Genomic DNA, 72,089 nt, shown 5'->3' on the forward strand with positions numbered 1-72,089 from the left:
CACCGTTTTCATATGCGGGCGCTACTCGCGTATGCGTTCGCTTCTGTGCGCGAGCTCGTCGGGACGGGGCGCTTTAAAAAAATTTTTGGGGGTTTTCGTATTTATTTTTAGTTATTTTACAATTTTTAACACTGAAATAAAAAATAAATAAAAAATTATGACTTTTATTCCTATTACAAGGAATGTAAACATCCCTTGTAATAGGAAAAAAGCATGACAGGTCCTCTTAAATATAAGATCTGGGGTCAAAAAGACCTCACATCTCATATTTAGGCTTAAATGCAAAAAAAGAAAAAAAAATGTAAACTGTCATTTTTTCAAATGACAAAAAAAAAATGTTTCTTTAAGACGCTAGGCGGGACTGACGTTTTGACGTCACTTCCGCCCAGCAGAGCTATGGGGACGGGTGAAGGACATTTTTCCCTCACTCGCACGCCCAGTCAGCAGCCGAGCGCACCCGATCGCCTCCGCCGCTACCGACGGCTACGGTAAGCGGCGGAGGGCGCGGGAGCCCCTCTCCCGCCACCGATAACGGCGATCGATGTGAATCCGCCGCGGAGACCGCCGTTATCGTTGACAGGACCGCCCACTGAAGAGATGAATATCTCGGTTGTGGCAGCAGCTGCTGCCGTTACCGGGATATCCATCTTTAAAGTGCAGACGTATAACGACGGTGGGCGGTCGGTAACTAGTTAAATGATGGTTTCATTTATTACAGTTTTTCTCTATTGGTTTGGCTCATTTCTTGAAACAGAAATGACATTCTCAAAACTCTAAGATCATTTGGCAAAACAGTCTTACAGTTCAGCACAACACTATAACTCACGTGCAAAAGCTCATATCTCTCCCAAAACTGTTCACTCATGCTTCAGAACCGTATTCATTTCCCATAAAAAAGCGTCAGTGCCCTCAAAATGGCAAATATTTTTCTCAATTGCTTTGGCTCATTTCTTGATACAGACCGGACGTTCTCAGCTCTCTTGGTACTTTTTCCAAAATAACCCGGATGGTTCGGCACAACACCATGGTTCACCTTCAAAAGTTTATATCTTTCCCAAAACAGGTCACTCATGTGTCAAAACTAAATTTCTTTCTCATTCAAATAGTCAGTGCCCCCAAAATGCTTCATCCCTTTGGCATTGTGTAAGCACTGCAAGTCAAAATGTTTAGATGTTTTGTCTCTATGGCAGAGGACCATTGAAATATCTAACTGAATACAATTGTGTATAAAACTGAAAAAAAAAAAAAAAATTGGGGGAAGGGTCGCCTCCAAGGTTTGACATCACACATTGCACTCATACTGCCAAGGAAAAATTACTTTACAGTATTGTAACCATTATCATTCACACACAAAGTACCGTATTTATCGGCGTATACCGCGCACTATTTTGCCCTAAAAATCAGGGCAAAATCGTGGGTGCGCGGTATACGCCGATACCCGCTTTCCCGCCACGAGTTTGAATACTGCGCCGGCATATACCGAGCGCAGTACACTCGTGTATCTTTGGGCAGTCTCGGCGCCTCTCGCGCTGACGTTCTGAGTGTACAGGACGTCAGCGCGAGAGTTGCCGAGCCTGCCCGACGATACACGAGTGTACTGCGCTCGGTATATGTCGGCGCAGTATTCAAACTCGGCACGGGAAACGAGCGGGGAGGACGCGAGGACGCCGCAGAAGGACGCCGGACCCGACGAAGAGGACACCCGAAGCCGCAGAAGGACACCGGACCTGACGAAGAGGACACCCGAAGCCGCAGACGAACGCCGGACCCGACGAGGCCGCCGATGGACGCCGCGCAAGACACCAAAACTGTAAGTAAAAAAAAGGATTTGGGGCAACTTTAGGGGTGCGCGGTATACGCGGGAGCGCGTTATACCGCGATAAATACGGTAACTTCCATACTTCAGAGTAAAAAGAAAATGTATACAGCAAAATATATACGGAAATATAAATGCACAAACATGAAACAAGGAAAATTAATGTAGCCTACAATGCTGTAAATAAAGCTGGAGTTTTACAACTACTGTAACATCTCTTCACTGGTCGCTGTCCTCACCCTCCCTCTCCTGTCCACCGTCCTCACCCTCCCTCTCCTGGGCACTGTCCTCACCCTCCTTCTCCTGTCCACCGTCCTCACCCTCCTGCCCATCCACACGCTACTGTCTGTCTGGCCACAGATTTTCGTCAACATCACAGCGTATATTCTCCCTTGCGATGCAACGAGGGAAGAAACGGCGTGCATGTTGCAACCATCCCCTACACTGATCTCCTGTAATATCCTCACAGGCAGCGTCCATTGTATGGATCAGGGACCTCTGATCTTGAGCCCGATGCTCATACACTCTCCACCTCCAAGCGGAGAAAAACTCCTCAATAGTATTGAGGAAAGGAGAGTAAGGTGGTAGGAACACCATATCCATCCTTGGATGAGCAGTGAACCAGGCCCTGATAAGCGGGCCATGGTGAAAATTCACATTGCCCCATACAATTATATTTTGTGGTAGGTGAGGCCCTATGAGACCTCTCTCATTTTCAGGGATCAAATCCAAATGAAGGTGGTCCAAGAAGATGAGGAGCTTTTGTGTATTGTATGGGCCAAGACTGGGGATGTGAGTGGCCACACCATTCTCAGAAATGGCAGCACACATAGTTATATTGCCCCCTCGCTGTCCTGGGACATCCACCGTGGCCCGGTGGCCAATAAAACTACGGCCACGTCTTTGGCCCTTGGCCAGGTTGAAGCCAGCCTCATCCACATACACGGGTATGTGAGAGGTCTCGTTTCCTTCCAGTGCCATTATTCTCTACAATAGAGTAAAAAAAGAAAACATCAAATCAGTCATACAGAAGAGTCATACACTATAGACAGCTACATAGGAATGTTCTATGTTCCACAAGTTCAATATACTAATGGCCAGTATTCCAGTGGTTCCAAACCTGGGGTACATGTACTTCTAAGAATCTGATTATCCATTAACTTTTTCAGTAATAGCACCGGTACTTGGAAGTACACAGGCGCTACATCTACAATATTTTTCTTGTCATTGTTAGTATCATACGTAACATCCCACTGAGGTAAGATACTGTAATACTGAAGGCCTATCACACACACACACTAAATGAATATGTAAATGAATAAACATATTTGTTGCTCTATGCACAGTGTCCTGTCCTATACATTATATAATTCCATCATTGATTGTGAGGCCATGGTTGATGACATGGTCTATAATTGTGGCCCGAATTTCATCAGGGACAGCATGGTGTCTTCGTGTTCCTCGGCCTCTTCCCCCTATTCCACCACCACACACCCTTACTCCTCCTCCTCTTCCTCGAGCAGACAGTTGCCATTGTTCATTTACTTGGCCAGGTGACTCCATGTTCAGAAATTGTACTGGTCCTGCATGGTCAAGCTCTATATATACATGTTTGGCAGCATTCACAATCATGGACAGCACCTGTCAGGTACAGTAACTAAACATACTGTTTGATTGGTCATCTGAGGCCAACTCCAACTCCTTCTTCGTTAGTCAAGTTCTAGTTGCACCTGACTGTCAATTGCTGTAATCATTTTATCAAATGTTCCAAGAGATTCATATATGGTATTCATGGTATTATGTTCCTGAATAATTTTGACAATTGAACAGACTATTGTGCATGTGATGACTTAAACAATGAAATGACTCTGACACGTTTTGGAGAGAACGACCATTTGACTGAAGAAATGACAATCAGTTTAGCTCAACAAGATTTATTCAATTGGAAATTGTGCTAAATGTAGGCTACTTGTACTAAATCATTTGAAAAATGTACTGAGACAGTGAGACATGTACTGAGACATTTGCAATTTGATGAAATGAATGAGAAATGCCATTCAGTTGTGAACAATTGCGAAGTGGTTTGGAGATTTGTCCATGTTGTTTTGAGAATGTAATTTCTGTTTCAAGAAATGAGCCAAAACAATGGAGAAAAACTGTAAGGCAAAAAACCTGCCTGGCTTTGTGTGAAAAAGTAATTGCCCCCTAAACCTAATAACTGGTTGTGCCACCCTTGGCGGCAACAACTGCAATCAAGCGTTTGCGATAACTGGCAATGAGTCTTTCATATTGTGGTGGAGCAATTTTGGCTCCACTCTTCTTTGCAGAATTGTTTTAATTCAGCCACATTGGAGGGTTTTCCAGGATGAACGGCCTGTGTAAGGTCAGGATACAGCATCTCAATTGGATTTACAGCTGTGCTCAAAAGTTTACATACCCTGGCAGAATTTATGATTTCTAGGCCATTTTTCAGAGACTATGAATGATAACACAAAAACGTTTCTTTCACTCGTGGTTAGTGTTTGGCTGAAGACACTTATCAATCAACTGTGTTTACTCTTTTTAAATCATAATGACAACAGAAACCACCCAAATGACCCTGATCAAAAGTTTACATACCCTGGTGATTTTGGCCTGATAACATGCACACAAGTTGACACAAAGGGGTTTGAATGGCTATTAAAGGTAACCCTCCTCACCTGTGATCTGTTTGCTTGTAATTAGTGTGTTTGTATAAAAGGTCAATGAGTTTCTGGACTCCTGACAGACCCTTGCATCTTTCATCCAGTGCTGCACTGATGTTTCTGGATTCTGAGTCATGGTGGAAAGCAAAAGAATTTTCAAAGGATCTGCGGGAAAAGGTAGTTGAACTGTAGTTGAACTGTATAAAACAGAAAACATATCCAAGGAATTGAGAATGCCAATCAGCAGTGTTCAAACTGTAATCAAGAAGTGCTAAATGAGGGGTTCTGTTGAAACCAAACCACGGTCAGGTAGACCAACTAAAATTTCAGCCACAACTGCCAGGAAAATTGTTTGGGATGCAAAGAAAAACCCACAAATAACTTCAGGTGAAATACAGGACTCTCTGAAAACATGTGGTGTGGCTGTTTCAAGATGCACAATAAGGAGGCACTTGAAGAAAAATGGGCTGCATCGTCAAGTCACCAGAAGAAAATCATTACTACACAAATGACACAAAGTATCCCACTTACAATACGCCAAAGTATCCCAAAGCCTTATGCTGCGTACACACGATCATTTTTCGGGTTGTAAAAAACAACCTTTTTCAGGCTCTAGAAAAAACAACGTTTTTTTCAACTTCATCATTAAAACGGTCTTGCCTACACACGATCGTTAAAAAAAAATGCTCTAGCAAAGCGCTGTGACGTACAACACGTACGACGGCACTCTAAAGGGAAAGTTCCATGCGGATGGCGCCACCCTTTGGGCTGCTTTAGCTGATTTTGTGTTAGTAAAAGACGATTCGCGCCTTTCTGTCTGTTACAGCGTGATGAATGTGCTTACTCCCTTACGAGCGGTAGTTTTACCAGAAGGAGCGCTCCCGTCTCATAACTTACTTCTGAGCATGCACAGGTTTTTCACGTCGTTAAAGCCCACACACGACCATTTTTTACAACCCGAAAAACGACATAGTTTAAAACGTCGTGAAAAAATACAGCATGTTCGAATTTTTTTTTTGCCTGTTTTTCAGAACCCGAAAAATGCTCTGAAGCCCACACACGATCATTTTAAATGACATTTTGAAAAAACGCCGTTTTTTACAACCCGAAAAATGATCGTGTATATGCGGCATTAGAAATGGCTTTGAAACCCTTCCTAGACCGATACATGTACATTAATTTGTTTCTAATCTGTTCTTGAATTTTTTTAGATTGTGTGGCTTATTGTGATCTGTTAGTGCGCTTCACTTTGTCAGACAGCTTCTATTTATGTGATTTCTTGATTCAACAGGTCTGGCAGTAATCAAGCCTGGATGTGGCAAGTGAAATTTAACTCAGCTTTCCAAAAAATTGTGGTTAATCACAGTTCATTCATGATTCAGCATGGGAGGGGGCAACTACTTTTTCACATAGGGCCAGGCATGTTTGAACAGCTTTTTTCCCGTAATAAATAAAATAATAATTAATGAAGATTGAAATTGTGCACCGCAGAGAGACTGGTCCTGCAGCCTCCTGGGATGTGTGATGTGTCCCAGGGGGCTGTGGGCTGGTAGTGGGTCTGAAGGAGCTACATCACCTTCACCTAGGCAAGGATTTCAGAAGTGGGAGCAGGTACCAATAAAAACAGGGATAAGCGCTTGTTTTACTGTGCAGCAGTCCCTGCTGCCCCCCTGAAGGGCTATCTGCGATGGATTGCTTTTCACAGGACATTTGACAGGCAGTGAGGAGACAATAGAGTTGATTTACTAAAACCAGAGAGTGCAAAATCTGATACGCCGCTGCATAGAAACCAACCAATCAGCTTCCAGGTTTTATTGTCAAAGTTGAATTGAACAAGCTGAAGTTAGAAGCTGATTGGCTACTATGCACAGCTGCACAAGATTTTGCACTCTCCAATTTTAGTAAATCAACCCCAATGTGTTGCTTCCTCATTGCATTTCTTAAAAACTAAAAAGGGCTTCAGGGTGGTTTCTGTGCCCACCAAATGCGTTGCCACTTGTACTATCTGCTGGGTACTGCTTAGGCACAATAAACATTTCTATCCCCCCCCCCCCCCCCTCAAAAATTACAAATCTGCATTGTGTGAGTTCAGATTCACTTCAAGTTCACCCAACCTGTTCTAAGCCTTGCTCACTGTAGTGCTATAGCACCATCTAGTGTTGTTTTTGAGATATTACAAAACGTCACCAAAAATGACTAAACCTCTCAGTATAAGGGCGGCGATGATATACAAAGTGCAGGGCTTCAAAGCAACCAATCGACTTTCAGTGTTTAGGTGTCATATCTTTAAATATAATTGCTAATTGATGGCTATGAGTTACTGCAATTTAATGTGTGACTGAGAAATCTTATCTTTACCAACTAATGATCCCTGTACAGAGCCTGGCAAGTGGACAGGTGCTGATTTGCAGTAAGCCATGCTAGGCACATATCTATAGACATCAGAACTGCAGAGGTACCAAGAGGTTAAAGAAGAAATAAAAGTTTTGGATAGAGCGAAGAGGAATTGGAACACCTGTCAAGATTTTATTGCTGCCTGAGACCTTTTTAGGGTAATTCTCTCTCTATTTGTCATACTGTGATCATCAAAAGTGAAAATAAATCCCAAAATTGGGGTTATACCCAGAACAGTAAAAGAGAAGAAATCTTCCAATGGGGACCCTGGTTCTGATGAATAAGAGATGTCCCCATTGGAAGATTTTCCTTCTATTCCTGCTCCAGTGACAACCCTAACTTTGGGATTTTCTTTCACTCCCGGTGATAATGGTAAACGGGACAAATAGAGAGTGTGAATTACCCTGACGAGACACAGACAGCAATAAAAACCTGGCAGGTGTCTCTCGCCTCTATCCAAAACAAGAAAAAAGTTTTGTCTTTGAGGTCCATACAGTGGACTTGGTGTTGAGTTATTCACTTTACGGTCAACACAGAGGACACTGGGGCACTCTTTACGTCTAGAGGAAAAGAGATTTCATCTCCAAATACGGAAAGGTTTTTTCACAGTAAGAGCTGTGAAAATGTGGAACAGACTCCCTCCAGAGGTGGTTCTGGCCAGCTCAGTAGATTGCTTTAAGAAAGGCCTGGATACTTTCCTAAATGTACATAAAATAACTGAGTATTACGATTTGTAGGTAAAGTTGATCCAATGTAATAAGAACCTCTCCACTGAGTAGCTACGTAAGAGAGCACTTCTCCACTGACCAGCAATGTAAGGGGACCCATCTGCACTGATCACTAATGTAAAGAAGAACTTCTCCACTGACCAGCAATGTAAGCGGGACACTACAATTGCCACTGTGTTTTTATTTTTGGCCATTACTATACATTTAATTGACTGATTAGTGAACACGATTCTTCCACACAAAGCAGAGCAGGTTTGGTTGTCAAATATCTACATTACATTCTTTATTTTTTATTTTATATTGTCATCTAGGACCGACAATGCAGTGCAGACATTAATTTTCAGGTTTTCTATGAGACCTAAAAATTATTTCAAAGGTTCCTCCTTGCTGAATCAACAAAAAAAAATTGGGAAAGAGTCATGCCATGTCATGTTTGTTTAATAGTGTGTAATATAATGAAAATGTTCTTGTGGTTTTTATGAAGCAATGAGCATTTTCCCTTTCCCTGAACAGGTTGCAGTGTTACTACCTTGTGAAATAATTGTCCGCATTTTCATCACGACAACAGGCATGTGGAAAGTGTTGATGAGTAAGATCTAGAATGTAATGACCCAAATTTACCCACAAACTTCCCTCTAGATCAAATGCTGTGGGGGGGGGGGGGGGGGGGTTCCATGATTAGGGGAGTCTGTGAAATACCAATACGTTTATGTTGATTAAAATTGTTGTTTTTTTAAAATATTGTATTGTTTTTTCCTGGTTTTTTTGCACTTCAAATAAGATGGGCTAGATTCAGGTAGGGGGATGTAAATTTGTGCGGGCGTAGCATATGTTATTTACGCTACGCCGCCACAATTTAGATAGGCAAGTGCAGTATTCACAAAGCACTTGCTCCGTAAGTTGCGGCGGCGTAGCGTAAATCTGCCAGCGTAAGCGCGCCGAATTCAAATTGTCAAGAGGTGGGCGTATGTAAATAAAACATGACCCCACGTAAATGACGTTTCTCACAAACAGCGCATGCGCCGGCCGTGACCGTATCCCAGTGCGCATGCTCCCAATCACGTCGCAAAAAGTCAATGCTTTCGACGTGAACGTAATTTACGCAAAGCCCTATTCGCGAACGACGTAAAATTTTCAAAATTTGACGCGGGAACGACGTCCATACTCAACATTGGCTATGCCTCATATAGCAGGAGTAACGTCACGCCGGAAAAAGCCTTACGCAAACGACGTAAAAAAATCCGCTGGGCGCACGTACGTTTCTTAATCGGCGTATCCAGCTCATTTGCATATTCTACGCTGAAATCGAAAGAAGCGCCACCTAGCGGCCAGCGTAAATATGCAACCAAGATACGACGGCGTGGGAGACTTACGCCAGTCGGATCTTAGCCTAATTTCGGCGTATCTTGCTTTCTGAATACAGAAAGAAGATACGCCGGCGCAGCTTTGAATTTACGCGGCGTATCAATAGATACGCCGTCGTAAATTCTTGCTGGATCTAGCCCGATGTGCGCATAGGTTCATATTTTCTTCTAAACTATAGTCCGGCCCCCCCAACAGTCTGAGGGACCGTGAACTGGCCCCCTGCCATAGAAGGATATGCTTTGTTCATATTTCGTGTCTGAGGTTTACAACCAATAAGATTCTGCAATTTTGGGCCAGGAGGAGGAAGCAACGCCATAGGAGCAGGTCAGTGATCTCCTATGCGATACTGTTGCCGGTGGTTTTCTGACAGTAACAGGATTGCTAGTGTGACACAACCCAAGGGGTTGCCGAATACCGTAGTTACAACTTTTGTAATCATCTTAATTTGGAGAATAAAAAAAAAAAAAAAAAAGAGCACACAAGAGTAAAATCAAACCATTTATTAATGAACGGTGAATAGGAGGTGCATTGAGCAGCATGGACCTTCATATAATCTGATTAACCCCTGGCACTAGAACGCTGGGGCTAAACACAAACTGTTACAGCAGAAAAATAAATAAATAAAAAGAATATTACGTTGCCCATTGCCAAAATAAACAGTCCCAGGGCAGAGTAGACCTGAAAGTTGTGAACTTATTGGCTGCAATCAGGGGCGGACTGACCATTGAGGCACTCGGGCCGCTGCCCAAGGGCCCCATGCCACTAGGGGGCCACATCAGGGTTGCCAGGCTCAGTAAAACCAGGGACAGTATGTAAAAATCGTTGTTTTTTTTTACATCTGTCCCTGATATGTACGAAACCGACATGCTTTTGATGTGAAAATCCCAAGATTTTAGCTGCCCCGCCTCTGCACTGCCTCCTGGCGTGGTGGCCATCTGTAAGCCCGGGGGCCCCATAATCTTCTATTGCCCGGGGGCCCCATGAGTTGTCAGTCCTCCCCTGGCTGCAATGGACAACAACTTTTTTCTTCTGATTTTATACATGAAATACAGTAGATAAATGCTAAAAAAGTAGCCATGGACAAGAGAAATTCATCACCCAATGATTTTGACAATCTTCTGTTTAGGGACGAAAGCAGACATAGCTGACCCCAGAATATGTAGAGGGAAAGCCATTAAAGCGGATGTGCCATGGGGAAAAATATATTAAAAGCCAGCAGATACAAATACTGCAGCTGCTGACTTTTAATATAAGGACACTTACCTGTCCTGGAGTCCAGCGGTGATCGCAGCAGATGACGAGCCGATCGCTCGTCACCCTGCTGCTCCCCCCTCCATCCTCGGTGAGGGAACCAGGAAGTGAAGCGCTCCGGCTTCACTGCCCGGTTCCCTACGGCGCATGCGCGAGTCGCGCTGCGCCCGCCGATTGGCTCCCGCTGTGTGCTGGGAGCCGAGTGTTCCCAGCATACAACGGGGGGACGGACGGGAAGGAAGGAAAAAACCCGTCCTTTGCCCGTATCGTAGGGCCGGAAGTGGGTTCAGACACCTGTCTGTAGACAGGTATCTGCACCCCCCTCCCCCCTGAAAGGTGTCAAATGTGACACCGGAGGGGGGGAGGGTTCCGATCAGCGGGACTCCACTTTAGAGTGGAGATCCGCTTTAAGGTGTCCCCCAGGTCCAAGATAAACGTTGTCACAGAGGTCTTCTCATTCCCTAAATTTGCACACTAATGCCCCGTACAGATGATCGGAAATTCCGACAAGAAAAGTCCGATATGAGCTTTTGGTTGGAAATTCCAACTGTGTGTATGCTCCATCGGACTTTTCTTGTCGGAATTTCCGGCAACAAAAATTTGACAGCTGGTTCTCAAATCGGAAATACCGATCATCTGTAGCAATTCCGATTGCGAAAAATTCCGGTGCATGCTCGGAAGTATTCAACTTAATTTTCTCGGCTCGTCGTAGTGTTGTACGTCACCGCGCTCTCGACGGTCGAAAGTTCAGAGAACTTTTGTGTGACCGTGTGTATGCAAGCCGAGCTTGAGCGGAATTCATCCAGCTTGTCCTTGTTTGTCTAATGCCGCGTACACACAATCGGATTTTCCGTTGGAAAAACCTTGGATGTTTTTTCCCAACGGAAAATCCGATCGTGTGTACGCGGCATTAGGCTAATAAGGACAAGCTGGATGCACATGTTTAACTGGAAAATGGAAGCAAACATTACAGGTTGTCAGGAGATGCTTGCATGTCCGTGGCGATCTTATGTCTTGCTGCGCCTCATTTATTAAAGTGTCTATGTGTAAAATAGTCTTGGCCTGTTCTGACTTCACAAACCAGTGCAATTCTCACAGTGCAATATTAGAAAAAAAAAAAAACTGAAATGAAAATCCTACATAGTTCAGTGGACTTGGCACATGAAACGGTCTTGGCCTAAGGGGGTTGTAAACCCTCCTGTTTTTTTCACCTTAATGCATCAAGGTGAAAAAACGACTGGCCCCCCAGCCCCCCGTTTAACGTATCCTGGCCCTGGAATGTCCCATGGCGAGGACGCACTGTCTCTGCCCAGGGGTTCTTAGCTCTTGATTGGATAGATTGATTGCAGTGCAGCCATTGGCTCCCGCTGCTGTCAATCAAATCCAATGACGCGGGCGCCGGCCTGAGTCCTGCATTCGGCAGCCATGGATGCTGGACTCTGGAGCGCGCCCGCAAAGTAACCCCCCGGAAGAGCGCTTCCCCCAGGGGGTTATCTGATGTGGGGAGGAGCCGCGAGAGGCGCCTTGGCACCCCAGAAGATGGTGTTCGGGGCCACATTGTGCAAAATTAACTGCACAGTGGAGGCAAGTAGGATATGTTTGTTATTTAGAAAAAAATAATACTCAAACCTTTAGTATCACTTTAAGATCTGCCCAGCTAAGACATGTGTCCAAAACTGGAGTACCGTATTAAGTTTCTCCCCAAATTAGCCAAAATAATGGGAGTACATATGCCGTTGAGTAAGGGGTGTAATCCCTAATCAACTAATATGACTAGCTATAGACAGTCCTGGAAAGTTCTTCCCAAACACTGATTAATGAGAGCTTTATGTATGTTTAGGACAATCACATAAACAATTAGCATAACAAAATCATAACAGTCTACTGCCATGCTACAGCGGAGGGCGTTACCAGGCCCCCACTACATTACAGCAACGGGCGTGGCCAGGCTCCTGCTACGTTACAGCAGAGGGCGTGGCCAGGCTCCCGCCACGTTACAGCAGAGGGCGTGGCCAGGCTCCCGCCACGTTACAGCAGAGGGCGTGGCCAGTCTCCCGCTACGTTACAGCAGAGGGCGTGGCCAGGCTCCCGCTACGTTACAGCAGAGGGCGTGGCCAGGCTCCCGCTACGTTACAGCAGAGGGCGTGGCCAGGCTCCCGCTACGTTACAGCAGAGGATGTGGCCAGGCTCCCGCTACGTTACAGCAGAGGACGTGGCCAGGCTCCCGCTACGTTACAGCAGAGGGCGTGGCCAGGCTCTCGCCACGTTACAGCAGAGGGCGTGGCCAGGCTCCTGCCACGTTACAGCAGAGGGCGTGGCCAGGCTCCCGCCACGTTACAGCAGAGGGCGTGGTCAGGCTCCCGCTACGTTACAGCAGAGGGCGTGGCCAGGCTCCCGCTACGTTACAGCAGAGGGTGTGGCCAGGCTCCCGCTACAGCAGAGGGCGCGGCCAGGCTCCAGCAACGTTACAGCAGAGGGTGCGGCAAAGCCCCCGCCACGCTACAGAAGGGGGAGGCATTTATGAGGATTTTCAAATAATGTTTTGTGGTTCTTATTAAAAAAAAGAAAACAATATATATATTTTTGATTTAAAAAAGATGTTACAGAAGGTTTGGTTCAGAGATTTCAATTTCCCACCAAAGTATCTCTATAATAATTTGGAAGCATTTCATCATGATAAAAACACACAATTACCATTAAAATCACAACCATTGTCACTATTTCATTAAAGAAGAGTTCCAAGTATGTCATGTAGACCATACTTGTGAGATTCCTCTAGAACAGTGTTTTGACGCCTGTCCTCAGGACCTACTAAAGGCCACACACGATCCGATAGTCCGACAATAATTGTCTGATGGACGTGTTGTCGGATAATTCGACTGTCTGTAAGCTCTATCGGACAATTTGTTGTCAGAAATTCCGACAACAAATGTTTGGCGCACAGGTATTGGGAACAGTGTTCACTAATAAATTATCTTGTATCAAATTGGCAGAAAAAAAAAAAGCAATTATGGGAAAACTGTGAAGTGACCATATGGCGGCTATTGCTACATTCGTATTGCAGGTGCATTGTGGGTGCGTCCAGCAGGAGGCCCTGAACCACATCTGATGCCAGCAGGTATAATCTTCAGCCGAGACGTCCGGTAAGGGTTTATCACAGCCGATTCATCCGCTGATGGACCGTCAGGAAAGGTTCAGCACATCCCCGTTTAATACATTTGCGGGCTTTAGGCTCGATCCGCTCCCCCGCCGACTTTGTCTGGACAAGGAGAGAAGAACAATTAAAAGGTTTATATTGTTATACCAGGAAATCAACCTATTAATAGTCTCTTGCGTCGTACCGCAAGTCTTACCAGTCCGGAACAATTAGAGGTGATGGGTTTCTGCAACCAATCACAGCGCACGCATTTATATCTCATATGCAGATTATAAGGAATATACTTATATGATGAGAACTTCCTGAACTACACTCGCTATCCGAAATATATCAATTCAATAAAAGTTTGCAAATTATTAATGTAGTCTTATAGGAAAACTGTTCCTAAGCCTTCGTTAATACTTGCTTTTGCTCTCTGAAGATCAATCTACAATCGGATCGCTCTTCAGAGAGAATATGACAGGCAATGAGGAGGCATTGTATCGCCTCCTCATTGCCAGTTTTATCCCTTTAACCACTTGCTTACTGGGCACATATACCACCTTCCTGCCCAGGCGAAATTTCAGCTTTCAGCACTGCGTCGATTTAAATTAAAAATTGCGTGGTCGTGCGACGTGTCTCCCAAACAAAATTGGCGTCCTTTTTTTCCCACAAATAGAGCTTTCTTTTGGTGGTATTTGATCACCTCTGCGGTTTTTATTTTTTGCGCTATAAACAAAAAAAGGGCGACAATTTTGAAAAAAAAAAAAAAACACAATAATTTTTTGCTATAATAAATATCCAATTTTTTTTAAAAGAAAATATTTTTTTTCTCAGTTTAGGCCGATACGTATTCTACATATTTTTGGTCAAAAAAAAAAAAAAAATCGCAATAAGCGTATTGTGATTGGTTTGCGCAAAAGTTATAGTGACTACAAAATAGGGGATAGAATTCTGACATTTTTTTTATTATTTTTGTTTTACTAGTAATACGGCAAGCTGCAAATTTTGTCAGGACTGTAATATTGCAGTGGACACATCGGACACTTTTGACACATTTTTGGGACCATTCACATTTATACAGCGATCAGTGCTATAAAAATGCATTGATTACTGTATAAATGTGACTGGCAGGGAAGGGGTTAACACTAGGGGGCGAGGAAGGGGTTAAATGTGTATCCTGGGTGTGTTCTAACTGTGTGTGGAGGGGGGTGACCGATCGGTGTCCCTTGGTACAAGGGACACAACATCTGTCTCCTCTCCCTGACAGGACGTGAAGCTCTGTGTTTTACACACAGAGCTCCACGTCCCTGCTCTGTCACTGCCGATCGCGGGTTCCATGGCGGACATCGCGGCCAGTGGCCAGAGGACCCGAGGACGTCATATGACGTCCTCCTGGATTTACAGAGCCACCGTGAGGCCGTCTTTTGACTATGGCCCGGGGCTCAAGTAGTTAACCACCTAAAGACAGGACGTATTGCCCCCTTATTGACCAGGCCATTTTTTGCGATACGGCACTGCGTTGCTTTAACTGAAAATTGTCGTGCGACGCTGTATCCAAAATATATATAAAAAAATCGATGTCCTCTTTTTCCCACAAATAGAGCTTCTTTTTGGTGGTATTTGATCACTTCTGCGGTTTTTAATATTTGCGCTGTAAATGGGCCGACAATTTTGAAAAAAAAATACATTTTTGAGTTTTTGCTCAAAAATAAAGATCGTTATCCCAAAAAAAAAAAAAGGAAAATAAAATAAATAATTCTTTATCACTTTTGGTCAATATCTATTCTATTTTTTTTTTTTACCAAAAATGCTATAGCATCTACAAAATAGGGGATAGATTTATGGCATTTTTATAATTTTTTTTTACTAATGTAATGGGGAGCGATTTTTTTTGCAGGACTGCGACATTGCAGCTGACAGATCAGACACTTGATACTTTTTTGGGACCACGGACACTTATACAGTCATCGGTGCTATAAAAATGCACCAATTACTGTATAAATGTCACTGGCAGAGAAGAGGGTTAAATGTGTTGAGAGAGGGAGAGGGCTGTTCTTTAATCACTAGAAACAAATGATCTCTCTCTACTCCCCTGACAGAACGGGGATCTATTTGTTTACATTGACAGATCCCCATTCTGGCTCTCTGTGGATCGATCGCAGGTGGCTGACGAACATCACGGCCACGCGCACTGGCTCCCCCGCCGGACCGTGGGCGCGCGCCCGCTGTAGCTGTTAAAAAGTGACCGATGTACAGCTACGGCAAGTCGTGGGAACAAGCCGACCTGCTGTCGTATAATGATGGCAGTCGGTCAAATGCTGCACTACCACTCTGCAATTACGCGTGTTGTGTGCAGTGGTTGCAAAGCAGCTCCATCAACTTGAATGGATGGGTCATGTTTGACAGTGCCTACTGAGCATGACAGGGGGGGGGGGGGGGGGGGGGAGTGTACACTTGATAGCACGCAGCCATTGGCTCCCGCTACTGTCAATCAAATCCAGTGATGCGGGGGCGGGGCCGAGTCCTGCTGTCTGTGTCAATGGAGCAGAACTCGGGAGCGTGCCCGCACAAGTGCCCCCATGGAGAGACCCCAGAAAAAAAGAGGATCGGGGCCACCCTTTGCAAAATCCTTGCACAGAGGAGGCAAGTATAACATGTTTGTTATTAAAAAAATAAAAACACACAAACTCTGAAGCTTAACAATCACTGTAAAGCCAAGATTAATGGTTGTTCAGCACTTAGCAAAATGGGGTCAAAAGATACATACAATCAGAGGTAACCTTGGATGTGATAAACAACATTACTTACACGGCCAAGACAGCAACACTGGTGTCACGCGACACAAAGAATAAATGCTGATCTGCTAAATATTTCTACCGGTATAAAGTCCAATAGTGAAGGACTCGGCTCATTACAGTAAAATCAGGTTACCCATCAACCATAGAGATATAAGAACTGCGGGGTGAGCCGGTTCATCTCACACACATTCTATTAAGCTTTGGCATTAAAAGCCTGAAAGCTGATTGGTTAGTGTGCGAAGATGTACCAGATTTTGAAAATCTCCCCCAGGGCTGGACTGGGACAGAAATTTGGCCCTGGACTTCATCGAGACTGGCCCACTTTGGCAGGTCTCTCCCATGGTGGCCAGACAACTCCTCGTAATCGGAGGTTCCACTGTACAGTCTTGTTGTATTTTTTTTTTTTACGTGCATATGCACAGCCTTGTATTATGTTTACATGTATTTTGACAATATTTTTTATCTTTCTATAATAAAATTATATTTTTTCACACTTTTTCTCTACTCTGAATATTATGTAGTATCCGTGGTGACTGTACATACAATCACCAGGGCCTTAAAAGTCCCGTAAGGGGGAACCCTTTCCTGGTCCTACACTATAAAATACTGACCCAGAATCGGTATAGATATAAGGAATTCGGACACTTTCCTGACCCATTTACAGCATGTATGTTCCAAGTTTGTCATCCAAAAGTCACGAAGACACAGCCAGGAAACTAGTACAGTGAAATTTTGGATTGCGAGTAATGCAGTTAAAGCGGGAGTTCACCCATTTATTAAATTTTTTTTTTCTCCCCTTAGATTCCTGCTCGTTTGGTCTAGGGGAATCGGCCATTTGTATCAAAATATGAGCAGTACTTACCCGTTTTCGAGATGCATCTTCTTCCGTCGCTTCCGGGTATGGGACTTCAGGAGCGGGCGTTCCTTCTTGATTGACAGTCTTCCGAGAGGCTTCCGACGGTCGCATCCATCGCGTCACTCGTAGCCGAAAGAAGCCGAACGTCGGTGCGGCTCTATACTGCGCCTGCGCACCGACGTTCGGCTTCTTTCGGAAAATCGTGACGCGATGGATGGATGTGACCGTCGGAAGCCTCTCGGAAGACTGTCAATCAAGAAGGAACGCCCATTCCCGCAGCCCATACCCGGAAGCGACGGAGAGGATGCATCTCGTAAACGGTAAGTACGGCTCATATTTTAAAACAAATAGCCGATTCCCCTAGAGAAAACGAGTAGGAATCTAAGGCTAAAAAGTGCCCTCTAAGGGTGAACCCCCGCTTTAACGAGCTTTCGCAATACAAGCATGTTTTGTTTTTTTTTTAATCTCGACTCTGTTTCTGGGTGTTGTCTTGCAAAGCGAGCAGGATTCAAGCCTCTGCGGTGTGAAGTACCACATTTGGCCAGAGGTCCGGGGGCACCAGAGCCGATCGGAAATACTCAAACACTCCATTCCCAAGCCTCTCAGGGTTTACGAGTTCAGCCGAGCTGTCTGAGTATTTACGAGGCTCTCCGACACCCCCCCCCCCACCTCTGGCCACATGCGGTATTGCATGCCATAGAAGTCAATGCGGAACAAGTTATTTTCATTTCCATTGACTTCTATCAGGAAACTCGCTTTGATATGTGAGTGCTTTGGATTTCGAGCATTCTCCTGGAACAGATTATGCTCATCATCCAAGGTTCCACTGTACCTTCAATGGAAGCTCCTGTCCCCATCCCCCGACATGCACAGATTAAAGATGTGAGGGTCTTTCATTTATGGTTCCACTTATAAGATTGCTTGGATAGTTACCTTTGGGGACGAACTTAATCGAGTCGCTGAATATTCAGAAGCGGGACTGGTTCTTCTTTGGTCCGTCATTTAAAAACTCATGACCTAGTCCATTGCTGCACTTCCCGCAGGAGACCTGGAGAAGCAAAGTGACATGACTTAGTGCAGAAACTCCAGACAAAGGTGTGAAGGATACAGTGATAAAATTAAAGGGAACCTGTCTAGAGCCCTGGCCCTGCTGAAGCTTCCAATCAGTGATGGAGGCTCCTAGATTCAAAGCCAATTTGTCAATTCCTGGCTAGTATACAATAAAGCAGCTTAACAACTTCCACTCACATCTGACCCTTTAAAGTGTAACCAGTGTGGTCAGGTGATGGACATTCACGTATATGCATGTTCTTATTAAGCAGTAAATTCACTTTAAAACACCCCCCACTGATCTCTATAGCTGCACGTACTGTGGAGCAAATCCTCCTTAGTTAAAGGAGAAACATTAAAGCGGGGGTTCACCCTAAAACTACTTTCTAGTATTACAATGTCCCGACACATTACAATACAACTATGCCTATTTTTTTTATGCTGTACATACCTCGGTACAGCTAGTTCACCCGCGGCTTCCGGGTTGCGAATCCTGCGGGAGAGAGCTCCCCCCCATCGCGTAAGCTGCGTCACGATTGTCGAAAGGAGCCGAACGGCGGTGCGCAGGCGCAGTATAGCGCCGACTCGCCGTTTGGCTTCTTGGTTTTTGGTCATCACGTCAATCACCAGCAAGTTAGGAACGCCCACTCCCGCGGGATTCGCAACTCCGGAAGCCACGGGTGAACTAGCTGTACTGAGGTATGAACAGCATAAAAAAAAAAATAGGCATAATTGTATTGTAATGTGTCGGGACATTGTAATACTAGAAAGTAGTTTAATGGGGGAACCCCCGCTTTAAGTAATTTCAAGTCCCTCTGTCAGTAGTTCCGTTCCTTCTATTCCAAAAAGTAATTAAAAAACAGCTAAGTTTCCCCTCTTCTTTCCTCCCAGCAGTGACTTGGCACCTCAGCTCCCTGTGCTCTCCCTTATAAGCAGGGAGTACGCAGCTCACCTCTCCCAGCAGTGATGTAGCAGCTCATTCCGCCCACCACCCCCCTGCTCTTCTTCCCAAAAGTGACTCAGCAGCTCAACTCTCCCTGCAACCAAAATCAGCAGCTCAGCTCCGCTCACCTTTCTCCCCCTTCCCAGCAGTGACTCAGCAGCTCCGCTCACCTTTCTCCCACTTCCCAGCAGTGACTCAGCCGCTCTGCTCACCTTTCTTCCCCTTCCCAGCAGTGACTCAGCAGCTCCGCTCACCTTTCTCCCACTTCCCAGCAGTGACTCAGCCGCTCCGCTCACCTTTCTTCCCCTTCCCAGCAGTGACTCAGCAGCTCCACTCACCTTTCTCCCCCTTCCCAGCAGTGACTCAGCAGCTCCGCTCACCTTTCTCCCACTTCCCAGCAGTGACTCAGCCGCTCCGCTCACCTTTCTTCCCCTTCCCAGCAGTGACTCAGCAGCTCCACTCACCTTTCTCCCCCTTCCCAGCAGTGACTCAGGAGCTCCGCTCACCTTTCTCTCCCTTCCCAGCAGTGACTCAGCAGCTCCGCTCACCTTTCTCCCGCTTCCCAGCAGTGACTCAGCAGCTCCGCTCACCTTTCTCCCCCTTCCCAGCAGTGACTCAGCAGCTCCGCTCACCTTTCTCCCCCTTCCCAGCAGTGACTCAGGAGCTCCGCTCACCTTTCTCCCCCTTCCCAGCAGTGACTCAGCAGCTCCGCTCACCTTTCTCCCACTAGTGATCACCTAGGCAATAAAATAAAATGCCGTTTGGAGGGCCACTTAGCACTCCGTCGATACCATCACAGCTTAAAGGGGTTGTAAAGGTAAAAAAAAAAAAAAATCCCTAAATAGCTTCCTTTACCTTAGTGCAGTCCTCCTTCACTTACCTCATCCTTCCATTTTGCTTTTAAATGTCCTCATTTCTTCTGAGAAATCCTCACTTCCTGTTCTGTGTGGAGAAAGCCTCTTAAGGGGGCGAGCAGGAGTGTCAGGACACTCTACTTTGCAGATAGAGAAAGGAGCTGTGTGTTAGTGGGCATCCTGACACTCCTTGCTCGCCCCCTCGAGAGGCTTTCTCCACACCAGGGAGAAAGTCTTGCATTGCTGTGTGGAGTTACAGACAGAAGAACCGCCATTTTATTCTCTAGGGTGTTAGAAAAAACTATATATAATGTTTCGGGGTTTTAAGCAATTTTCTAGCAAAAAAAAAACTGTTTTAGTCTTGTAAACGCCAAATCTGAAAAACAGCCAAGGTCCTTAAGTGGCTAAGAAGTAGGACCTTTGCATCTTTAATGAAGACCCCTATGGATTATAAATAGTCATGTACAATCTTCCGCAGACAATACCCTGGTGGTCATGTGGTTTATGGAATCCATGAGGTTTTCTCACCTTAAGAGCATTGGGCCGTTCCACATATTTGGAGACGCTGTCCTCGTGGATGGTCTCTGTGAAGGCCGGCCACGGCGACGAGTGTTCATACTTGGTGCGGCTGGAGAAGAGCTCGTAGCCACATTTGGCACACACGTATATTCCTGATCATAGAAAAACAGAGACACAAAGTCTTAGAAATAATTTACAGAAATCTCCATACTCCTTTGGGCTTTCATTATTATTTAATTCACTGGAAAGGATCTGGTTGCTTTTATATGAATAAATCCTGACGGTGTTTGAGAGTGGTGGGTAGGCAGTGTGAAAAGTGAAGGACTCTGGGTTGGGTGCGAAGGAGGAATTGTGAAGATCAATTTCCTAGAAAGCACGGCGCCACTTTATTGCGGTTTTGGATACCTGAGATACTGCGCTGTATTTTTATTGCATGTGATATTATGAGATTTCCGTTATGAATTTGGACATTCTCTGATGAACTTTACGCATGGATTTATTGCGCTGAATGAAGATTGGACTAGTCGCATGGGACACACACACACATTTATTTTTTTATTAAAAAAAAAAAAAAAAATTAATATATAATAAAACACACAAATGTTTTTGGAAGATTTGACACTATACTGTTGTGTATAATTTTGCATATAAATTTCATGTATATATTCTGTTTCTATGTACTTCCATATTGATGAAGTGCGCATACCGTATTTATCGGCATATAACACGCACTTTTTTCCCCCTTAAAATCAGGGGGAAATCGTGGGTGCGCGTTATACGCCAATCCTCGCTTTCTGAGCGCCGCCGACATATACCGAGTGCAGTACACTCGGCTGGGTTCAGCCACGCTCGGCTCCACGCGCAGAGTGTGCCCGAGCCCAGCCGAGTGTACTGCACTCGGTATATGTCGTCTTTCTGAGCGCCCGCCGCGGACATATACCGAGTGCAGTACACTCGGCTGGGCCCGGCCAAGATCGGCTCCGCGAGAGGAGTCGAGCGTGGCCGAGCCCAGCCGAGTGTACTGCACTCGGTATATGTCAGCGGCGGCGTTCAAAAACAGCGTGGGAGAAGCAGGGAGGACACCACAAGGACACGTGCGCTATAGGGCGATAAATACGGTATTTCATGCTACAGCAAAGTCACAATTTTTAGTTTGAAGAGGACCGGCAATTGATCCTGTAGCTTTACACCATTCCATGTAGTCAGTAAACTTCCTCTTACAAATTACATAACCGGATCCCCCCCAGCACAAGACATGTTGTGACACTGATATTGCAAACTAACCAAAATCACTGAATGCCTTCCAGGAATAGACGGCTGTACTGTTTCTACTTAGTACATTATTAATTGGTAACCACGGTTATTAGTGCAATTAGTTTTTATGCTGAACAAGCTTTAATGTATGGCATTACACAGAATCTAATGATCAAGTGCACTTTTTTTTTAAGGGGAACTTTAGCCAATTTTTCAATTTTTATTTATTTTTTATGGGTGGACACATATTAATTATATATATATATATATATATATATATATATATATATATATATATATATATATATATATATATATATATAATATTTTTTTTTCCCCAAAAATACACACAAAGAAAAAAAAAAAATATATATATATATATATATATATATATATATATATATAATTTTTTTTTTGGTGTGTGTATTTTTGGGGGTTCAAAGTAATTTTTGGGGGGAAAAAATGATTATATATATATATATATATATATATATATATATATATATATATATATATATATATATATATATATATATATATATATATCTATCTATCTATCATTTTTTCCCCCCAAAAATACACACACCAAAAAAAAAAATTATATATATATATATATATATATATATATATATATATATATATATATATATATATATATATATATATATATATATATATATATATATATATATATATATATAAATAAAAATATATAAATATTTTTTTTTTTCCCGAAAAATACACACACACTTTTAGCAGAGGCCCTATAGAATGAAATGATGGGTTTTTCAATTTTTTATGTCAAAACGGTATTTGCGCAATTTATTTTTTATTTTTTGGAAAAATAAACAAAAATTACACTTTAATTTGATTGCACACAAACACAATATAATACCCACCTTTTTGGTAAAATATGTTACGCCAAGTAAATAGATACCCATTATGTCACCCTTTAAAATTGCGTATGTCTGTGGAATAGCACCAAGCTGGAGTACTTAAAATTCTCCATAGGTGACGCTTTACAGGTTACCAGTTTAGAGTTGCAGAGGACATCTGGCACTAGAATTATTGCTCCTGCATTCGCAGTCATCCCCTATTTTGTAGACACTATAACTTTTGCGCAAACCAATCAATATACACGTATTGTGATTTTTTGTTTTTTACCAAAAATATTTGATTTTTTTTTTTTTTAGGGGGGGGGGGATATTTATTATAAGCAAAAATATTTCTTTTTTTTTTTGTCCCATAATTGTCGCTCTTTTTGGGCTTATAGCGCAAAAAAATAAAAACCGCAGAGGTGATCAAATACCACCAAAAGAAAGCTCTATTTGTGGGGAAAAACCAGGACCTAAATTTTGTTTGGGTACAGCGTCACACATCCACGCAATTGTCAGTTTAAGCGACGCAGTGCCGTATCGAAAACAATATGCCAATATGCATCCTTCTCCATTTTTTTTTTTTTTTAAAAGCAAAAATAAGGTTTATTGATTGCTTTGCACAAAAGTTATAACGTCTACAAAGTACAAGCAGTCTTGCACGCTCCGACTTTGGGATGAGACTTGTACTCTGCTGATCTTGAGGTGGAACTCCACGCCAAATTTTAACAAAAAAAACGGCATGGGTTCCGCTCTAAGGGCATACCAGGCCCATGGGTCTAGTGAGGATTTAATGGGGAACCCCCTACGATGAAAAAACGTTGTGGGGGGTTGCCCTTTAAATCTGCACCAAACCCATGGGCCTGGTATGCCTTTGGAGGGGAACCCATGTCGTTTTTTTTGTTAAAATAATGCGTGGAGTTCCCTCTCAAGATTCATATCAAACACAGTGCCTGATATTGGCAGGGATCCAAGTCGGATCCCCGCTCATTGAAAGTCGGACTTCAAGTCGCAGGGCAAAGTCAGATCAAAGTAGTATCCTGTTCATGAAAGTCGGATGGACGTCGGACCGATGTAGGATCAATGTAGGACCAATGTCGCAGAGCAAAGTAGGATGAAAGTCGTGTAGTATAGTGTGAACCCAGCCTCATACTACATACCGTATTTATTGGGCTATAACGCGCCCCGGCGTATAGAGCACACCCCCGAACTTGAAGGAAAATTACTGCAAAAAAAAATAAAAATACTTACAGTTTGGATGCCCCTCGTCAGTGTCTTGCCCGTCGCCCATCGCGTCCTGCCCGTCGTCCATCGGCGGCCTCGTCCGGTCCGGCGTCCTTCTGCGGCCATCGTGGTGTCCTCCCCGCTCGATCCCCGCACTGTGTTCGAACCACTGCGCCGACATATACTGAGCGCAGTACACTCGGGTATAGCCGGGCGGGCTCGGCTCCTCTCGCGTAAAGGACGTACAGTATATGTTGGCGCAGTGGTTCTAACACAGCGCGGGAAGTGGGTATCGGCGTATATTTTCAGGGCAAAAAAGTGCGCGGTATACGCCTATAAATACGGTATCTAAGCTCCATTTCATGCTGAAAGTGGAATTCCGCCGATTTAAAAGTCAGCAGCACGGCCTGGCAATCTTCTGGGACCTGTGACATGTCCCAGAAGATTGCATGGAGGGAGGGGGGGTGATCTTCCTTTCGGCACCGCAGAGCTCCGGGAAGGAAGGGGGAGCTGGGTGCCTCCAAAAAGAGGGTCTCTGTGTGTGGCATATCAGGGGGTCACAATCACAGAAAGCGTTAGTTGCATTTCTGGTTGGAAATCCACTTGAATAAACTAAATTATTAATGTATCTTAAATAGAAAACTATCTTTAAATTGATTTTTACTTCAAAAGGCATTTTATTAAAATTAATTTGAAAAAAAAAAAAAAATGTATTTAAATCCCAAATAAATCAGATTAAAAAAAAAAAAATCAAAAAAAAAATCATTGCTTTATGTCCACCCTGATTTATAGTATGTAAATGGTGTCTGTTCACACCCAAGCGCCGCCTTGCCTGACTCTTGTCACTCAGAGTGTGATAAAGTCCACGAGATTCTTTGGGGCAGAATCCCCCGTTTTTTTGTGGACTTCAACAGGAGCGCCTGAAAAACGCAAAAAAAAAAATGTGCATTTTAGGTGGCATTCCCACCGGTGTAGCCCATAAACGTGTGATTGTGCGCATTCACAGAGAAAGCAAAAAAAAAATATGCAATGGTAATTGCACCTCAAACATGACAAGATGTGCGAAAAAAACAATCAAACACACACACACACACACACTTAAAAAAAAAATTGCATGAAACTCAAAAAGAATTCCTGGGATCCTTCGCCATGCGCAGTGCAACTCAGTACAATCAATGGGCCGGCCTGTGCGTGAAGCGCAACGCACAGAAAACCAAGCGTATGTGCGACGCCGCGCAACACTGTGAATGAGGCTTCCTCTACTTAGGAACCAGCTTTCCATTGGCTCAAATCTGCCTTACAAGAGGCTGACAGACCCCACAACTAATGGCCCGTACGCACGATCCGAATATCGGACGAAAACGATCGTCCGAGGAAGAATCATACGATTTTCGGATCGTGTGTACACTACTTTCGAGAGCCGATCACGACAGTTCATCCGATATTATTCGATCGGACAAGCACAAAAATGTTCCTTTATTTTCGTTTAGTCAGTATAGTTGTCGTTCGAAAATACAATACAAATACATTACAACCCATGACATCACTTCCGATTATTTTTTTCTGTCGTACGAGAATTTTCGTGACTTTAATAACCTATTTCATTTTACTTGCAAACATTAAGCGGAAAAAGTCGTACGATCCGTCGTCCGATATTCGGATCGTGTGTATGGGCCATCAGAACAGTCTATTAGCTAGATTCACGTAGTTTGCCGCAACTTTAAGGCGGCGCATCGTATTTACGCTACGCCGCCTTAAGTCAGAGAGGCAAGTACTGTATTCTCAAAGTACTTGCCTCCTAACTTACGGCGGCGTAGCGTAAATGCGGCGGGCGCAAGCGCACCTAATTCAAAATAGGCTGAGGGGCGTGTTTTATGGCAATATGCTTTGACCTGACGTGATTGACTTTTTGGAACAGCGCATGCGCCGTCCGCCTACATTTCCCAGTGTGCATTGCGGCTAAGTACGCCGCACGGGCCTATTGATTTTGACGTGGACGTAAATCCCTATTCACGGACAACTTACTCAAACGACGTAAAATTTTTGAATTTCGACGCGGGAACGACGGCCATACTTAACATTACTATTCCAGCTATTTCATGGAATAACTTTAGGCCTGATAATGCGTTACGTAAACGGCGTATCTGTACTGCGGCGGCCGGGCGTACGTTTGTGAATAGGCGTAAGTAGTGATTTACATATTCTACGCCGACCGCAATGGAAGCGCCACCTAGCGGTCAGCCTAAAAATTACACTTTAGGATACGAGGGTGTAAGACACTTACGCCGCTCGTATCTGAGCCGAATTTAAGCGTATCTGGTTACCAGAATACGCTTAAATTAGCGCTGACGCACATTCAGACTTAGGCTGGCGTATCTACTGATACGCCAGCCTAAGTCTCTCTGAATCTGGCTATATGAGATCAATGAGGAGAGATCAATGATAAATAATAGGATCAATGAGAGGAGAAGAGATCGATGATAAATAATGAGATCAATGAGAAGAGATCGATGATAAATAATGAGATCAATGAGAAGAGATCGATAATAAATAATGAGATCAATGAGAAGAGATCGATGATCAATAATGAGATCAATGAGAAGAGATCGATGATCAATAATGAGATCAATGAGAAGAGATCGATGATCAATAATGAGATCAATGAGAAGAGATCGATGATCAATAATGAGATCAATGAGAAGAGATCGATGATCAATAATGAGATCAATGAGAAGAGATCGATGATCAATAATGAGATCAATGAGAAGAGATCGATGATAAATAATGAGATCAATGAGAAGAGATCGATGATAAATAATGAGATCAATGAGAAGAGATCGATGATCAATAATGAGATCAATGAGAAGAGATCGATGATAAATAATGAGATCAATGAGAAGAGATCGATGATCAATAATGAGATCAATGAGAAGAGATCGATGATAAATAATGAGATCAATGAGAAGAGATCGATGATCAATAATGAGATCAATGAGAAGAGATCGATGATAAATAATGAGATCAATGAGAAGAGATCGATGATAAATAATGAGATCAATGAGAAGAGATCGATGATCAATAATGAGATCAATGAGAAGAGATCGATGATCAATGAGGAGAGATCGATGATAAATAATAAGATCAATGAGAAGAGATCGATGATAAATAATGAGAATAAGAGATTCATTCAGTATGTTGGTAACAATGTTTCAGCTGAGAGATGATGCAACTTTCTGATTGGCTGGCTCTTCCTATCCCCCGCACACACACGCGCACATTATTATTACCGTTCTCGAAGTGATCTTTGTACTTCTCTCCGCCAAAGAACGAACAGAACGACATGGCGATCTCTCCCGAACACGACCCTCTCTGGACACCGTTTCCCTTTTACCCTGCCCGGATTACACAGCAGCACGTTGTATAATAGAACAAGCTACGGGAGTGGGCGTTCACTACTTTAACCACAAGGGCGTGACTTACTGGGGAGAAGCACGTTGTGTAATAGACTTCTGCGTTCGTGGGCGGGACCTATCTGAACAGGTAGGCGTGGCTTAGTTGAATCAGCAACTTGTCGTCTAAAAGCCTTCTGTGGGAGGGACCTACTTCTCCACAAGGGCGTGACTTATTTGGAGCAGCACATTGGGTAATAGACTTCTGTGGGAGGCGGGTTACTTCACCACGAGGGCGTGGCATATTGGGAGCACGTTGTGTAATAAGACTTCTACTTGAGTGAGCGGGGCGTTGCTATGCTACAAGGGCGTAATGTTTACGTGGATCAGCACGTTGTGTTGGAAACCTGTACGGGAGTAGGCGTTGCCACATCGACTTCCCTCGTTGGTGTGTCCTTGCAAGGAACCTGGGGCCGCCATCTTGGTTGAGGGCAAAGCCTTTCTCGTGCCAGCCAGTATTGGTTATTACATGATGCATTTGTTGTGTGTGGTCATAGTGAAGGGGGAGAGCTGGAGTCATACATAGGGGCAGAAAGAGACCTGTCATTTTATGTACAGGAACAATATTTTTGTCCCTCTTTCCTCCTCATTGTCCCTCATTTTGGTCTGATTTATATAGTTGTATATAAAATGCACTTTTAATCTATCAAAAAGACTGCAGACATGATACAGGAGATGGTCAGAGACTGCAGACATGATATAGGAGATGGTCAGAGACTGCAGACAATAGTACAGGAGATGATTAGAGACTGCAGACATGATGTAGGAGATGGTCAGAGACTGCAGACATGATACAGGAGATGGTCAGAGACTGCAGACATGATACAGGAGATGGTCAGAGACTGCAGACATAGTACAGGAGACGATGAGAGACTGCAGACAATAGTACAGGAGATGGTCCATTAGACCCCTTTCACACTGGAGGCGTTTTTCAGGCGCTTTAGCGTTAAAAATAGCGCCTGAAAAAAGCCTCACCTGCAATCCCAGTGTGAGAGCCCGGGTGCTTTCACACTGGAGCAATGCGCTGGCAGGACATCAAAAAATGTCCTGCAAGTAGCTTCTTTGAGGCGCTTTAGTGTGTGTATACACCGCTCCTAAAGCGCCCCTGCCCATTGAAATCAATGGGTCAGTGCCTGCAAAGCGCCAAGGCAGTGGCGCTTTGAACCCTTTAGTTTGCCGCTAGTGGGGGTTAAAAGTACCTCTAAAACTACGGTAAAGCACAGCTAAAACTAGCGGCGCTTTGCCGCCGACGTCCCTGCCCTTTCAGTGTGAAAGGGTTCTTAGTTATATTATACATCCCATCTGTAGATGGACTACTGAGGCGCGGGAAGGGACATGGGCTGTGTGCGGGATCCCAGACCCCCAGGCCCGGATTCACAAAGGACTTACGACGGCGTATCTCCACGTACGCGGTCGTAAGTCCGAATGTGCGCCGTCGTATCTATGCGCCTGATTCTTAGAATCAGTTACGCATAGATTTGGCCAAGATACGAGCGGCGTAAGTCTCCTACGCCGTCGTATCTTGGGGTGCATATTTATGCTGGCCGCTAGGTGGTGCTTCCGTTGATTTCCGCATCGAATATGCAAATGAGCTAGATACGCCGATTCACGAAAGTACTTGCGCCCGGCGTATATAAATACGCTGTTGACGTAAGGCGTCCGACCGGCGTAACTTTACCCCTCATAAAGCAGGGGTAAGTCATGTTAGGTATGGACTTCGGAAACGTCAGAACAGCGTCGTATTTTACGTCGTTTGCGTAAGTCGTCTGTGAATGGGGATGGGCGTAGGTTACGTTCACGTCGACTAAGCATTGGGCCGGCGTAATTTACGGAGAAAATTCAATGTGATACTGAGCATGCGCGCGCATGCGCCGTTCGTTAGGTGCGTCATTTACGTGGGGTCACGATTCATTACCATACAACACGTCCCCTACCAGCCTACTTTGAGTTACGCCGCTGTAACTTCGGGCGCAACTTCTTTCTGAATACACTACTCGCCTGACTAAGTTACGGCGGCGTAGCGCATATGAGATGCGCTACGCCCGCCTAAAGATAGGTGATTCTTTCTGAATCCGGGCCCCAGTGTGATGAATTTATTTCTGCACGTCAGCACTCAGCTGCCACTGAAAACTAGAACCCTTGTGTCAGGAAGAGGAGCGGCCCCTCCCCCCAGCACTGCCAGAAGGAGGGGAGAAATCTGGCACTTCGGCGCCTCCATCTCTGCAGGTACCTGGGTGCAAACAGGGCTGGTGCAAGAATTTTTGACACCCTAGGCGAAACCTCATTTTGGAACTGTTTGGAAGGAACTATTTACTGTGCCATGTAATGGGCGGGCTGAGTGTGTGCAGAGCAGTCTGTGGGGTGGATGTGCATGTGCTGAGATTCCTCTGCTGATGTCAGTCTGGAGGGGAGGAGGAGAGGAGGAGGGAGCTGGCTGGTCATGTGATCGCAATCTCTGCTCTAAAATTAGGTATTTACAGCATTTATATTTATAAATCATTCAAAGAGTGAAACACTGCAATAGGAGGCAGTGCTGATCGTGTATACAGGTTAGTGTTATGAGAGCAGCAGTAGGGGGAGGGGCGGCTCGCACACAGACAGAGAGGAGAGAGGGGAGGAGGACACAGGAGCAGAGAGGAGATCAGATAGCAGGCTGCTGATGACGGAGGCACATAAAATGACCACAAAAAATGACTTACCTGGCAGGGGAGACACCATGATCATGAAGGTGGTTCTCCCAGGGCGAGGCACAGCTATTGCACACTCTAGGCTGTGCTGATCGTGGTTGTCTTCCCTGCCGCTTCTCGGCCTTTTGGCTAGGACTGGGTGTGGTATCTGTCCTCATCAGTTGTCAGCGGAGCGCTGAAGCACCTCCTACATGGGGAGGGTGGATGCAATCCAATGACGTCATTGCACCTGGAAGGATGGTTTCAGCAGGGACTACGCTGTGCTGCCCGACAGAATACTGGGGGCCGGCCCATGGTTGAGTCTGAGCCATCTGGAAGGGTGCTCCTGGTGGGGATGGGTACTGCGCTTGGTCTTGGTCTTTTTGCCGAGTTCTAGTCTGGCCTTCTGGCTGGCTGGTGTAAGTGCTATCCCTGTCGGCGATCCGGTTGGAGGAGCTGGTAATGCCCTGTGGTAAGACGGGGTAGAACCATGCAAATCCGCTGGGTTGACGGAGGGTCTGGAGGGGCTAGTATTGGTGGAGGCTGCTAACTGGAGCGGCAGTTCTCCCCAAGAAAACCTTGAAGTGCTCTCTAGCTGACGGGGGTGGAGGGCTGCACTGGCCAGTCGGGGGGTCGGATATGGAACGAAAAGCCTATGGTGCATGTGCCCCTGGAGTGGCAGTCCAGGGGTATCTGAAGATCACTGTGTGTGAGGGACACATTGATTGAAGGATACCACGGTCACTGCACCAGATACACGCTTTTTTTAGCACCTGCCTCCTGGGCCGGGCCTTTTGGCTAGGACCGGAGGAATTTTTTATTCCTGGCCGGAGGGCCTGGTCATTGTTTCACCACAATGGCCACTTCTTTCACTCTCCTCTCCACTATCCCTTCCCCCACTTTATTTTATTTAAGCCTGTGTTTGTCACTTTTTTGTCTTTTTTTGTTGTGCACGTTTTGTCACTGTGTGATTAGTAGGGTGCGGGTCCTCGGGCCAGCCCTGAACGTCTTGGGAGTGGGTGGACATGGCCTTCTGGCTTAGTTCGCCTGCTCTCATGGGGTCTCCCTTCGGGGGAGCCCCACCTAGTACTGGGAGGGTTCTGTTTCGGCAGTCCCTCCGAGGAAGTTGGGTCCGTGTCGGCTTCGGTTGCTCGGACCACAGTACCTCAGTCCCCGTCTGGAGCCTAACGCCCCGGGGGATCAGGGTTATGGGTCCCTCTTCACAGGAGGACCACTTGACGTTGCACCCGTCTGCACGTTTTTGTGAACACTCTTTATGTGTGTGCACATTTTTTCTGCACCGGGTGGAGTTTTTTGGGTGTGTTCACACGCCATAGGCTTTTCAAAAAAAAAAAAAAAAAAAAAAAAAAAAGTGTCAGGTCTCAGCAGCTATTATACACCGTGGTCAGTTTACAGGGGGGTTGGGAGAAATTGGCAGGATCAGACAGGTTTTTTAGGTGTTACAGGGGTCCAAATGACACGGGACAACCACTGTGTTAACAAACGCTTTAAAGGGTAACTCCACTTTCGTGGGAAAAAAATAGCAAATATACAAAAAATAATAAATAATATAGCACATATATTTGTGACACAAGTCTCAGGCCAGGTTCACACCTATGCGAATTGAGTGCGGTTTAAACCGCATCTAATTCGCAGGACATTTCAAAATACATTGTTTTCAATGAGGCTGGTTCACATATGTGCGATGCATCCGCACTGCGTATTGCCTCCAAACCGCATGCGGTTTTTATGTCTTGCGGTGCGGCTTAGGTGCGAATTCAGTCCCATTATCTTCTATGGGTACGCATCTAATTCGCACATGTGTTCAGTTCTCTGCAGGAATTTCTCTCATTCAGCTCAATACAATTCTCCCCCACTCTCCTCTCACCCGGAACTTCTCCCAGGTCTCCAAATTCGCACCTGATCTGCAGCTAAACCGCAGTTGATCTGCAGAACACCCTCTAGAGAAATTTGCAACGACAACGCAGCTCAAAAAAGCAACGCACTAGTGTGAACCAGGCCTTATTGTAATTGAGTGTTATTTAAAATTACCTTTCCTTTCCAATCTGCAGCCGCTGTAATTTTCTGAAAATGCATTGCAGAATGGCTATCTGGAGTTGTTCTGTATACAGAATGTATACTGAACACCCCCCAGGAACATAATTTCTTGCTTGTTTGATTGGCTTACTGATTTTCCCAGAAGTCTTCACTAAGATACAAGTCAGATTTCAGGCATCTCCTGCAACAGAAATTTCATTTTTGGTGAGATACTCCCAATTGGAACCCGTCTAAAGGGATGCAGACCCAGCAGATTTCCTCGTTAGTGCTCTGCAGCTGCACAGCTGACTGATAATTATGAAACCACTCCCATTAGACCCACTCAGTACAGAGGAACAAACAGTGATTTCTTCAGAATAATAAAAGGTAGGAATCTGCAACAAAACGGAAAATTGTATACTCACCTTTCCGTAATTTTCCTTTCCTGTCGCATCTTCATGGCAGCATACACCTTTGGGTTGTGGCTCCGCCCCCACAACCTGATAAGCCCAGAGAGGGCCCCCGCCCAGATATTCTCAGTATATATATACCTCACCTCAGATGGGTGGGCATCTGTATGCTGCCATGAAGATGCGACAGGAAAGGAAAATTACGGAAAGGTGAGTATAAAATTTCCAGTTTTCCTGTCGCATCATGGCAGCATACACCTTTGGGTGAATAACTTGCAAACTGGGTGGGTCTGAGCATAAAGATAATGTTTTATTTACAAGGAATAGAGGTGTTGGACTGAATAACTGTTCGTCCAAACTCTGCCATAGACAATCTGGCAGAGTCCACCTTATAATTAGAAATAAAGGTGTTTCTGGATGACCAAGTCGCTGCTTGGCAAATCGTTTCCGAGGACACTCTGCAGTAGGCCGCCCAGGAGGTCGCCATCGCCCTTGTGGAATGTGCCTTCAAGCCCTCAGGTGTTTGTGCTTGGCTCAGCGAGTAGGCCTTTTTGATGGTTTTTACCAGCCAAGCCGCGATGGTGCGAGAGGTTGCTGCTTGCCCTCTTCTAAATCCATGTGGGATGACCAGGAGGTTTTCTGATTTCCTAAGATCATTGGTTGCCGAGAGGTAGGCTAGGATGTTGGTTCTTACATCCAATGGATGTGGATCCCCCTTGATCGGTGGAGAGAGCAGTAAAGTTGATCTGGTTAAAGTGGAAGGAGGATGATACCTTCAGGATGAACCGATCGGATGGTCTTAAGACTACTTTGTCTGGATAGACGATCAAATATGGTTCTTTTGCCAGTAAGGCTTGCATCTCTGAGACTCTCTTTGCAGATGTTATTGCGATCAAGAAGGTGACCTTGAGCGTTAGGTCCCACAGGGAGATGTTGTCCAATGGAGAGAATGGTTTATACGCTAGAGCTTCCAGTATGACCGAAAGATCCCATGTCGGGAAGGAAGGTTTTCTGGGAGGCCTTATCTTTAAGCAGGCCCTCTGGAATTGAATGATGAGAGGTTCCTGTGCCCATTTGACTCCTGTCATGGCCGATAAAGCTGATACGTGGACTTTTAGAGTGCTTGACCCAAGGCCTTTATCTAGGCCTAACTGGAGATACTCAAGGATTTGAGCAGCTGTTGGAGATGACGGGTTCCAGTCTTGTTGTTGTGCAACTGAGAGAAACATCTCCCAGATCTTCTTGTAGGTATTGTTGGTGGTGCATTTTCTGGCTTGAAGAAGTGTCTCTACCACTTTCTGGGAGCAACCCTGGTTTAGAAACCTAGTCCTTTCAACCTCCAGGCTGTCAGATGCATCCTTTCCGGGGATGGATGCAGAAGTTGCCCCTGGGAGAGTAGGTCTGCTGCTGATGGAAGCGGTAATGAGCTGAAGGAGAGTGGTGAACCATGGCCGTCTCGGCCAAAAGGGAAGGACTGCTATTATCGTAGATGACGACCTCTTGAGTCTGAGAAGAAATCCCGGTATGAGAGGTGTCGGGGGGGAAGATGTACCCCAGACGGAACTTCCACTCATGCTGCAGGCAATCCATCCCCTCCGCTAACGGGCAGGGGAATCTCGTCAGGTACCTCCGGTACTTCGCATTGTCTAAAGTTGCTGCCAGGTCTACATCCGGCATGCCCCAAGTTTTTGTTATGAGGGAGAAAGCTTGGTAACTCAGAGCCCACTCGTTGTGGGAAACGAGGCTCCTGCTTAGGGTGTCGGCCAGCTGATTCTGGGGTCCCGGTACATACATCGCTCCTAGCCCCAACAGATTCACTTGCGCCCATTCGAGAACTGGGCGGACTTCCTGCATTATGGAACGACTTCTGGTGCCTCCTTGCCTGTTGATATAGGCAACTGCCACCCTGTTGTCCATTTTCAGCAGGACTTCTTTCCCTTTCAGGAGAGGACTGAAAGCCAAGAGAGCTTGGAACGCTGCTTTCATCTCCAGGATGTTCGATACTACGTTTAGTGTCTCGAAAGACCAACGGCCTTGGACTGCAAGTTGCTGGTAGTGTGCTCCCCAGCCCTCCTTGCTGGTGTCCGAAGTGATCACCTCCTGAGGGGGGGTGACTATACGTTTGTACCTCTTTAGATTGTACAACCGGGTCCACCACCATAGAGACTGTTTGACCTCCTTTCGGATGATGATTCGTTGAGACATCGATACGCCATTCCATTGGTTCAAGATTGATATCTGGAGAGGTCTTGTGTTCCACTGGGCCCATTGAACCATAGGGATGGTTGCTGATAGCGACCCCAGAATGCTGAGACATTCTCTGGCTGGAAGCGTGGTGGATAATATTTTTTTCTCAACAAAAGTTACGCTCTAAATAAGGACATGTGTGTTCCAGTGCGTTTTTGGTGCATTTTACATCGTTCCAGTACAGTCCAGTGCAGGAAAAATGCAGCATACTCTATTTTTTTTCTGGAACTGGAACTGCGAAAAATACCAATTTAAACTTGTAAACAAAAAATGGTTAAAGCATGGTTAAAAGCAGAACTTTACCCATAACAACTTTATAAAAAATAATGTTCTTTAGCAAAGAACATACATTCCACATTAATAATTATGCTACCAAAATTAGTGTGTGCTGTAAATTGTCTCCAGCATTGCTCCTGTTTCTTCTTGTTGGAGGCTGCCATTTTGCTGAACCCAGAGCCCCTGAACAGCAGTAAATCATAAAGCAGAACTAAACCCATCCATTTAACTGTTTAAATAATTCCTGGAATGCTGGAAATGCTAACTGTCACATTTGCTTGTTTCCTCAACCAAACTGTCAAACCATTAAAAATGGTTGGTGTCATAACTGGTCACATGTGCAGCACCATGACAGATGCAGATCATCCCCTCTGTTTTCTGAAGATGTTAAAGGGGTTGTAAAGGTAATTTTTCCCCCCCTAAATAGCTTCCTTTACCTTAGTGCAGTCCTCCTTCACTTACCTCATCCTTCCATTTTACTTTTAAATGTCCTTATTTCTTCTGAGAAATCCTCACTTCCTGTTCTTCTGTCTGTAACTACACACAGTAATGCAAGGCTTTTCTCCCTGGTGTGGAGTGTCGTGCTTGACCCCTCCCTTGGACTACCGGAGAGTCAGGACGCTCCTTTCTCTATCTGCAACGTAGAGAGCACCCTGACTCTCTCTCCTGTAGTTCAAGGGAGGGGGCGGGCATGACACTCTACACCAGGGAGAAAGCTTCTGCACCAGACCCACCTGACCGCCGACCGGTGGGGGTACTGTTTGCCCACCATCCGCCACTGATTACTAGCAACAAAAAAAAATCCATAAAAATATCCCATAGTTTGTAGAGGTGCTATAACTTTTACACAAACCAATAAATATATGCTTAAAATTATAATTATTTGTGTACTGTGTTGCACAACTGCGCAATTGTCAGTTAAAGTAACGCAAAAAAAACAGCCTGCTCACTGCAAAAAACGCACCGTCCGGAGCTGCAGTGGTTAAAAACATACAGTTCAAACGATGTCACCTATTGGCAAAAGTTCTGAGTTTTTTTTAAACTTTATTTCAGACGGAAACATTGCTACCGAGCTTCTAAATCTCTGGTCTGGACTTTCCTCCTCCGTGTCAGTAATCAGGACTCGTATACTCATATACTGGGGGAGGCGTGGTGGAGAGGAGGCCCCGCCCATTCTTCCCATGACCCCTCTCTCTGTGTTCCTGGTGATTTGCATACAGATCTCTCATCTTCTATAGAGATTTATGGGTCTGATGAACATGATAGTTGATATTCTTGTCTCTCTTCATATTCTCTAGCTTGGTGTATATGATGGAAGTGATATGGAAGATTGTAAATGATATAAAATATAATGAGGGGTGGGCTCTCCATCAGGTGACCAGGATAGGTCTCTCGGTGGGGCGTTCTCTCACCCCCTTTATCAGGTATACTCTGGTTTCTCTTCAGAACGCAAAAATCTTTCGCCTTTTACTAAAAGTGTCAAAAGTATTTGATTTTTGTATATTTGCTTTGCAAAATAAACTTAAATATTGCCTTTTACTAAAGATTTCCGTGGAGAGGAACAACTATGAGTTTTCAACAATTTTTTGAGGCCTGGTCACTGACCAGGCTAATTATACTGGTGAAAAATAGAAAAGGATTACATTTAGAGGAAGAAGGGAACATGAATGTAGATTGCTACAATGTTATAAAAAAGTATGTATAAGTGGCGATAGTAAATGTAAAATTCTGTAAAATGATTTTTGTGCTCATTTTAATGGTTTCCTCACCATTTCCTTCTTTCTATTAATTTAATCTTTTTCTATTTTTCACCAGTATAATTAGCCTGGTCAGTGACCAGGCCTCAAAAAATTGTTGAAAACTCATAGTTGTTCCTCTCCACGGAAATCTTTAGTAAAAGGCGAAAGATTTTTGCGTTCTGAAGAGAAACCAGAGTATACCTGATAAAGGGGGTGAGAGAACGCCCCACCGAGAGACCTATCCTGGTCACCTGATGGAGAGCCCACCCCTCATTATATTTTATATCATTTACAATCTTCCATATCACTTCCATCATATACACCAAGCTAGAGAATATGAAGAGAGACAAGAATATCAACTATCATGTTCATCAGACCCATAAATCTCTATAGAAGATGAGAGATCTGTATGCAAATCACCAGGAACACAGAGAGAGGGATCATGGGAAATGGGCGGGCCTCCTTTCCACCACGCCTCCTCCAGTAATCAATAGGAGTCCTGATTACTGACACAGAGGAGGAAAGTCCAGACCAGAGATTTAGAAGCTCGGTAGCAATGTTTCCTGGTGCCTCCATAGCAGCATACCTGTGACAAGCTCCGCCTTGGCTCCTCCCTCAGGACTAGTGAATATTATAAAAAAATTGGTTAGCACAGCCCCCACATTCTCCTTTTTTTCCTCATACCTCATGGCAGTGAATTCTGGTCAGTTGTCCTTACCTTCTGCATTCGGCAGCTTCCGTCCGGGTTCAAGCCTCTCCCGGACGCGGTCCCTTCTCTTGGACAGCTAAACGCGCTTATAAGGTAGGGAGTCCCTTCTGTAGGATCTTTTGGGACAAGCAGTTTGTCTCTTAACTAAGAGCTCTATCTGCACAATTGTGTTTAGACATTAGCTCAGTTTTGGCTACAGAGGTAGCAGCCATTCCTGTATTTTCAGGAGTCTACATTGGTGGATGAAGAAATGCACACTTATGAAATCACATCCATTAGGACATGTCAACTGGATCACAACTACTACCGATACCAGTGGGGGCTCACACTAAATCCAGATCTCAGGGCAGGGAAGATGGTCCTTCCATACAACATGCCTGGTATCGAAGATCCTGGAGGTCTGGGAAACCTTCCTTTTGCATTGCTAGCACTAGAAATTTGAGGTACAGGCAACCCACTTCCCATCTCCGAATGGCCAACAGGGCTGCAGTGTCTTATAGGCACTGACAAGAAGGAACGCACAGCAGGACCTGCTGAGGGAAGTGAAAACAATAATCCTTTGGGCAGAAAGGAATCTAAAGACTTAAAAGCAGCCTATCTGCCCAGTTATCTCAACTCAAGGGCCGTCCACCTATCTAAGGGGGTTCGTTGATTCCAAAGAATGGTTTCTGCACCAGAAAGTTTTCAACTAGATAGTGGACCAGTGGGTCCCCTCGAGCCGGACCTATTTGCAACAGCATTCAATACCAAGATTTCAAAGTTCGTCCCGAGGCCTCCTCATCCCCAAGCGGAAGCAGTAGATGCGATCCCTGCAATCTGGTCTATGCCTTCTCTCCAGGGCCTCTCATTCCAAGGCTCCTGGGGAGCCTCATGGTAAAAACCATGATGGTGATAGCAGTCCTAACGCACTGGCCAAGAGATCCTTGGTTTCCCACAACAATGTACTTGAATACCCAGCCTTCAGTCAGGGTTCCAATAATACCTTTCTCCTGTCATAAGTACGTCGCACCTATCCAGTTCCCCACAGGTTGGATCTTCACATCTGGCAGATGAAAGGGAAAGGTTCCAATCCCTAGGGTGTCCCAACAAAGTTATCGCAACCCTGCTCAGGGCAAGAAAGCCATCCACAAACAGTATATATGAGAGGCTTACATAGTTACATTGTTGATCAGGTTGAGAAAAGACTCAAGTCCATCCAGTGCAACCACAAACAGGGTGCGAATCAAGTTCTGGGCCTTCATGATTGGCAGAAGCTGCGTTCCAGATTCTCCATCATCCTCTCAAATTCTTGAATGCTTGCAGGCAGGCTTAGACCTAGGTCTTGCTTGAGTACACTAAGGGTGCAGGTAGCGGCAATTTCAGCAGCAACCAGTTAAAATGGACAGAGGATTCATTAATAATCCAATTTTTCAAAGCCGTCAAAGATCCGACCACCAACTAAACAATCTTTTCCACTCGGGACCTTGCTATCATCCTGGAGTCCTTAGCCAATCCACCTCTTGCCTCTTCGGAGTCAGCATCGCTTTGGAATCTAACCATGCAGCTATCCTTCTTTATAGCCATAATCTCTGGCAGACATGTTTTCAGAACTCCTACCTTAGGAGCGAATTATAATCATATCATATTCTATCCTGACAGAGTGGAACTCGGAACTGTACGGGGATTTAGCCCCAAGGTCATATCATCCTCGAACATGTCGAAAACTTGGGCGCTTCCAACATTTTCAAGACGGGACTCAGGTTCCCTTCACGAGCTGGACATTGCCTCCATTTTCAGATGCCATCCGCAGGATACGGCATCCTTCAGGGATTCTACTAGGTTGTTTATAATCCCCTAGGTTGAAAAACAAAGGCATGGAGGCGCCAGCAAGAACGATTGCCTCGTGGCTCGTCCAGAAGATGTATAGGGCAAAAGGACTGTGATCCCCTTTGGCAGTCTGGGCGCACTCCACCAGAGCGGTTTCTGCCTCTTGGGCGGCAAGAGCGAGTGTGTCAATTGAAGCTATTGGCAGGGCAACGACTGGGGCGTCCCAACATACGTTTCTAAAAAAAATTTGCCGAGTCGAGCTCTTTTTCATCGGTGGAGTTCCGCAGTCAGAGGGCGAATAGGCCTTTTGCTTCTTCTTTTAAATGATGATAAAAAACTTGTTTTTAAATAAACCTCTAAGCATCATCCCACCCATCTCAGCTAGTTATTTGTCACAGGTATGCTGCCATGGAGGCACCAGGAAAACAGAAAATCATACCATACTTACCGTAATTTTCTTTTCCTGGTGCCTATCCATGGCAGCATACCCTCGGTATTCTATATTGCGGAGAATGTGGGGGCTGTGCTAACCAACTCTTTTATAATATTCACTAGTCCTGAGGGAGGAGCCAAGGCGGAGCTTGTCACAGGTATGCTGCCATGGATAGGCACCAGGAAAAGAAAATTACGGTAAGTATGGTACAATTTTCTGTTTTCCATCTGAAATAAAGTTTAAAAAAACTCAGAACTTTTGCCAATAGGTGTCATTTTCCTGCGTTTGAACTGTATGGGCCATATTCTCAAAGAAGTTACGCCGGCGTAATAGCTATGAAGAAGCACTAAGGCATAGTGCGAAACGTCAGCTTTTCTTTTGTTGTGCTGTTTTTTGCTGTGGCATGTATTTTGTGATTTTTAATTAAAGGAGAAGTTTTTTTGGAGTGCGGCTGTCCCAGCTTTTTTCCTTCATCCTAAACCTGCATTTTGATTGCACTGCCTGCACCCTTGGCTCGGACCACAGGAATCAGATTACCTGGTTCTCTTTGAGCGGTTACCCACTCTCTCAGATGTGTGCACCAGGTTGTCCCCGCAATCCTCAGACGCATGTCCCACCACATCATCAAACCCACCCAGGAGGACCTGCGGCTGAAGGCAATGCGTGATTTCTGCCTAATTGACGGATTCCCACGCACCGTGGGGGCCATTGATTGCACCCATGTGGCACTACAGCCCCTCCATGAGACAGAGCACATATACCGCAATCGGAAGCATTGGCATTCAATCAATGTACAGGTGATAGTGGATGCCCAAGGCCTCATATGGCACGTCCGTGCCAAACACCCAGGGTCCAGCCACGACAGCTACATATACCGTCAGAGCAACATCTCCACAGAATTTGAACAGAACGTGTATGGGGACAGCTGGCTGGTTGGTGAGTGACATGGGTGTCAGGCATGACTGTCCGACCCAATGATGCAGACATCACGAGGGGCACATGCATGACTAACATTCTCCTGTCTTTTCCCTTCCAGGTGACTCTGCATATGCACTTGGACCCCATCTCATGACTCCATTCCGGAACCCCTAAACCCCAGGAGAGAGAAAATACAATGAAGCACACGCACGTACCCGTGGAGTGGTGGAACACACATTTGACCTCCTGAAGTCCCGTTTCCGATGCCTGGATAATACTGGGGGTACCCTGTTGTATTCCCCAAACTCGTGTGTCAGATCATCGCTGCATGTTGCGTGTTGCACAACTTCGCAGTGAGAAAGGGCCTGGAGATTGACATACGTGATGACCTGACCCCCGAACCCGACAATCCCCCCCTGCCTGAGGATACCCCATCTGCTGATGGTACAGCAGTCAGGAGATGTCTCGTGGAACGAATCTTTGAACGTAAACACACACATTAAACATGGCACAAGGAGAATGCACACCACTGTGGTCCCTAACACACACACCCCACATCCACATCACATTGGATTAGACCGAAGTACCCCGCATGGTACTAGGGAGCAGCAACGCCGCGTCAAGGCCCCAATGATGTTGCTGTCCATTCATACGTCATTCATACGGACCTGGGGAGAACTTATCCCCAGCGCCCGAGGGTGACACCCCTTACTGGCAGGAGTGTCAAAACGTGCTCAAACAAAAATAAGACAAAAACGTGACAAACATAGGCTTAACCACTTCCCGACCTCCTCATGTACATTTACGTCGGCAGAATGGCACGGACAGGCACAATCACGTACCTGTACGTCCTCTGCTAGACGTGGGTGGGGGGTCCAATCGGGACCCCCCCGGTACATGCGGAGGTCGGGTCTGCTCGGGGAGCGATCCGGGACGACGGCGCGGCTATTTGTTTATAGCCGTTCCGTCGCGATTGCTCCCCAGAGCTGAAGAACGGGGAGAGCCGTGTGTAAACACGGCTTCCCCGTGCTTCACTGTGGCGGCTGCATCGATCGGGTGATCCCCTTTATAGGGGAGACTCGATCGATGACGTCATTCCTACAGCCACACCCCCCTACACTAGTAAACACATACACAGTGATCCCTAAATGTTACAGCGCCCCCTGTGTTTAACTCCCAAACTGCAACTGTCATTTTCACAATAAACAATGCAATTTAAATGCATTTTTTGCCGTGAAAATGACAATGGTCCCAAAAATGTGTCAAAATTGTCCGAAGTGTCCGCCATAATGTCGCAGTCACGAAAAAAATCGCTGATCGCCGCCATTACTAGTAAAAAAATAAAAATAAATAAAAATGCAAAAAAACTATCCCCTATTTTGTAAACGCTATAAATTTTGCGCAAACCAACCAATAAACGATTATTGCAATTTTTTTTACCAAAAATAGGTAGAAGAATACGTATCGGCCAAAACTGAGGAAAAAATAAATTTTGCAAGAATGTCATGCAAGAATGTCCTGAGTAGCAATCCCCCTTGGATTGCCATCCATGCCTGATCTTTGTGCCTGTTGATGAGTCTCTTTGAAGAAACATTCCTCCAAACCACTTTGCAAGTGGCTGAAGGGAGGCCTGGAATCGACTCCAAGATGTCCGATGCTCTGATCAACTTGTAGATAGTTTTTGGCTTCCACAAGTCGGGCTTAACTCCATGCAGTCCCAGCTCCTTGATGAACTTGAAAGTATCCAAGTAATACCATGGAGCATCCCAGTTGTAGGGGATGGAACTGTCCCATTTGTCCCATCCAAGAGACTTCCAAAGAGGCAGGAGGAAAAAACGGGACATGGAGTTACCGCCAGAGTCCACAGTTCTGTCCACCAAAGTCCTGCGGATGCAGTTACAGGCAAAGAACACCCTCAGTAATGTGGCGATGTCAGGCACGCCCTTACCGCCCTTGAGAGGTTCCTTGAACATAACAGTCCGCTTTACTCTGTCCATTTTGGAGCCCCAGATGAAGTGAAACACCGCCCTGGTGATGGCCTTGCAGGTGTTGTCCCGGGGGGGCCAGGCCTGGGCGAGGTACTGCAACACAGGGAGAATCTCGCTGCGGAGTACCAGTGTTTTCCCTTCGATGGTAAGTACTCTGTTGCTCCAAAGTCCAAACTTCTGTCTCATCTTAGCCAGTCTTTCCTCCCAGGACTTCAGGGCTGCGCCCTCCGCTCCAAACCAGACTCCAAGAATTTTGATGAAATCCGCTTTGAGGCTGAACGGTATGGGTGCAGAAGAAGGCAGGAACCACTTTCCGAAGAGCATGACTTCCGACTTCCCGCAGTTGACCTTTGCCCCCGAAGCTTGGCCGAAGTCCTCGCACGTCTGGACGAGTGTGTCGATGGAGCGCTGGTCGGCACAGAACACCGTCACGTCATCCATGTAGAGCGAGCACTTGACCTCCCGTCTTTCCGGTCCTGGTGCGGTAATCCCTCTGATCTCCGGGTTCCGTCTGATGCTTTGGGCGAATAGCTCTATACAGCAAACAAAAAGCAGAGGTGAGAGAGGGCAGCCTTGTCTGACCCCCGAGAGAACCTCGAAGGGGTCAGTTTTCCAACCATTTACCAGCACCAAACTACAAATGTCTTTATACATTACATTCACATACGAACAAAACAGTTCCCCAAGACCAAGCCTGCGCAGGGTTCTGCACATGAACTCATGGGAGACACGGTCAAAGGCCTTCTCCTGGTCAAGACTGACCAGGGCCGCATGCACACGGCGGTCCTGGATGTACTGGACCGTGTCCCTGACAAGCGCGAGGCTGTCTGCAATCCTTCTGCCAGGAATGCCACAAGTTTGATCCGGGTGGATGATCTGTCCGATGACAGATTTCAGCCTGTTGGCCAAAACCTTGGCGAGGATTTTGTAGTCCACGTTCAAAAGAGAGATCGGACGCCAATGTTTCAGGTCCGATCTCTCCCCTTTGCGCTTATACAAAATCGTGATCATCCCCTCGTACAGCTCGAGCAGGTCCGGGCCCACGAGGTCCCACAGGGCTACATAGAGCTCAACTGGGAGACCATCGCAGCCCGGGGTCCTGCCCCGCCTAAAGGATTTAGCGGCAGAGTGCAGCTCCTCCAACACCAGGGGGGCGTTGACGGTCGATGAACCTGCAGGATCAATTTGGTTAGTGATACCTGACAGGAACCTGTCGGCTGCCTCCGAGTCCGTTTCTTTCGGGGAGTAGAGGTTGGTGTAGTAGTCTTCAACTACTTGCATTACAGCCTCCTTCCCCTTCTGGAGAGTTCCGGTCTCGTCACGCAGTTCAGACAAGGGAGTGTGTCCTGAATGGAGTTTCCTGAAAAAGAAAGAGTTGCACTTCTCACCTTTCTCAAGATTCTCCACCTTGGCACGGAAGACAATGTGCCTGGATTCTTCCTCAAAGTACCCTTTCAGGTTCTTCTTGGTGTCCTCCAGGTCCTGACTAACGTCCCAGCCACAGTGGTGAAGGTCCTGCAGGGACTGCAACTCACGTTGCAGTCTCCTGAGTTCCTTCTTCCTTGCACACACTTGCTGTCGTCCCCTTGCCTGAAAGAAGCTGCGCAGCTTAACTTTCGCAACCTCCCACCAATCACTTACCTTTCCGAAGAATCTCTTTTCCTCCGTCCAAGAGGCATAGGCCTCCCGGAGTTCCCCCATCAATTCCTCATTTTCCAGCAGGGTGGTATTCAGCTTCCAGGAACCTGGTCCGTGAGCAAAGCTCTCGCCCAGTTCGCCCCGAAAGTGAATGGCCCTGTGGTCAGAGAAAAAGCAGGGGATCATGAAGAACTCACGATGCTTGACTGCTCTTGAAGTGAGCACGAAGTCAATCCTGGAACGCACAGATCCATCGGGTCGGCACCATGAATAATTCACGGTACCTTGCCCTATGGATCCCACGGCGTCCCGCAAGGATGCCTCCGAGATCATCTCCATGAGCAGTTTTGAAGTAACATCAAGTTTTGCGTATATGCTAGAACTGCGCCCATCCTCCTCTATCGGACAGTTAAAATCACCGCCGATCACTACTGCTCTGGTGGTGACAAGTTGCATCCGCAGGGTCTGGAAAAGTTCCAGGCGCGCATTCGTATCTGGGGGGGCGTACACGTTGATGAGCCTAATTGGCTCTCCCGCCCACGAGCCATCTATGACCAAAAGACGGCCACAGACAAGCTCATGGATGGAGTCAACCGTGAAGCGTCCCCCCCTGATAAGAATGGCTACCCCTGCATTCCTGCAATTGCCACCCCCGGACCAGTAGGAGGGACCGAGGGTCCACTGAGAGGTCAGATGACTGTACCTTCTCAAAGGAGGAAGACCGCACTCCTGGAGCATGTAAACATCACTCTGATGAGTTGAAAGAAAAGTCAGCGCCGTTCGCATTCTAGAGGTATCCTTGATACTCCTCACATTAATGGAAAAGATTGAGATCTCAGCCATAATGAAAAAGGGGTATGAGGTCTAGTTAGCAAGGGGCCGAACTTACCTCCCCGAAGGGGGCGGGTGGCTCCTCCATCTCCACAGCTGCCTGTTCTGGGTTCTGGGTTAGGCCCAGTTCCTCCAGGACTTCCTCAACTGTCTCACTGAAGTTGGCGGTGGGGATAGGCACATAGTCGGCCATATTCTCCTCCTCGCCTTCCTCACCTGCAGACTCCAGGTCCTCCACTACTTGCCCTGGTCCAGCGCTTTCGTGCTGGACCCCGTTGGGCCGTTTGGTGGAGGTGGCGGGTTGTTCTGCCAATGGGCTCACAGGCTTCCGTTTCCGGCCTCCTGTTTGGCCACTGGCAGGGGTGGAAGGGGGGAGGGCGGGGAAGTCCTCCATGGAGGACAGGTCTGGGGTGGGCGGTGGGGCAGGAAGGGTCTCCTCTGAGCCAGAGGGGGTGGGTGGGGGTGGGACAGAGGAGGGGACAGAGGAGGGGACGGGGACAGGGGCAAGGACGAGGACAGGGGCAGGGGTAGGGACAGGGGCAAGGACAGGGGCTGGGGCAGGGGTATACTTACCTGTGGCCTTCCGAGGCTCTTTTGGTTTGCTTTCGGTCGGCTTCTTCCCAGAGCTGGAGGCTGGTTTACCCTGGATCAGGGCTCCAGCATAGGTCCGGGTCCTTTGGGGGCAGTGCCTGAAGGTGTGCTCTGGCAATCCGCAGAGGTTGCAGGCTTTGGGCCTAGGACAGTCCTTGGTCTCGTGGCCTGTAACCCGACAGATCTTGCAAGCAAGTTCTGTACACTCCTTTCCCATGTGTCCGGGACGGACACATCTGTTGCAGTTGTAGGGTATCCCAGAGTAGAAAAGGTGTCCTGCAGATGATCCTAGCGAGAAGCACGCCTGCAGGTGCTGTAAGTCCCCCGAACGGTCTTTCCTGAGCTTGCATAGCACAGACCACTTCCCAATCCAGAAGCCGTTGACATCAAGGATTCGGACTGGGTCCTTTACCACGGTGCAAAACCTCTGTAGGTAGGTGGTTATGTCTCTGCTTTGGGTATGGGGATTCCGCATGGCCACCGTCACCCACTTCTCGTCCTGTGTTATAGGGCAGTTCGCAACGAACTTCCGAAAAGGGGATTCAGGGCCACTGGTCTTCACCATCTCCCAGTATCGTCTGCAGACTTGGAAAGACCCGAAGGTGATGTAGAAGATCCCTCTTGCGAAGGACTGCACCGAAAGCGTCTCCGCTTTGCTGAAGCCCTGCTCCAGGATCATCTTCTTTCCGAAGATCTCCGAGGTCATGTCAGGGACTCTTCCGTTCACCTCTTTCAGCTGCAGCACGACCGTCTGCTTCATCCAGGGCTCCAAGGTTGGCAGCCCGTCTGCAGGCAATTTCGGCTTCGCTGGTCTCGGTTGGCTGGCGCCGGCCGGGATGGAGGTGGAGGTTGAGGCGGAGACATTCTCGGGGGCCTCGGAGGAAGTGGCTGGGGCAGGATTCTTCCTCATCATCTCCGCGGTCTCCTTCGTCTCATCGGTCACTTTTTCAGTCTTCTTCTCGCTTTTCCCCATCTTCGAGAAGTCTGGAAGTCGCTTCGGGAGTTCTTCGGCGGCTTCCTTCCTTGTTCCTCGACGTCTTCGCTCTTAGCCTTTACAAAGGCTCTCGCATCTACTTCCCGAAGGTAGTAATGCGGATCTCCTCATCTCTTCAAGATTTTTGCATTTTGAAGAGAAACCAGAGGAAGGCGACCCATAACACAAGGGGTGCGGCAGGAATGCTGCAAGAAAATCTTGCCAGGCAGCAGGACCAACAGAGCCGCCATATGGGGGAACTCGTGGTGGAATTCAGGCGCCTATCCAACAGCCTGACCTCCTCGGGAGCAGTACCTGATGCTCTCCAAGATGTCGCTGCAAACAGTGCAGCCACAGTCACCAGCCTGTGGGAGCTGCAGACAACCACAGCTGAACTTGTGGGGGAGGTCAGGTGCCTTCGAGTGGCTGTACAGGCCCAGACAGCTTCCCAGGGGGCTCAGACAGCTACCCTGGAGGCTGTGCTTACCCGCATAGCGGTGGCTTTGGAGGGCAGACAGGCAGCCAGGGAGGGACCTGGGGATGCTCCTCCACCTGATGCCCCACCCCCCCAACTGAGACTCCCCCCAGGCAAGTGAGGGCCAGGAACCTGGACACCAGGCGTAGCCCGCGCCGGGGCAAGTGATTTTTTTTTAACTTATGTTTGCTCTGTTTAAGAGTTTTTTTTATATTATTTGCTCTGTGTAAGAGCTTTTTTTATATTATTTGCTGTGTTTAAGAGGTTTTTTTTTATTATTTGCTCTGGTTAAGAGGTTTTTTTTTTTTTTTATTGCTCTGGTTAAGAGGTTGTTTTTTTTTTGGGTGCTGCACACAGGCAGTAGTGCAGAGTACAGTGTGAATGGTGTGTGAATGTGGGGGGGTAAAACTCCTGCCAGTAAGGGGTGTCACCCTCGGGCGCTGGGGATAAGTTCTCCCCAGGTCCGTATGAATGACGTATGAATGGACAGCAACATCATTGGGGCCTTGACGCGGCGTTGCTGCTCCCTAGTACCATGCGGGGTACTTCGGTCTAATCCAATGTGATGTGGATGTGGGGTGTGTGTGTTAGGGACCACAGTGGTGTGCATGCGTGCATTCTCCTTGTGCCATGTTTAATGTGTGTGTTTAACGTTCAAAGATTCGTTCCACGAGACATCTCCTGACTGCTGTACCATCAGCAGATGGGGTATCCTCAGGCAGGGGGGGATTGTCGGGTTCGGGGGTCAGGTCATCACGTATGTCAATCTCCAGGCCCTTTCTCACTGCGAAGTTGTGCAACACGCAACATGCAGCGATGATCTGACACACGAGTTTGGGGAATACAACAGGGTACCCCCAGTATTATCCAGGCATCGGAAACGGGACTTCAGGAGGTCAAATGTGTGTTCCACCACTCCACGGGTACGTGCGTGTGCTTCATTGTATTTTCTCTCTCCTGGGGTTTAGGGGTTCCGGAATGGAGTCATGAGATGGGGTCCAAGTGCATATGCAGAGTCACCTGGAAGGGAAAAGACAGGAGAATGTTAGTCATGCATGTGCCCCTCGTGATGTCTGCATCATTGGGTCGGACAGTCATGCCTGACACCCATGTCACTCACCAACCAGCCAGCTGTCCCCATACACGTTCTGTTCAAATTCTGTGGAGATGTTGCTCTGACGGTATATGTAGCTGTCGTGGCTGGACCCTGGGTGTTTGGCACGGACGTGCCATATGAGGCCTTGGGCATCCACTATCACCTGTACATTGATTGAATGCCAATGCTTCCGATTGCGGTATATGTGCTCTGTCTCATGGAGGGGCTGTAGTGCCACATGGGTGCAATCAATGGCCCCCACGGTGCGTGGGAATCCGTCAATTAGGCAGAAATCACGCATTGCCTTCAGCCGCAGGTCCTCCTGGGTGGGTTTGATGATGTGGTGGGACATGCGTCTGAGGATTGCGGGGACAACCTGGTGCACACATCTGAGAGAGTGGGTAACCGCTCAAAGAGAACCAGGTAATCTGATTCCTGTGGTCCGAGCCAAGGGTGCAGGCAGTGCAATCAAAATGCAGGTTTAGGATGAAGGAAAAAAGCTGGGACAGCCGCACTCCAAAAAAACTTCTCCTTTAATTAAAAATCACAAAATACATGCCACAGCAAAAAACAGCACAACAAAAGAAAAGCTGACGTTTCGCACTATGCCTTAGTGCTTCTTCATAGCTATTACGCCGGCGTAACTTCTTTGAGAATATGGCCCATACAGTTCAAACGCAGGAAAATGACACCTATTGGCAAAAGTTCTGAGTTTTTTTAAACTTTATTTCAGATGGAAAACAGAAAATTGTACCATACTTACCGTAATTTTCTTTTCCTGGTGCCTATCCATGGCAGCATACCTGTGACAAGCTCCGCCTTGGCTCCTCCCTCAGGACTAGTGAATATTATAAAAGAGTTGGTTAGCACAGCCCCCACATTCTCCGCAATATAGAATACCGAGGGTATGCTGCCATGGATAGGCACCAGGAAAAGAAAATTACGGTAAGTATGGTATGATTTTCTGTTTTCCTGGTGCCTCCATGGCAGCATACCTGTGACAAATAACTAGCTGAGATGGGTGGGATGATGCTTAGAGGTTTATTTAAAAACAAGTTTTTTATCATCATTTAAAAGAAGAAGCAAAAGGCCTATTCGCCCTCTGACTGCGGAACTCCACCGATGAAAAAGAGCTCGACTCGGCAAATTTTTTTTAGAAACGTATGTTGGGACGCCCCAGTCGTTGCCCTGCCAATAGCTTCAATTGACACACTCGCTCTTGCCGCCCAAGAGGCAGAAACCGCTCTGGTGGAGTGCGCCCAGACTGCCAAAGGGGATCACAGTCCTTTTGCCCTATACATCTTCTGGACGAGCCACGAGGCAATCGTTCTTGCTGGCGCCTCCATGCCTTTGTTTTTCAACCTAGGGGATTATAAACAACCTAGTAGAATCCCTGAAGGATGCCGTATCCTGCGGATGGCATCTGAAAATGGAGGCAATGTCCAGCTCGTGAAGGGAACCTGAGTCCCGTCTTGAAAATGTTGGAAGCGCCCAAGTTTTCGACATGTTCGAGGATGATATGACCTTGGGGCTAAATCCCCGTACAGTTCCGAGTTCCACTCTGTCAGGATAGAATATGATATGATTATAATTCGCTCCTAAGGTAGGAGTTCTGAAAACATGTCTGCCAGAGATTATGGCTATAAAGAAGGATAGCTGCATGGTTAGATTCCAAAGCGATGCTGACTCCGAAGAGGCAAGAGGTGGATTGGCTAAGGACTCCAGGATGATAGCAAGGTCCCGAGTGGAAAAGATTGTTTAGTTGGTGGTCGGATCTTTGACGGCTTTGAAAAATTGGATTATTAATGAATCCTCTGTCCATTTTAACTGGTTGCTGCTGAAATTGCCGCTACCTGCACCCTTAGTGTACTCAAGCAAGACCTAGGTCTAAGCCTGCCTGCAAGCATTCAAGAATTTGAGAGGATGATGGAGAATCTGGAACGCAGCTTCTGCCAATCATGAAGGCCCAGAACTTGATCCGCACCCTGTTTGTGGTTGCACTGGATGGACTTGAGTCTTTTCTCAACCTGATCAACAATGTAACTATGTAAGCCTCTCATATATACTGTTTGTGGATGGCTTTCTTGCCCTGAGCAGGGTTGCGATAACTTTGTTGGGACACCCTAGGGATTGGAACCTTTCCCTTTCATCTGCCAGATGTGAAGATCCAACCTGTGGGGAACTGGATAGGTGCGACGTACTTATGACAGGAGAAAGGTATTATTGGAACCCTGACTGAAGGCTGGGTATTCAAGTACATTGTTGTGGGAAACCAAGGATCTCTTGGCCAGTGCGTTAGGACTGCTATCACCATCATGGTTTTTACCATGAGGCTCCCCAGGAGCCTTGGAATGAGAGGCCCTGGAGAGAAGGCATAGACCAGATTGCAGGGATCGCATCTACTGCTTCCGCTTGGGGATGAGGAGGCCTCGGGACGAACTTTGAAATCTTGGTATTGAATGCTGTTGCAAATAGGTCCGGCTCGAGGGGACCCACTGGTCCACTATCTAGTTGAAAACTTTCTGGTGCAGAAACCATTCTTTGGAATCAACGAACCCCCTTAGATAGGTGGACGGCCCTTGAGTTGAGATAACTGGGCAGATAGGCTGCTTTTAAGTCTTTAGATTCCTTTCTGCCCAAAGGATTATTGTTTTCACTTCCCTCAGCAGGTCCTGCTGTGCGTTCCTTCTTGTCAGTGCCTATAAGACACTGCAGCCCTGTTGGCCATTCGGAGATGGGAAGTGGGTTGCCTGTACCTCAAATTTCTAGTGCTAGCAATGCAAAAGGAAGGTTTCCCAGACCTCCAGGATCTTCGATACCAGGCATGTTGTATGGAAGGACCATCTTCCCTGCCCTGAGATCTGGATTTAGTGTGAGCCCCCACTGGTATCGGTAGTAGTTGTGATCCAGTTGACATGTCCTAATGGATGTGATTTCATAAGTGTGCATTTCTTCATCCACCAATGTAGACTCCTGAAAATACAGGAATGGCTGCTACCTCTGTAGCCAAAACTGAGCTAATGTCTAAACACAATTGTGCAGATAGAGCTCTTAGTTAAGAGACAAACTGCTTGTCCCAAAAGATCCTACAGAAGGGACTCCCTACCTTATAAGCGCGTTTAGCTGTCCAAGAGAAGGGACCGCGTCCGGGAGAGGCTTGAACCCGGACGGAAGCTGCCGAATGCAGAAGGTAAGGACAACTGACCAGAATTCACTGCCATGAGGTATGAGGAAAAAAAGGAGAATGTGGGGGCTGTGCTAACCAATTTTTTTATAATATTCACTAGTCCTGAGGGAGGAGCCAAGGCGGAGCTTGTCACAGGTATGCTGCTATGGAGGCACCAGGAAACATTGCTACCGAGCTTCTAAATCTCTGGTCTGGACTTTCCTCCTCTGTGTCAGTAATCAGGACTCCTATTGATTACTGGAGGAGGCGTGGTGGAAAGGAGGCCCGCCCATTTCCCATGATCCCTCTCTCTGTGTTCCTGGTGATTTGCATACAGATCTCTCATCTTCTATAGAGATTTATGGGTCTGATGAACATGATAGTTGATATTCTTGTCTCTCTTCATATTCTCTAGCTTGGTGTATATGATGGAAGTGATATGGAAGATTGTAAATGATATAAAATATAATGAGGGGTGGGCTCTCCATCAGGTGACCAGGATAGGTCTCTCGGTGGGGCGTTCTCTCACCCCCTTTATCAGGTATACTCTGGTTTCTCTTCAGAACGCAAAAATCTTTCGCCTTTTACTAAAGATTTCCGTGGAGAGGAACAACTATGAGTTTTCAACAATTTTTTGAGGCCTGGTCACTGACCAGGCTAATTATACTGGTGAAAAATAGAAAAAGATTAAATTAATAGAAAGAAGGAAATGGTGAGGAAACCATTAAAATGAGCACAAAAATCATTTTACAGAATTTTACATTTACTATCGCCACTTATACATACTTTTTTATAACATTGTAGCAATCTACATTCATGTTCCCTTCTTCCTCTAAATGTAATCTTTTTCTATTTTTCACCAGTATAATTAGCCTGGTCAGTGACCAGGCCTCAAAAAATTGTTGAAAACTCATAGTTGTTCCTCTCCACGGAAATCTTTAGTAAAAGGCGAAAGATTTTTGCGTTCTGAAGAGAAACCAGAGTATACCTGATAAAGGGGGTGAGAGAACGCCCCACCGAGAGACCTATCCTGGTCACCTGATGGAGAGCCCACCCCTCATTATATTTTATATCATTTACAATCTTCCATATCACTTCCATCATATACACCAAGCTAGAGAATATGAAGAGAGACAAGAATATCAACTATCATGTTCATCAGACCCATAAATCTCTATAGAAGATGAGAGATCTGTATGCAAATCACCAGGAACACAGAGAGAGGGGTCATGGGAAGAATGGGCGGGGCCTCCTCTCCACCACGCCTCCCCCAGTATATGAGTATACGAGTCCTGATTACTGACACGGAGGAGGAAAGTCCAGACCAGAGATTTAGAAGCTCGGTAGCAATGTTTCCGTCTGAAATAAAGTTTAAAAAAAACTCAGAACTTTTGCCAATAGGTGACATCGTTTGAACTGTATGTTTTTAACCACTGCAGCTCCGGACGGTGCGTTTTTTGCAGTGAGCAGGCTGTTTTTTTTGCGTTACTTTAACTGACAATTGCGCAGTTGTGCAACACAGTACACAAATAATTATAATTTTAAGCATATATTTATTGGTTTGTGTAAAAGTTATAGCACCTCTACAAACTATGGGATATTTTTATGGATTTTTTTTTGTTGCTAGTAATCAGTGGCGGATGGTGGGCAAACAGTACCCCCACCGGTCGGCGGTCAGGTGGGTCTGGTGCAGAAGCTTTCTCCCTGGTGTAGAGTGTCATGCCCGCCCCCTCCCTTGAACTACAGGAGAGAGAGTCAGGGTGCTCTCTACGTTGCAGATAGAGAAAGGAGCGTCCTGACTCTCCGGTAGTCCAAGGGAGGGGTCAAGCACGACACTCCACACCAGGGAGAAAAGCCTTGCATTACTGTGTGTAGTTACAGACAGAAGAACAGGAAGTGAGGATTTCTCAGAAGAAATAAGGACATTTAAAAGTAAAATGGAAGGATGAGGTAAGTGAAGGAGGACTGCACTAAGGTAAAGGAAGCTATTTAGGGGGGGAAAAATTACCTTTACAACCCCTTTAACATCTTCAGAAAACAGAGGGGATGATCTGCATCTGTCATGGTGCTGCACATGTGACCAGTTATGACACCAACCATTTTTAATGGTTTGACAGTTTGGTTGAGGAAACAAGCAAATGTGACAGTTAGCATTTCCAGCATTCCAGGAATTATTTAAACAGTTAAATGGATGGGTTTAGTTCTGCTTTATGATTTACTGCTGTTCAGGGGCTCTGGGTTCAGCAAAATGGCAGCCTCCAACAAGAAGAAACAGGAGCAATGCTGGAGACAATTTACAGCACACACTAATTTTGGTAGCATAATTATTAATGTGGAATGTATGTTCTTTGCTAAAGAACATTATTTTTTATAAAGTTGTTATGGGTAAAGTTCTGCTTTTAACCATGCTTTAACCATTTTTTGTTTACAAGTTTAAATTGGTATTTTTCGCAGTTCCAGTTCCAGAAAAAAAATAGAGTATGCTGCATTTTTCCTGCACTGGACTGTACTGGAACGATGTAAAATGCACCAAAAACGCACTGGAACACACATGTCCTTATTTAGAGCGTAACTTTTGTTGAGAAAAAAATATTATCCACCACGCTTCCAGCCAGAGAATGTCTCAGCATTCTGGGGTCGCTATCAGCAACCATCCCTATGGTTCAATGGGCCCAGTGGAACACAAGACCTCTCCAGATATCAATCTTGAACCAATGGAATGGCGTATCGATGTCTCAACGAATCATCATCCGAAAGGAGGTCAAACAGTCTCTATGGTGGTGGACCCGGTTGTACAATCTAAAGAGGTACAAACGTATAGTCACCCCCCCTCAGGAGGTGATCACTTCGGACACCAGCAAGGAGGGCTGGGGAGCACACTACCAGCAACTTGCAGTCCAAGGCCGTTGGTCTTTCGAGACACTAAACGTAGTATCGAACATCCTGGAGATGAAAGCAGCGTTCCAAGCTCTCTTGGCTTTCAGTCCTCTCCTGAAAGGGAAAGAAGTCCTGCTGAAAATGGACAACAGGGTGGCAGTTGCCTATATCAACAGGCAAGGAGGCACCAGAAGTCGTTCCATAATGCAGGAAGTCCGCCCAGTTCTCGAATGGGCGCAAGTGAATCTGTTGGGGCTAGGAGCGATGTATGTACCGGGACCCCAGAATCAGCTGGCCGACACCCTAAGCAGGAGCCTCGTTTCCCACAACGAGTGGGCTCTGAGTTACCAAGCTTTCTCCCTCATAACAAAAACTTGGGGCATGCCGGATGTAGACCTGGCAGCAACTTTAGACAATGCGAAGTACCGGAGGTACCTGACGAGATTCCCCTGCCCGTTAGCGGAGGGGATGGATTGCCTGCAGCATGAGTGGAAGTTCCGTCTGGGGTACATCTTCCCCCCCGACACCTCTCATACCGGGATTTCTTCTCAGACTCAAGAGGTCGTCATCTACGATAATAGCAGTCCTTCCCTTTTGGCCGAGACGGCCATGGTTCACCACTCTCCTTCAGCTCATTACCGCTTCCATCAGCAGCAGACCTACTCTCCCAGGGGCAACTTCTGCATCCATCCCCGGAAAGGATGCATCTGACAGCCTGGAGGTTGAAAGGACTAGGTTTCTAAACCAGGGTTGCTCCCAGAAAGTGGTAGAGACACTTCTTCAAGCCAGAAAATGCACCACCAACAATACCTACAAGAAGATCTGGGAGATGTTTCTCTCAGTTGCACAACAACAAGACTGGAACCCGTCATCTCCAACAGCTGCTCAAATCCTTGAGTATCTCCAGTTAGGCCTAGATAAAGGCCTTGGGTCAAGCACTCTAAAAGTCCACGTATCAGCTTTATCGGCCATGACAGGAGTCAAATGGGCACAGGAACCTCTCATCATTCAATTCCAGAGGGCCTGCTTAAAGATAAGGCCTCCCAGAAAACCTTCCTTCCCGACATGGGATCTTTTCGGTCATACTGGAAGCTCTAGCGTATGAACCATTCTCTCCATTGGACAACATCTCCCTGTGGGACCTAACGCTCAAGGTCACCTTCTTGATCGCAATAACATCTGCAAAGAGAGTCTCAGAGATGCAAGCCTTACTGGCAAAAGAACCATATTTGATCGTCTATCCAGACAAAGTAGTCTTAAGACCATCCGATCGGTTCATCCTGAAGGTATCATCCTCCTTCCACTTTAACCAGATCAACTTTACTGCTCTCTCCACCGATCAAGGGGGATCCACATCCATTGGATGTAAGAACCAACATCCTAGCCTACCTCTCGGCAACCAATGATCTTAGGAAATCAGAAAACCTCCTGGTCATCCCACATGGATTTAGAAGAGGGCAAGCAGCAACCTCTCGCACCATCGCGGCTTGGCTGGTAAAAACCATCAAAAAGGCCTACTCGCTGAGCCAAGCACAAACACCTGAGGGCTTGAAGGCACATTCCACAAGGGCGATGGCGACCTCCTGGGCGGCCTACTGCAGAGTGTCCTCGGAAACGATTTGCCAAGCAGCGACTTGGTCATCCAGAAACACCTTTATTTCTAATTATAAGGTGGACTCTGCCAGATTGTCTATGGCAGAGTTTGGACGAACAGTTATTCAGTCCAACACCTCTATTCCTTGTAAATAAAACATTATCTTTATGCTCAGACCCACCCAGTTTGCAAGTTATTCACCCAAAGGTGTATGCTGCCATGATGCGACAGGAAAACGGAAAATTTTATACTCACCTTTCCGTAATTTTCCTTTCCTGTCGCATCTTCATGGCAGCATACAGATGCCCACCCATCTGAGGTGAGGTATATATATACTGAGAATATCTGGGCGGGGGCCCTCTCTGGGCTTATCAGGTTGTGGGGGCGGAGCCACAACCCAAAGGTGTATGCTGCCATGAAGATGCGACAGGAAAGGAAAATTACGGAAAGGTGAGTATACAATTTTCCGTTTTGTTGCAGATTCCTACCTTTTATTATTCTGAAGAAATCACTGTTTGTTCCTCTGTACTGAGTGGGTCTAATGGGAGTGGTTTCATAATTATCAGTCAGCTGTGCAGCTGCAGAGCACTAATGAGGAAATCTGCTGGGTCTGCATCCCTTTAGACGGGTTCCAATTGGGAGTATCTCACCAAAAATGAAATTTCTGTTGCAGGAGATGCCTGAAATCTGACTTGTATCTTAGTGAAGACTTCTGGGAAAGTCAGTAAGCCAATAAAACAAGCAGGAAATTATGTTCCTGGGGGGTGGTCAGTACACATTCTGTATACAGAACAACTCCAGGTAGCCATTCTGCAATGCATTTTCAGAAAATTACAGCGGCTGCAGATTGGAAAGGAAAGGTCATTTTAAATAACACTCAATTACAATAAGACTTGTGTCACAAATATATGTGCTATATTATTTTTTGTATATTTGCATTTTTTTTCCCACGAAAGTGGAGTTACCCTTTAAAGCATTTGTTAACACAGTGCTTGTCCTGTGTCATTTGGACCCCTGTAACACCTAAAAAACCTGTCTGATCCTGCCAATATCTCCCAACCCCCCTGTAAACTGACCACGGTGTATAATGGCTGCTGAGACCTGACACCGTGGTCATTTTACGTGCCTCCGTCATCAGCAGCCTGCTATCTGATCTCCTCTCTGCTCCTGTGTCCTCCTCCCCTCTCTCCTCTCTGTCTGTGTGCGAGCCGCCCCTCCCCCCTCCTGCTGCTCTCATAACACTAACCTGTATACACCATCAGCACTGCCTCCTATTGCAGTGTTCCACTTTCTGAATGATTTATAAATATAAATGCTGTAAATACCTAATTTTAGAGCAGAGATTGCGATCACATGACCAGCCAGCTCCCTCCTCCTCCCCTCCAGACTGACATCAGCAGAGGAATCTCAGCCCCGCCCACTGCATCTCTCAGAGGAAAAAAGGAGAAAGCTGGTTAGTCATGTGATCACAAGCTCGGCTGTGAAATGAGGTATTTGCAGCATTTATTTCTATAAATCATACACATACGGTAGGGGATACTACAATAGGAGGCAGTGCTGATGGTGTATACAGGTTTGAGTGGCTTAACAACCACTTTAAGGTTAAGAAAAGAGGGGGGGGATGCACTGGACTGCTTTAAAAACGCACCAAAAACACGTAAAAACCGCACATGCAGAAAAGCATCTGAAACGCATTCAGACTGTGTTCCTATGGTGTGAACTGGTCATCTAAATTACAACTCGTTAATACGAATATATGTGTAGCGGGGTTATACTACCATGGACTATTTGATAGTAAATCCCCTGGGAGTTCCGGTTGTATATATGTGTTTATTTCTTTCCTAAAGCAATGCATTGTGGGATTTGAAGTATTAGGAGAAAAGGACTCCATTGACATTAGTAGAATTAGACTACGGTACCCATAATGCATTGGCTTCCCAGAGAACATTGCACCCCCGCACAGCTTTATGGGGGAGGTTACTTAAAGGCGGGGAGGAGCTGAATTCGCTCTCTTGGGATCGGCATTCTTCCCTCTGCGGAGCGAGGGAGAGCACTCCAGCCAAGCAGCTAGGCCTGAAGCCTGAGCCGGGATCCACCGGAAGACCAGCCATCCGGAGAGGGACAAGATCAAGTGCGTCCAGCTCGTGCTTCCAAGAGACCGGAGAGACTCACCAGCTGACGATTGTAACAGCAGAGATCAAGACACCGGAGAATGTGCGTTGCAGTTTGGCCGTTGATCAGTGTATCTTTCGTCAGGAACTCAGGCGGACTAGGCCTACTCGGGTGAGAGGGCACTTGCCCAAGCTTTCAATACTACCTCAGCTTTGTGACTCGTAGGGTTCCACATATCTGAGCAGTGTACTGTCTACTGATCTAACCCAGAGGCCTAACATCTGAAAGTCACGCTAGTCAAGTTGACCGATGCTGACTTGAGGATCGGTCCACAAGCATCTGTATTGATCATACCCTTTAACTGAGCCTGAATACCTTTGGATTACAAATAGTTTAAAGTGCACCAACGTATTCACAATAGACTTCACCACTGAGAAACATTCTGGAGTTATCTGGGCCAGGCCTAGTCAAGATTACCAGCAACTGAACTTAAAAGAATTGCCCACTAGGGGGCGCTCGCGAGCATAGACTATCTATAGCTACTTGTAGATTTCATAACATTAACATTTTAAATTTCTTCTTATTGACTCTTGCAAGGGCCCTTGCAGAGTCAGCCATATATATATATGTTTATGTGTGTTTAATCTGTTGTTTGATCCTTTACCCCTTTTATTACATGCCAAGTAAAGTCCCCCTTGGTTTACTATATTGATTGTGTGAGGTGTATTTACTCCTGAGGACTGCATCCAGAAGAAGGTAACCACATTATTTCATGTCATTGTATATTTCACATGTGTTATTGTGGTCTCAGCTAAGCAGGGGACTCGCAATACAATTGCAGTTGTCTGGTGTGCCAAGGGAGGGTTCGAGCCTATTAGAGGGGTGGATAGGTCAGAGAGTAGGCCCAAAACTAATCAGCAGCTCCTTAGGGGGTACCGCTACATATATACTGTATTTTTCGCACCATAAGACGCACCTGACCATAAGACGCACCTAGGTTTTAGAGGCGGTAAACAAGAAAAAAAATATTCTGCACCAAATGCTGCTGATTTGGAGCACAGGAGAGGATGCCCACATCCCCAATTAATATACTGTAGTTTGTAACTTACACAACCAATCAAAGCTGATGCCTCTATCAAGTGTGCCAGATAGCTTCCAGGCAGCAAATAAATATCGCCCTACCACTAAATTCAGTCTATATTCAACTTATAGGAAATATCACCAAGTTCCCTGTATTACCAAATTCACCATGCAGGCTGTGAGCACAGCACTGCAGGTGCAGTCTGATAAAGAAAGACCTGAGAATTACTGACTAGATTACCTGTCGCCATGTTAACACATCGCATGGTCACTCCAGCAGATGACACGCTGGAGATGCCGGCCTCTTGTATCCCCCGCTCAATCGGCATCTGACGTCACCGATTGAGCAGGGATGAAAAATCGTCACTGCGCGTGCGCCAGTGACATGAACCCCAGCCAGCCTACAGGATCCAGAAGACATAGCAGGGAAAAGACAGGGGAGGTGCCCGATATTGTAACACAGTGGCGGTTGGTCGGTATTCGCTCCATAAGACGCACAGGCATTTCCCCTCCTTTTTTGGGGGAAAAAAAGTGCGTCTTATGGAGCAAAAAATACAGGGCCGGATTCAGATACAATGGCGTATCTGTCCGGCCCGCGTAACGTATCTCTGATACGTTATGCCGCTCTAACTTTGGGCGCAAGTTCTTTATTCACAAAGAACTTGCGCCCTTAGTTACGGCGACGTAACGTATGTGTTGCGGCGTAAGGCCGCGTAATTCAAATGCGGATGTAGGGGGCGTGTTTTATTAAAATTTTGGTTGACCCCGCGTTTTTTACGTTCTGTTTGAACGGCGCATGCGCCGTCCGTAAAATATCCCAGTGTGCATTGCTCTAAATGACGTCGCAAGGACGTTATTGGTTTCGACGTGAACGTAAATTACGTCCATCCGTATTCGCGAACGACTTACGCAAACGACGTAAAAAATTCAAAACTCTGCGCGGGAACGACGGCCATACTTAACATTAGCTACCCCTCATATAGCAGGGGTAACTATACGCCAAAAAAAGCCGAACGCAAACAACGTAAAAAAAAAGCGCCGGGCGGTCGTTCGTTTCTGAATCGGCGTAACTCCTCATTTGCATATTCCTCGCGTTATAATACGGAAGCGCCACCTAGCGGCCGGCCTGGAATTGCAGCCTAAGACCCAATGGTGTAAGTCACTTATACCTGTCGGATCTTAGGGATATCTATGCCTAACCTGATTCTATGAATCAGGCGCATAGATACGACCGTCGGAACTCAGAGATACGACGGCGTATCAGGAGATACGCCGCCGTATCTCTTTCTAAATCCGGCCCACTGTGTGTATATATATATATATATATATATACACATATATACACATACATACATAAAAAATTATCTGTAAACAAAACAATAAAACAAATCAATTCGTTATAACGAATATCCAAAAACGAATTAACATAACATAACGAATATAACAGTACGAAATTAGGTATTTTACGAATGAAACAGAAACAAAAGGAAATTTTCCGTCGCACACAAGTCTAAGGCCCCATACACACGAGAGGATTTATCCGCAGATACGGTCCAGCGGACCGTATCCGCGGATAAATCCACTCGAGGATTTCAGCAGATTTCTATGCGATGGCGTGTACACACCATCGCATTGAAATCCGCGCTGAAATCCTCTGGCGATGACGTGTCGCGCCGTCGCCGCTATTATGAAGCGGCGACGGGCGCGACGCTGTCATATAAGGAATTCCACGCATGCGTCAAATCATTACGACGCGTGCGGGGAATCCCTTTGGACGGATGGATCCGGTGAGTCTGTACAGACGAGTGGATCCATCCGTGGGATCCGATTCCAGCAGATAGATATTCTGTGCATGTCGACAAATATTTATCTGCTGGAATTCGGAAATATCCGCGGATAAATATCCGCCGGAGTGTACACACCATAGAATCTATCCGCAGAAACCCATTCGATGGGATTTATCTGCGGATAGATTCTATCGTGTGTACGGGGCCTAAGGCCCCATACACACGATAGAATCCATCCGATGAAAAATCCCAGCAAATGGGTTTCAGCGGATAGATCCTATGGTGTGTACACGCCAGCGGATCTGTTTCCGCGGATATTTCTCCCCTGGGATGGATTCCAGCAGATCGGATATTTGCTGACATGCCAAGCAAATCCATCTGCTGGAATCCATCCCAACGGATGGATCCGCTGGTCTGTATAGACTCACCGGATCCATCCGTCCGAAGGGATCCCCGCATGCGTCGTAATGATTCGACGCATGCGTGGAATTCCTTATATGACAGTGTCGCGCACGTCGCCCGTCATAATCGCGGCGACGGCGCGACACGTCATCGCCAGAGGATTTCGCCGCGGATTTCAATGCGATGGTGTGTACACGCCATCGCATTAAAATCCGCTGAAATCCTCGAGAGGATTTATCCGTGGAAACGGTCCGCTGGACCGTATTCGCGGATAAATCCTCTTGTGTGTATGGGGCCTTACAGCTATAGATTTTGTAAAGGAATGCAGAGATGATACAAGGTTCTTTTCTCCCCCCCATTAGTATATTGGTGGCGGTGTGTAGATGATGAGAAGGTATTACTGAACGTCTCTGTAATCCATCGTATGAGCCTCTGACATTCTGCTGACTTCTCCTCTCCAACTGGTCAGATGTCACCAATAATCTCCCTGGCTGTTCAGAGCGCCTTTAAATTCCTCTGATCAGCAGTTAAGAGGAGTTAATGCATTAAAGGATGTATGACTTAATGAATTTAGCCGCTCAATCCCCTTTTAGTCAGTAAAGCAGGCTTATGGAGGCCGGTTCGGTGATTTCGAGGATCTGGAGGTTGTGGTGATTCTTTCTGTGTCTACACATCCGATGTGACAACAAGCAAACTGTGAACATCTTCTCTTGGGTGTGGTGGTTACTTCACGAGCCTGCACAAGAGAGCGAGACGGGTCAGTTTTTGTTTTTGTAAACCAGAGCATCGGAGTGCTCTATATATTTCAAAGAACGATGAGCGACGAGCAATTCCATCCAAAAGAATTGTTTAACCACTTAAGGACCGGACCAATATGCTGTTAAATGACCCAAGGGGTTTTTACAATTCGGCACTGCGTCGCTTTAACAGACAATTGCGCGGTCGTGCGATGTGGCTCCCAAACAAAATTGGCGTCCTTTTTTTCCCACAAATAGAGCTTTCTTTTGGTGGTATATTTTTTGCGCTATAAACAAAAATAGAGTGACAATTTTGAAAAAAATGCAATATTTTTTACTTTTTGCTATGATAAATATCCCCCAAAAACATATATAAAAAAAAAATTTTCCTCAGTTTAGGCCGATACGTATTCTTCTACCTATTTTTGGTAAAAAAAAATCGCAATAAGCGTTTATCGATTGGTTTGCGCAAAATTTATAGCGTTTACAAAATAGGGGATAGTTTTATTATTATTTTTTTTTACTACTAATGGCGGCGATCAGTGATTTTTTTGGTGACTGCGACATTATGGCGGACACTTCGGACAAATTTTGACACATTTTTGCGACCATTGTCATTTTCACAGCAAAAAATGCATTTAAATTGCATCGTTTATTGTGAAAATGACAGTTGCAGTTTGGGAGTTAACCACAGGGGGCGCTGTAGGAGTTAGGGTTCACCTAGTGTGTGTTTACAACTGTAGGGGGGGTGTGGCTGTAGGACTGACGTCATCGATCGAGTCCCCCTATAAAAGGGATCACTCGATCGATGCAGCCGCCACAGTGAAGCACGGGGAAGCCGTGTTTACATACGGCTCTCCCCGTTCTTCAGCTCCGGGGAGCGATCGCGATGGGGCGGCTATAAACGAATAGCCATGCCGTCGTCCCGGATCGCTCCCCGTGGGAATCCGACCGCCGCATGTAGCGGGGGGGGGGGTCCCGATCGGACCCCCGACCCACGTCTAGGCAGGGACTTACAGGTACGCCAATGTGCCTGTACGTGCCATTCTGCCGCGTACATATACATGCGGCGGTCTGGAAGTGGTTAAGGCTTCGTTCAGCTTATTGCATGTGCAGGTATGTGTTCTATACGCTGAAAAATAGGAAGAAGGTGCACCTGCCTAGTGCATTATCATAAAAATGCCCTCTTTCTCAGAGCTAGCCTGAACTCAAATGTTCCAGCATTTAAAAAAACAGATTTATGAATGCCCACAAATGGCCCACCCCCAATAGGGAGGAGGAGTCAGAATCAAGAATCCACCCTAAGATGGAAAAAGCTCGACTTGGATTGGACTGATCCTGGGAGTCATCCTGGACCACAACAGCACAATACTGATAATAAATAAATAAAACCAAAAAAACTACAAAATGCCGCCAAATACAAAAGGAACCAAATTTTAACGATTCAAATATGACAGCTATGTTCAAGGGGTCTTAAAGTTTTCTTTTCTTCAGCTGTGTTCTCATAAATTTGGGAAAACATTGGGGCAGATTCACGTAGATGGGCGTAATTTTGGGCGGGCGTAACGTATATGATTTACATTACTCTGCCGCAAGTTTTTCAGGCAAGTGCTTTATTCACAAAGCACTTGCCTGTAAAGTTGCGGCGGCGTAGCGTAAATCACCCGGCGGAAGTCAAATTTGGCGGGTAGGGGGCGTGTTTCATTTAAATGAAGCGCGTCCCCGCGCCGAACGAACTGCGCATGCGCCGTCCCTAATATTTCCCAGCGTGCATTGCTCTAAATTACGTCGCAAGGATGCGCCTCATATAGCAGGGGCAACTTTACGCCGGGAAAAGCCTAACGTAAACGCTGTAACTTTACTGCGTCGGCGAGGCCTGAACATATGTCTTAAATATAATTGCCCTCTGTCACATGGGTATAAAGATGCCCCACAAACAAGAATCTTAGCCGTGTTTTTAATGATTCCATGCCGCCTACCAACACGCCAAATTATTAAAACAATGTCAGGCCTCGTACACACGGACGGACAGTCCGATGAAAACGGTCCGCCGGACCGTTTTCAGCGGACATGTCCGCCCGGAGATTTCTGTCTGATGGTTGTACACACCATCAGACAGAAATCCGCGCGTAAACAATACGCGGGGACGTGGCCGCGCCGTCGCCGCGACGATGGCGCGGCGACGTGGGCGGCCCTGGAAGTTCAAAGCTTCCACGCATGCGTCGAATCAGTACGACGCATGTGAGGGATGGCGGTCGGTCGGACGTGTCCGGTGAGTCTGTACAGACAACCGAACACGTCCGACGGATAGGTTTCCAGCGGACAGATTTCTTAGCATGCTAAGAATCCGGTCGTGTGTACGGGGCCTAAGGCAGATGAAACAATATGCAGTACACCTGCTTCCCTTTGCATTACTGGTTTACACTAGCGGTTAGGGGGGGCGGTAAAGCCCCACAGTTGAGCCGCGTTTCAACCCCCTTGCAACCACTACCCCCTTTAGCTGCAGTTGCAGTGCCCTGGGGTGTACGCATGCTGCGAATATGATGATTTACTTTCCGGATTGTACCCCCCCTATCGCTTTCAGTCGCGGAATGTGACCCATTCAAGTAAATGGGGCTGCTCTGCCCCCTGTGGTTGTGGTGCGCTAGTGCAGTGTTCAGGAGGTGGCGCAACGCCTCCTCATCACCTGTCAATTGCTCTCTAAAGAGCATTTAAACACTCTTCTGTGTGTGAATGAGCTGTTGGGGTATGTCGCGTTTTCTAGGCTTTGCCACTACTTGCGACCTCCATTAAATCCAATTGCTTTAGGTGCGTTTTTGAAGCGTTCAGGGTGCGTTTTTGAAGCATGGACAGCATTTTTTTGGGAACCTGAAAACCAGAAGTAGCATTTGGGCAGCATTTAGTAATGCAATGTGCCTTGAACACAGGTTAACGCTATAGCCGAGTATACCCGAGTTTGTCGGGAGGCCTTAGTGCCAGAATGAAAAGAACAAACAGAAAGAATACAAGTATGTCTATAAAACTGATTTGTGCTCACTGCTCAGCTCTAATATTGAGTATATAACACTTCAGATAACATTGCTTATAATTTCTGCACTGGACCCCCATAACAATTTCATAGAGAGTTTTATACATGGATCTGTTGTATCCAAACTCTGGACCCATAAAGGGCAGGCGCTCTAGTGGGCACAATATAACGTGTTTATGATCGAAATACTGTTTTATATCCTTTTATTCTCACTTTTATTGCTCTGTTCATAATTTATGCCTAGTAATTATCACCAAATCACTAAGGAGCAGAGGTATTATCATATCACACATTATAATAATGTGGCTATCCACTTCTTATTAATAAGACAGAATGTTTTCAGACTCAGGATCTGGAGACAAAGGCCACACAGCTTGAAACAGAACTGAATGCAAAACCTTTTTTTCTTTCATTATGGATAAGTAAGGGAGGGTTATAATCCCTATTAGTTTGTTTTGCCATCTGTGTCCCATTTGGGAAGATTTTCCTTCACTTCCTGTCCCCTAGCCAAAACAGGAAGTAAGAGGAACCCCCCCCCCCCAAAGTGAGGGAATCCCTGGTTGTCACCAGAACTGGTGTCCCCATTTTGAAGATTCCCCTTCTGTCTCCGTGACAACCCAAAATGAGGGATTTCTGTCACTTTCACTCTCAGTGATAACATCAAACCGGTGTTCCACCCCAAAAAAAATAAAGATTCAAAACCAGCAGCTACAGATTCTGCAGCTGCTGGCTTTTAACCACTTCAGCCCCGGACCATTTGCAAGAAGAAGGAGAACAGCAGATTCAGGCGTAGTATTTGGAACAGTCCTGTTCCCATATGGAACACTTTCTTTACCACTCCTGTCTAAGTGGGATTAGTGTACCCGGACAGGCCTCTCTCACTGACCTGGCAGCCAGAGTATCACTCGAACCTTAGTAGGATAAAGTCTCTGCCACAGACCCTCCTTGGTGAACGTCAGGGAGACACCTCTGCCACGGGCCCTCTCTGATTGTAGCTACGGAGGCAATCCTCCTTAGATAAATTACGCCTGGATCTCCTTCTTTATGTCGCCTAGGTACCGACTGACAGGTGATTAATCCTTCAGTGTCCGGCTACCTTGATCTTGTGGAAATCCTATTGGACCGCCAGCCTCTCAATGGCGCGCCTCAGACGGACTCCCCACCGAACAGCTATACCGCTTGGGATCCTCAAAGGTGGAAACCCAGTCACTCACTGGGTCCCCGTCGCTGCTCAAATGCTCCGGGCCAACATGGCCTCCGGAACCAGGAACACCGCGTGGCACGCACGCCCTGGCCAAGTAGGCCATAACGCCGGGGGGCCGCGATGTGGCCACCCTAAAGGTGGGTGCCATACTGGACGAAGAACTAATGGCGTCTTCCCCATAAATACCCTTCCCTAGCATGCACAGCCAGGCTAAACCCTCCTTATTGGCTGCTAGGGAAGAGCACCCAAACCTTGACTCCACTGCTGCCACCTACTGCACTGGGGTTGGAAGAACACCCCAGCATAGCAAAATGAGCCCACAGCACAGCCATGCTAAGACAGAGACCCTGTTTTGCACATAACAATTTGGATCAGAGTTTAACTACACTCTGATCTCCCTCTAAATTTAAATAGCACCGGTACCTAAAGTAACCAGGCGCTACACATGTAAGGAGTTACAACCACTTGTGCCTTGATTGGATCATGACAGCCCTGTACTGTGATTTTCAAAATGTTCATGAAAATAAGGTAAAAGTAGATCTACATACTCTTTGCTGGATCATGACATTAGGTATACCACCATAGGTGTCCGCTCCATAGGGCAAGGGGGGTCATTTGCCCCTCCCTGGAATCGCCAGGAGCAGGGCCGAACTGGCCAGAGGACAGAGGGGGGAAGCGCCAGGCCTGTGCTTTGTTTGTTCCAACATCTGTTGCCACAGGTAACACTAGACTATTTTCTGATGTGTTTTTAGCAAGTCTGGAAACACAGAGCAAACACAACACAGAGTTGTAGCCTACGGCATCGTTTCTAGTTGTCCCTTATTTAGAGTGCCTGTCCCTCTTCTGGAATCAAATCCATTTGTCCCTCATTCCAAAAGGTTCCTCTTTTAGACCTGAAATAAATATACTGTCAATATAGTGTAGTGTTTCAGTCAAGGGAAAGGGGTGCTGTGTAATGTAAAGGGGTTCAGTGATGCAGAGTGCTGTGTAATGTAAAGGGGGCCAGTGATGCAGGGTGCTGTGTAATGTAAAGGGGTCCAGAGCTGTGAGGTGCTGTGTAATGTAAAGGGGTCCAGAGCTGTGAGGTGCTGTGTAATGTAAAGGGGTCCAGAGGTGCCATTGTGGAGAGGGGGGTACACAGTAGTGACAAAGAGATATTAAAAGATGCAGGGGGCACAGTGGGGCGTTTTTACATTTTAACCTGGGGGGGGGCTTTTAACCCCTGCTAGCGGTCAAAGAAAGGGTAAAACGCGACTGTGTATTGCCGCTGCCGAAGCGCGCCCACCCCTGAAAAAATTTCAGCGGGCGCCCATGTACACCTCAGCACTAAATTTTCCTTCCCGTGAATAACTGTGTATTATCTGATGATATACTTCTTTATTAGAGTTACTTTTCAAGATAATAAAACCGAACTCGGAAGGGAAGCAAAGTTCTTGGTGCTTTTCTTTGTCTTTGAATTCCTGCATACGGTGGACTTAGATCATTGCCAAGGCTAATAAAAGCTCCGAGCTGTAAATCTTGCCAATCTCTGGATTTTACACTCCAGCAAGGCATGTTCTTACAGTTGATGAAATATTAATGAGTAAATACAGCTTGTGATCAGGGCCCGGCCACTGCTGACAATCGCAAAAGCTTCTTCAGTGTCTGGAAAGTTGAACCTTGTGAAACCAAATCACCAAATCTTAGTTGCCTTAAGTCAATAGAGCAAAGTTGTCCAGGAGGCCACTGTCTGCATCTGGATCCTTGGAAAACTTGTATGAAAGGTGACATGATTCCTTCAAGGTGTGTGTGTGTGTGTGTTCAGTAATTGTTAATGTCAGAAATTGATGGAGAATATTGAAATGCCTACAAAAAGTCATTACTGCTAAGAGGGCAATATCAGCTTCTGAGGTCAAGGGTGTACTTATATTTTCTGCAGCACACCATTATGTCTACTGCTTTTTTATTGAATAAATTATTTAAAAGCAAATTATTTACTTGAGTATAAGCCGATGGTGAAAATGCAGCAGCTACTGTAAGCGGAAAAAAGGGTCAACAATGCCCATTTGCACGCCACACTGTGCCCATTGCAACCTCACTGTGCCAACCTCACTGTGCCCATTGCAACCTCACTGTGCCAACCTCACTGTGCCAATTGTCACTGTGCCCATCCTCACTGTGCCCATCCTCACTGTGCCCATTGTCACTGTGCCCATTGTCACTGTGCCCATCTGTGCCCATCCTCACTTTGCCAATCCTCACTGTATTCATCGACATTGTGCCCATTGTCACTGTGCCCGTTGTCAGTGTACCTGAAATTGAGAGGTTGCATTCATTCCATTCATTGTTTAAAACTCGCAGTCTCCTCCTGGGCGGAAAAGAGGGTCAACAATGCCCATTTGCATGCCTCACTGTGCCCATTGAAACCTCACTGTGCCAACCTCACTGTGCCCATTGCAACCTCACTGTGCCAACCTCACTGTGCCAGTTGTCACTGTGCCCATCCTCACTGTGCCCATTGTCACTGTGCCCATCCTCACTGTGCCTATCGTCACTGTGCCAATCCACACTGTGCCAACCCTCACTGTGCCCATCGTCACTATGCCCATCCTCACTGTGCCAATCCTCACTGTGTTCATCAACATTGTGCCCATCGTCGCTGTGCCCATTGTCACTGTGCCCATTGTCAGTGTACCTGAAATTGAGAGGCTGCGGGCGTCCATTCATTGTTTAAAACCCGCGATCTCCTCCTGGTCCCTTCTGTGATAGGCGTTTCTCAGCAGACACAGTTCCACCTATCACGGACGTTCTCTCATCCTCGGACGCAGTTTCCCAGCAGACACTGTGTTGTTTTCCCGCCAATCACGAACGTCCTCTTGTCCGAGGATGAAAAGGCGTCCGTGATTGGTGGAACACTGAACACAGTGTCTGCTGGGATGGGTGAGGATGAGAGAACGTTCGTGATAGGCATTTCTCAGTGAGAAAAATATAAATTGTGCTACCTCTAAACCGTGTGAAACAAATGTTTGAATCACAAAACACACAAAACTATGTGATATATATTGATATAAATCATAAACTATGTGGTATATTATAGTATTATATAAATAACTAATATTCCAAAAAACAAGAGAGGTTGATAGCCACTAGAGGGCACTATATAGCACTCTCAAGTCCCTCAATAACAGTGAAACAGTAATAATATTGATAATGAACATCAAAAAAATTTGGATCATATCATTAGATCAATAAATATTAACCAAATAAAAATATATATAGACATATAAATAAAACAAATAGTGTAGCAATAAAGTCCATACATGTTTAACACATGAAATGCCAGACACCCGTGCTCTGTGCCAAGTTCCAAAATCAGTTGAAAACGTGTCCAAAGCAAAGTGATGAATCCTCCACCAAACTATAGATTGGCTCCTTACCAAATCACCATGACTCCTTATGACAGGGGATCATGAACAGCATATAATAGGTAGTCACTCCCAGTCTTGCAGTTCAGACAGATATGATCCTTAACATTGGGTCTCATCCACAAGATTAAACTTCACCAACATCAATGCCCACCATGTAAAAAACAATAACAGCTTCACATAGCGCATTAAATGAGTAAAAAATATTTATTAAAAGTTGGATTGCACTTACAAACATGCAGTAAAAAATGCCTCGAATCTGATGTGCCGGCCGGTGCACAAATTCCCAGACACCCGTCCACTGGGGAAACGTTTGGAGCTCTTGGGTGACGACAGCGCGCCGCTCCGCCCTACGTCTGTTTCGTAAAATATTACTTCTTCCAGGGGCGTTTCTCAGCAGACAGAGTTCCGCCTATCACGGAAGGGACAGGAGGAGACCGCAAGTTTTAAACGATGGACGCCCGCAGCCTGTCAATAATTTTAGGTACACTGACTCAAGTATAAGCCGAGGGGGGCATTTTCAGCCCAAAAAAAAGGGCTGAAAATCTCGGCTTATACTCAAGTATATACGGTATACTTTAATTGTCTTTCTTTGCATTTTTGTTATAGGGAAGGAGGAAAAAAAGAGCGAAAGTCCTTTCTGAAGTGATCCTGTGATAATGTCAAGACAAAACTAAATGCAGCCTGTAAATCAAGATACTGTATCTGGCACTTCAGGGTGCATCAAATATCCCCCCCCCTCTCCCCCGATGGTTCCTCCCACCAGCTCCTACTTCAATACAGGACATACAGCTGTTGGGAAGGGGGTGGCCCCATTTCCAAAGTGCCATTCAGGGACACACCCCCTCTCTCACCTTCCCCCCCAAAAAAGATGAGGGGGGGCGGGGGGGAAGTCTCGGGGTTGATGGGGAATTTGGCGGCGGGTTATTTTTCAGGTGAATGTGCCACTTGCTACCAGATACAGTGCTTCTTGCCACCCATAACCTGCCACCAGATGCAGTGCCGCTGTCATTCCCTCTCCATGAGCACAGCACAGGGATTGTGGGAGCCCCTCATAATGAGCACAGGGATGGTGGGAGACCCTCATAATGAGCACAAGGATTGTGGGAGCCCCTCATAATGAGCACAGGGATGGTGGGAGACCCTCATAATAAGCACAGCACAGGGATGGTCGGAGCCCCTCATATTGAGCACAGCACAGGGATGGTCGGAGCCCCTCATATTGAGCAGTGAGCACAGCACAGGGATGGTGGGAGCCCCTCATAATGAGCACAGCACAGGGATGGTGGGAGCCCCTCATAATGAGCACAGCACAGGGATGGTGGGAGCCCCTCATAATGAGCACAGCACAGGGATGGTGGGTGCCCCTCATAATGAGCACAGCACAGGGATGGTGGGAGCCCCTCATATTGAGCACAGCACAGGGATGGTGGGAGCCCCTCAACTAGGCTGCCTAGTTTGCCTAGTGGTAGCACCGGCCCTGCAGGTAAGGTGTCTCCCATATATGTATCTATCTGTGTATTTAGCGGTTTGCCTGGAGTTCAGCCAATACAGTGTGGAGCGTCCATTCCCAGCAGGGAGCTCTCTGTCCAGTGAACTCCTTGAACTGTTCTCCTGTATTCCCCTTCCTGCAATCCTTACAGAATGAAAACATCAGCTCGGGGGTCCATGCAGAAATCTAGTACAGGGTGCCACACAGTAATGCGAGGCTTTCTCCCTGGTGTGGAGTGTCGTGCTCGCCCCCTCCCTTGGACTACAGGAGAGTCAGGACGCTCTCTACCTTGCAGATAGAGAAAGGAGCTGTGTGTTAGTGGGCGTCCTGACTCTCCTGTAGTCCAAGGGAGGGGGCGAGCACGACACTCCACACCAGGGAGAAAGCCTTGCATTACGGTGTGTAGTAACAGACAGAAGAACAGGAAGTGAGGATTTCTCAGAAGAAATAAGGACATTTAAAAGCAAAATGGAAGGATGAGGTAAGTGAAGGAGGACTGCACTAAGGTAAAGGAAGCTATTTAGGGAAAATATTTTTTACATTTACAACCCCTTTAAGCCGGGGCCCCCCCCCCCCCCCCATCCCTTTTATTTTGGAGTGCGGAATCCCTTCCATACAGAGGGCAGATGCAGGGATCCCAGAGCAGGCAGCGTACATGATAGATCTGCAGAGTAATTAGTGAGTGTTTTGTATCCTCCCTCCCATCCAATGGGATTGAGATCCTGTCTCTCTCTCTCTCTCTCTCTCTCTCTCTCTCTTTTCACCCCTGAAGGAGTTGGATGCGTTTTGTTGGAGTCAGACGACGCGCAGCCCCCTCCGTGTGTCAGATGAGAGCTGCTCCAGTAAGTGCAGCTTGGCACACGCACACACGCACACACACACACACGCGCGCAGCGGATGCCTGCAGTGACAGCACTTGACTCGGGCTGCCCGTCTGCTGGACCAGCGACGCAGAGATGCAAAGCTTATCCTGACGCGATCGTTTCCCCTGAGCCCACCCAGGGACCGTGCAAAGCGCAGAACAGGGGACCTTCCTTGCCAGCAGGTACGTCAGCAGCACACACACACACACATATATATATATATTTCATAAACGTTGTTCTAAATTAATAATCTCTGCAGCTGCGGCAGTAGTAGCACCGCATTCCAATGCAGGTGTATTTAAAGGATCATT

At 46.4% G+C, this 72,089-nt stretch overlaps 2 protein-coding genes and 5 non-coding genes across 7 annotated transcripts in view; 4 read left to right on the forward strand and 3 right to left on the reverse strand.

Annotated features, from left to right (window-relative positions):
* Window positions 1–12,848: 12,848 nt before the first annotated feature.
* MSRB1 (methionine sulfoxide reductase B1) lies at window positions 12,849–27,221 on the reverse strand. The gene is made up of 4 exons (XM_040356466.1): window positions 27,038–27,221; window positions 20,407–20,549; window positions 17,965–18,079; window positions 12,849–13,497 (listed from the first exon to the last, which is right to left on the reverse strand). The coding sequence occupies exons 1-4, from the start codon at window positions 27,090–27,092 to the stop codon at window positions 13,466–13,468; spliced, it is 345 nt and encodes a 114-aa protein (XP_040212400.1). The 5' UTR covers window positions 27,093–27,221; the 3' UTR covers window positions 12,849–13,465.
* Window positions 27,222–29,890: 2,669 nt separating this feature from the next.
* LOC120944498 lies at window positions 29,891–30,049 on the forward strand. The gene has a single exon (XR_005750398.1). It is a non-coding gene; the product is annotated as a U1 spliceosomal RNA (small nuclear RNA).
* Window positions 30,050–36,335: 6,286 nt separating this feature from the next.
* On the forward strand, window positions 36,336–36,446 carry LOC120944555. The gene has a single exon (XR_005750417.1). It is a non-coding gene; the product is annotated as a U5 spliceosomal RNA (small nuclear RNA).
* A 211-nt stretch (window positions 36,447–36,657) lies between these two features.
* Window positions 36,658–36,773, reverse strand: LOC120944547. The gene has a single exon (XR_005750411.1). It is a non-coding gene; the product is annotated as a U5 spliceosomal RNA (small nuclear RNA).
* Window positions 36,774–51,741: 14,968 nt separating this feature from the next.
* Window positions 51,742–51,857, forward strand: LOC120944548. The gene has a single exon (XR_005750412.1). It is a non-coding gene; the product is annotated as a U5 spliceosomal RNA (small nuclear RNA).
* A 211-nt stretch (window positions 51,858–52,068) lies between these two features.
* LOC120944549 lies at window positions 52,069–52,184 on the reverse strand. The gene has a single exon (XR_005750413.1). It is a non-coding gene; the product is annotated as a U5 spliceosomal RNA (small nuclear RNA).
* A 19,501-nt stretch (window positions 52,185–71,685) lies between these two features.
* LOC120943262 (testis-expressed protein 2-like) overlaps window positions 71,686–72,089 on the forward strand; it is a 57,428-nt gene continuing 57,024 nt past the window's right edge. The window contains exon 1 of the mRNA XM_040356467.1: window positions 71,686–71,960. The gene's annotated coding sequence lies outside the window, so the exon portion shown is untranslated. The remainder of the gene's footprint in view (window positions 71,961–72,089) is intronic.

Source organism: Rana temporaria, chromosome 6, assembly GCF_905171775.1.
Source record: "Rana temporaria chromosome 6, aRanTem1.1, whole genome shotgun sequence".
Classification (NCBI taxonomy): domain Eukaryota; kingdom Metazoa; phylum Chordata; class Amphibia; order Anura; family Ranidae; genus Rana; species Rana temporaria.